Below are 72089 nucleotides of genomic sequence, written 5' to 3'. Positions count from 1 at the left end.
GATCAAGGCACCATCTAGTACCGAAAGGAAGGTCCCAGCCTTTGCTGAGTTCACAGATTTCAGCCAGAAGAACTAATTGACTTTAGTGCTGGAGGACGGGAGTTGGGTGAGTGGGGTCGGGAGGGAGTGAACAGCCAGTGTTCCCAGTCCTAATTGTGATCTAGTGGAAGGTATGCTCATCGAGGACAGGGGTCAGTAGTGACATGCCCAATGGTGAAATAGTATATGAATGCTCCCATATGACACATGTGGGGAGGCAGTGACATTGTGGTATTGTGCAGTAATTGTCCAGTATTGTCTATTAATCCAGAGACCCAGGATACTCCCCTGAGGACCGAAACCCAATCCCACCATGGCAGAAGGCAAAACTTGAATTCTTGAAAGCCTGACGATGATCGTGAAATGATTGTCGTAAAAACCTATCCGGTTCATAGATGTCCGTGAGGGGAGGAAATCTGCCAACCTTACCCGGTCAAGCCTACATGTGACTCCAGATCCACAGCAATGTGGTTGACTCTGAAATGCCCTCTGAAATGGCCCAAGCCAGCCATTCAGTTCAAGGGCAATTAGGGATGGGCAACAGCCTGGAAGGGGTGATGGAAGGCCGCTGTACCCAACACAGGAAGAGAAACTGAGCCAGGGTAAGGGGAAAAAAATGAATTCATTGCAGTTTGAGCGAGTAGGGTCCAAGGGAGCAACTTCAAAAGCACATGACCTCTGTGCGCCTAGTAACGGTGAGGGGGGGGGGGGGGGGGGGGGGGCGGGGTGGGGGTGGGGGGGGGGGGCGTGAGGGGGTGTCCTTGCATCCTCATCAGCAAAGCAGGGCGGGCAGACTGCGTATCACATGGCAAGGCAAAACAAATTCCAGACAGCAAGTTGAATGGGTTCTCAGTGTCCTTGGCGGGCGACTTTTGGGTTTCCAGCAAGTTTACTTTGGAACAGATGCCAGCGGCAGGAGTCTCATAAACTGGGAGATACCAGCCCAAACATCTCACTCAATCCAATAAACAAGCTGGTTAAAGTTGCAGTTTATTAGTGATTCCTGTGTTCTTTCTTGAAATTGGGAACAGCCACTAATTTATTTGAAATGGACGTCGCTATTACGCTACCGGCAACTGAGCCAACAGATTTAATAAGTGACCAGAAATTAAAAGCTCCAAGTCTCCAATGGTAAATGATGACTTCAAATCCACATTGCCTCAACTTCTTCAAGTACATTGGACGCAAGCTGCACCGAAACTGAAAATGAAAAGTTTACTTTGCCCGACGGCATGTCAGAACATTTCACAACAGAATCCAAGTTTTAAAAAAAACCTTGCACAAAATGATCAGTTTCCCTTTTCTCCACGTTATCCTCTCTTGGTCACTCTGTGCCTTGCTAGGGTTTAGCAATGTGGCCCTAACAGCAATTTAAAAAAACACCTTACATTTATATAGCGCCTTGGACATTACGGGCAGAATTTTCCCCCAGAATGGCAATGTGTCAGGTTCGGACTGACAACCCGTGCTCTCTCTCCCGACACTTGGTAAAAAGAAAAGCAGGAGGGGGTGAGTTTTGCACCGTCATTCTGGAGGAGCGGGGCCTAAAGGTGCCGGCAGGCCCGTCTCTACAGAGATTGGGGCATTATTTTCAAAGGGTGCCCCAATCTCAAGGGGAAAGTGAAAGGTCCCCCCCCACCACCACCACCACCATCGTCGGTGGCATCGGGACTTCATTCCACTCCCGTCCTCACCCCGCCACCTTCACTGGTATTGGGATTCAGTGCCTGCTCCTCCCCCCCCCCCCCATCAGCACCTCCTCACATAATTGCAACCCCCCCCCGCAAACACAGGATTCCCTGGAGGCCACACCCTTGCCCCCTGAAAGAGGCCCCCGCAGAGATTCTCTGCGGTCGACCGGCCGAGTTCCCGCCAGCGTGGTTCTCGTATGGTTCCACCCAGCGGGAGCACGCCGTCGCAGCTGCAATGGCCGTCCTGGTGGGGGGCGGGGGGGGATCAGTCTCCGGGGGGGGCCTCCACGATGGCCAGGCCCACGATCGGGGGCCACCGATTGGTGGGCGCGCACGATCTGGGGGGTGACCTACCTCCTTCTGGCCGGATGGGCAGGGCCCCATATCGGCAGCAGGAGCTGCGTGGCGCACACAGGGACCCTGCAACCCCTCTTAAAGTCGGAGAATCACTCCGGATTTTTTAGAAAAAAGTCCGGAGTGATTCGTGCCCGTTTTCTGTGAAAATAGTGGACATAGCCCCATTATTGGAGAACCCGGCCAGGGTCTGAAATTGAGCTCAAAATCATAGTGCTACATTAAAGGTATACATCTCCAGCATCACTTCTAGTGGGGGAGGTGGTGATGTATAAGTATTGTCACTGTACTCGGAAGGTAATGATCTGGGGACTAGGGTTCCAATCCCACCATGAGCGAATGGTGAAACTTTAACTAAATAAAACTCTGCGGCGGAATTCTCCATTGGCGGGATCCTCCGGTCTGCCGGCAGTGCACCCACGCCCGTGGGTTCCCCGACGGCGTGGAGTGGCCATATTGGGAAACCCCATTGGCCGGCTGGGGGAATGGAGAATCCCGCTGCCGGCAGGGTGCACCGCGCCGGCAAACGCAGCTGGCGGACGGGAGAATTCCGCCCCTGAAATTCAAAAAGTCAAATGGCGGCCATGAAATAGTTGCTGTTAAAAACCCATCTGGTTCACTAATGCCCTTTAGGGAAGGAAATCTGCCATCCTTACCCGGTGTGGCCTCCACGTGACTGCTGAACCGCAGCAATGTGGTTGACCCTTAACTGTCCCCTGAAATGGCCACATCCCGTGAATGAATTTTACAAAAAGACAGCCAGGACCAAGACTGGGATTAGGGGCTAGCCTAGGTAGGTATTTTTCTCTTGCTGTTACTAAGTTCCAATGAGTGAAAGATCATTTTTCATTTTCTTTTTTTTAATATAAATTTAGTGTCCCCAATTTTCTTTCTCAATGAAGGGGCAATTTAGCGTGGCCAATCCTCCTGCACTGCACACCTTTTTTTGGGTTGTGGGGGTGAGCCCCCACGCAAACACGGGGAGAATGTGCAAGCTCCACATGGACAGTGACCCAGAGCCGGGACCGAACCCGGTGGAAATAGGTGCCATTAGGATTCATGTGAGAGCTGAGCTCATTCCTGAGGTGGGGTGGGGTGGAGGGGAGGAGGGTGCAAGGAGAGTCCTCATGTGACCACGTGGAAGTGCAGAGAGGAAGCCACTTCAGGAAATAGGTGAAACATATTCCCTAAACTCGCATGTGGGACCAGAGAAGGAATAGAGCTTGGAGTACATTCATACATGTTTATCCCTAATCACGACCCAAGCAATGAAACACTGCATTTGTTTTGGCGAGTAGGAAACCTTCTGATTGCAAATGGGAGGATATTATCCGACATTTTATTCTTTTTTTTCTAAATTTAGACTACCCAATTATTTCTTTCCAATTAAGGGGCAATTAACGTGGCCAATCCACCTAACCTGCACATCTTTGGGTTGTGGGAGTGAAACCCACGCAGACACGGGGTGAATGTGCAAACTCCACACGGACAGTGACCCAGAGCTGGGATTCGAACCCGGGTCCTCAGCGCCGCAGTCCCAGAGCTAACCACTGTGCCACATGCCGCCCCCCCCCCTGACATTTTATTCTTATTGCTTTTCGTCAGACCTTCTTGAGCCACGCGCCATTGGTTCTGGCTGGGAGGACAGATAGTGCACATGGTTCGACCGCATGGTTAGACCACAGCTAGAGTACTGCGTACAAATCTAGTCACCGCACTGCAGGAAGGGCGTGATCACACTGGAGCAGATACAGTAGAGGTTTACAATTATGTTGACACGAATGGAGAACTTTAGCTCCTGGGAACTGGGTGTTGTTTCCTGCTGATCAAAGAAGATTGACATGAGAGTTAATTGTGGTGCATAAAATTATGAAGGGGCCTAGATGGAGGGGAGGTGTGTTCATTCAATCTGCCTGAGTTGCCATGGCAATGAAGATGTTATAGTCCATAGCTATGGTAGAGGCTCCAACTTTCTTTCTATCGCATGGCAGGCCAGCGTTTAGTACTTTTTCAGTCAGTGTGGACAAAGTGTGGGCTGAATGGCCTCCTTCTGTGCTGTAAATGTTTTGCATTTCTTTCCATGTTGTCACGCAAACATCCCCATCTGCACTATGGGCTGTAGAGGGCGCTACTGTTCAACTCGAGGCAATAGGACTGATATGGTGGGCGGAACTTTCAACAAAAATGGCAGTGTGTCAGGCTCTGATTGAAAACCGCCATGTTTCTCGCCAGAAACCCAGCCAGGCCATTTTCTCACCAGATCTTCAAGCCACTCTGTCAAAACAAAATCAGGCGGTGTGGTTTACGCCGACACTCTGGCGGGGAGGGGCCTGATAGAGCCGGCAAGGCCGGCTCCACAGAGGTCGAGGCGCCATCTTTAAAGGGCACCCCAATCTGCGGGAAAAACAAATTCCTCCGTGCCTTCCCCCCCCCCCCCCCCCACCCCATGTGGCCATGGAGTACCGACCCCCTCCCACACAAGGTTCAGGGCGACCCCCCCCCCCCCACCGACCACAAAAGCATGGGGGGGGTAACTTCCCCCCCCCCCCCCCCCCCCCCCCACCAAACCTCCCGCCCTCGTTTGGCAGCCTGCAGCCCGCACCCCTCTCCCCCCCACCACACTAGAAGGGAACGCACCTGTGGTGGTATGTATTAGGGGTAGTAAGGTACCCTGTGATGCCGAGAGGCTATTGGTGGATAGACGCTGGGTCCCGATTGGATCAGCCGCCTACTGGCTCCACCCAGTAAGGCGGAGTATAAGAGCCCAGGTTCTCCCAGCAGCCGCATTCTCTAACTGTGCTGCTGGGGAACAAGTCTGCGTAATAAAGCCATCGTTCGACTCCTTCTCATCTCGTCTCGTGAGTGATTGATTGTGCTACCCACCCCCCCCCCCCACACCCCGTGCCCCCAGCAGTAGTGACATCATGCCGCCAGTGGGGTCAACATTCCATGGGGCCCGATGCTATGGTGTGAAGCTGATTAATTATATTTGTAGTCATGTAAATTCATGCTAATCAGGTTCACGCCCTTTCTGCCCGCAAACCCCGTTTTGACCCGTCTGCGGGATTTAGCGGCCATGATGGGGTTTGCGCCCATGGCTAATGGGCCCGCCAAACCCCGCCCAGTGTCTTTCACAACCTCGCAACAATGAAGTGTGGTCACTGCTGTAATGTAGGTCCCCGGTGATCAATCCACTTGCCCAGTCGGGAAAAACCAAAGTGAATTCTTTTAATTCCAGTTTAAAAAAACGTGATGCAATGAAGAAAAGGTAGAATTAACTCTCTGAATTCTAATGACAACTTTCTTTAAGCAATCCAGATAATTAAGTATTGTTTACCTATATGTATCAGTCACCATAGCATAACCTGCTTAAACAGTGATTCTGCCTCAGTCCAGAAATGTTCTTCTGGTCAAACCCCATTTGGAGCATTGTGAGCAGTTCTGGGCCCCGTATCTAAGGAAGGATGTGCTGGCCTTGGAAAGGGTTCAGAGGAGGTTCACAAGAATGACCCTTGGAATGAAGAACTTGTCGTATGAGGAACGTTTGAGAACTCTGGGTCTGTACTCGTTGGAGTTTAGAAGGATGAGAGGGGATCTTATTGAAATTTACAAGATACTACGAGGCCTGGATAGAGTGGACGTAGGGAGGATGTTTACACTTGTAGGAAAAACTAGAACCAGAGGACACCATCTCAGACTAAAGGGACGATCCTTTAAAATAGAGATGAGGAGGAATTTCTTCAGCCAGAGGGTGGTGAATCTGTGGAACTCTTTGCCGCAGAAGCCTGTGGAGGCCAATTCACTGAGTATCTTTAAGACAGAGATGGGCCGAGTGGCCTAATTCTGCTCCTATGTCTTATGGTCTCATGGTCTCAGTCCAGTTCAATGGACTGGGATTCAATCCCTAAAAGTGAGCATGGTCAATGTTTAAATGGCACAGGTTCAAACACCAGCCTTGATTTTGCCACGTATTGGAACCAAGCTAGTCTTTATCGAGTGAGGTTTAAAGTTTTTAATTGATGCTAAAGCAAATACATTTTCATGAGACAATGGTCCATCTTGAAGGAGGTGAGGGATAAAATAGAAAGCGAGTAATTACCATGGGAGACACTGGGCCAGATTCTCTACCACACATCGCCCACATGGAGTTCCTGATGCGGCAGATAATCCAGTGTCGTCAAAAAAATGGAATCGGAGCCGGATGCCAATCCGATTCCGATGCTCTTGTCCCCTGCTCACGGTGGCATCGAGGTTTGCCCCCTGTGCTGACTGGAGGATGGAAATGGGTCACAATGACTCCCACCAGAAAGCCCCCATTACAGAGACCCCCACCAGAAACCCCTTCCCATTACAGAGACCCTGCTTGGAAGCTAGAGAGCAATCCAGACAGAGACAGTGCAAAAGACTCACTACTTTAATACTCACCTGTGCCCTACACCTGCTGGCTCAGGCAGAGGAAGCAGCGCCTGTACATTCTTAGAAAGGGAAAACCACATGAGCTGGGTTTAAACCCCCTCAGATCTTTCATCTGCAAGACTTTCATTCGCATCAATGGGAAATCGGTTTTACTGGGCTGTAATTGACAGCTAGCACACACAACCAGCTTTCTGGACTGTTTAATTTCATTTCTCTTCCCGCTTGAATGGATCACAAGTAGCCTGCTGTGAAACTAACCACAATGTTTATAAACATCTATCCATGATTGACAGCTCTTGGACCACATCAACAGCAGTTATGTGCTCTCACTTCCTCTGTTCCTCTGGTGGGCGGTCTCTGTAATGGGGGTATTTCTGATGGGGAGTTCTGGTGGGGTGTCTCTTGTGGGGGGGGGGGGGGGGGGGGGAGGGTCTCTGGTGGGATCAAATCACCCTTGTACTATGGGGAGGAGGTGAGTGACCCATCAAATCCCATGGTAGGGGGGGTGTAATTGCGTTGCTGGGGGGGGAGGGGCTTGCCGTCAGACCTTGCTCTCAGGCTACCTGCTCAAAATGGGGGCCTAATAGCGGGATTCGTGAGGTTACTCCCACAGGAAGTGCCTCAAAAGAAGCCTGTCCTGGATCCTCCAGCTCCATTGTCGAACCAGCCTGCCGTGATGCCTCCAGTCTCTCTCGGCACAAACATGCCCGACATTGTGTCTTCCGACTCCGAAACGGAGGCGCAGACCTCGGTGGACTCCGTAGTTCATCCGCCTCCTGACAATGATTTGCCGCTTCGTACCTGCCACAGACGGCATTCACCAATGAGGTATGTGCTGCTTGATATGCCGCATCAGCTCCATGAGGACTTACCGGAGCAGAAGCGACGCTGACAACTTCTGTCTGCTCCTCCTTCTTCGCCTCATCGCTTATCGAGGGAGTCTTCGGACTTTGCAGGGGGTGGAATGCAATATCCCACTCGGAACCTGCAGGATGCAAATGCTTGCCTCCCCCTGGCTCCTTGCTGAGTACCAGCTCCCCCGCAAGGGGCGGGGTATCTCAATTACTCAGTGTATAAACGGTCAGCCAGTAAGGCACCAACCAGAGCAGGAACCCAGTCATGTATATATCATTTGTATAAATGAAACTTCATTCTTATTTTACTGGGTGTGGACTCCTCGTGTCCTTATTAAAGTTTTGAACAAAGATTTCCAAGTAACACACAAAGCACAGAACATCAGCCACATCTATTTCCACAGTCGCTGCTCCAAATCTCAAAGTAACCAAGAACAGGCAATCGTTTAAGGGTGTTTAAAAAAAAAACCACAAATAATAATAATAATCTTTATTGTCACAAGTAGGCTTACGTTAACACTGCAATGGAGTTACTGTGAAAAGCCCCTAGTCGCCACATTCCGGTGCCTGTTCGGGTGCACAGAGGGAGAATTTAGAATGTCCAATTCACCTAACAAACATGTCTTTCGGGACTTGTGGGAGGAAACCGGAGCGCCCGGAGGAAACCCACGCAGACACAGGGAGAACGTGCAGACTCTGCACAGACAGTGACCCAAGCCGGGAATTGAATCCGGGTCCTTGGAGCTGTGAAGCAACAGTGCTAATCACTATGCTACCTTGCTTCCCATGGGATGATCATCCATGATCGTGATGAAGGGCCAAAAGGCCTCCTCCTGCTCGTATCTTCTACGTATCTATGTATCCTGGGCTTTATGAATAGAGGTTTAGAGTGCAGAAGTAAGGAAGTTATGCTGTGATTGGTCAGGCTTTAGTTGGTGAATTGTGTCCAATTCAGCCTATCAGCACGGAATATTCACAAACCTCCAAAAGAAGCAAAGTGGCAAACTCTGAAATTCGAAATAAAGGAAAGCATAGTCAGTTGCAGTCCGGAACGGGAAGAGACAGTTTGTGACGTTTCACAGGTGTACCTTTCATCAGAACGGAAGACGAAGAGTAAGATTGGAAATATACAGAGAGGAACAGGTGGGGGTGTAAGGGAGGGAGAAAAAAAAACTACAGCCACACCAATCACAGAAGGAATTTGTTCTGCAAATTGCCGAAAACAATCGAGTGATCGTCAGGGCGATACCACAATCAGAACGGAACAAATATTGGACAGACCGTGGAGAATGAACAACCTCAGAAAAGATCCGTGTACAACATAAACATCTCAGGGAAGCAAGCACAGACCACCAGTGAACATGTGGAACAGAGAGTGCTTTACTCAACACCTTTGTCTGTTTCAGAGTGGGCACGGCTGAGGTTCTGGATCTCAGGCTGATAAGAGCCTGAAAAGTCTGCAATATTCTGCCTTAAATACTTCTGAGTTCTCTTTCGAAGAGAAGAGAAAAGTATGCTTATTCAGAAAATGCATAAAAGTGTACTACAAAATATTTCAACTCGAAAATTACAGAAAGTGCAATAAAATTCAATTTGGCTTCCATCCAGCATGTTCCACTCTGAGATACCTCAATATAGTTTCAACACTCCTGATGTTTGCAATATACATTCCAATTATTTCATGGCCTGCCTCCCATTAGAAATATAATAGAGCCTTATGCAAGAGAAGAGGATCAGACCTCCACCAGCCCCAAGTAAATCCTTCCCAGGTTACAATTTGTCATGTAGAAAATGTGGTGGTTGATCATAGTCAGTGAAACTGACAAATCACCCGGCCACGTCACGCCGGGACTGCTTGTCCATTCGGGCATTGGCGGGCGCAGTTACTTGCTGGAGTGGATTAAAAAGCATAACAGACCTACTCTCCAGGCTCCACCAAGCTGGCTAATCAATTCACCGTGTCCGAGAATACAATGAATCTGCCACACTCAACTACTGGAGTACGGTCTGTACACAGAGGCCTGACTCAACTCCAATCGGTCATCTTTGGGCATGTCGCCTTGGAGCTAAGTTGACCCCAAAGAAGACCCTCCCCTTTCCTGTCCATCACATATCCTTCTGAACAAGTACATTCCACACTGAGGGAAGAGGGAATTTACAGCTTATATATTTATGTATATATATACAGAGAGAGAGAGAGAGTGTGGTGAACCACTGTAATAGGAGATGTAAGGTAGGACCTGCACTGCAGGTTCGCCGGTAGCTCCTGCCGGCTGGCTCCGCCCATGGAGAACTGTATAAATATGTATGACCTCCAGTGCCCTGCCATTTCGCCAGCTGCAGCAGGAGGCCACGCATCTGACTGCAATAAAGCCACAGTTGTACCCAACTTTAGTCTTTGTGCAATTGATCGTGCATCATAGAGATCGTTCTTCTCAAAACCAGAAACAGCAGAGGATTTCAGAGTGGTGGTTGATCCCTTTTCACATCCCATCCATTCAGACAATCCATGGAGCAAAGCAGCTCATTTTTTCAGAGTATTCGTCCACTTTTCAATTCTCCCTGTTATATTGAAACGGCCTCGCAGGAAATGAAGGAGTGTCAGAGGGGAGGCAGGTCTGTTTGAGTTTCACAGAGATGAATTGCAGAAAGCAAACAACAACTCGAATGAATAAGGGTGTGTGCAATGCATACAATTCTGCCTATCCCGATAATGCTTGCAAACCATTCAGAGTTAACACACACAATTGACTCAAGGCTTAATGCCTCTCTGAAAGAAGCATATTTCACAATCCCACTCTTTCAAAACACAACAGGACTTATGATTATCTTACACTGCTCCCTGACAATAAATAGATGCCCCCCGCGTTTACAGACATGATCGGAACGGTGGTGTGGGAGCTCCAAGGTTCCAGTAACGGGCACAAAAATGACATCTTACGTTACATATCTCTGCCTGCTCTGTTAATATCTATATCCGGAAAGATGCATAAATGTCAAACTTAACCTACTAGGCTCCACTTTGGAGCTAATTATACTTGGCAACCTTTTTCCCTCTCACTAGTCCCACAATATTGCTGAAGCTTGAAATTCAGCTAATGCAGCTCAATTATACATGACTGGTGCTCTGACTAGAAGCAGGCCTTACCCTGTTTGCTGGTAACAACCTATTTGAGAACACAAAGGACCCACTCAGCAGACTTTGTGCTTCTCTAATCATTCGCAGATCACCGTGTCCGATGTTAACAGAATTTCAATTAGATTTTGTCGGTAATTCTTCTGTCGCTGCGCTCAGACCTGTTTTTAAAAAAAAAAATAAGACTTTGATTTCGCTTCTCCGACACGTTCCAAAAAATGAGAAAGCAATCAGTCCCACATTTTCCACAGGGCAGGTACAAATTACCCCACAATGCATTTTGTCCACCATCTTAATGTCTTGAGGGAAGGCCTTGTTTGAACACCAGATAAAAGTGAGTTGAATGGAAAGTGAATTTGCACGGTTCAGATCATGGCTGGCCAATTAAACCATTTGATATCTGTGCTTCAGTACCAACACAGTGGTTCTGTTTCTGCACAATAATTACTTGAAGACAATTAAGAAAATCTTCTCAACATTTATCCAATCCCAAAATCTGCTTTCGTCAACCAATCTGTCACACTTCAAACAAGTCCAATTTGTTTTTATCGATCTAAGGATAAGAAATACTGGGCTGGGTTCTCCTTCCCACGACGCCCAAAGCATGTTTCCCGATGGGATGGAGAATCGGGCGCCCATCTGAACACCATGCTCCAGCCCCCCCCCACCCCCCCGCCCCCCCCCCCCACCCCCCCCCCCCCACCCCCCACCCCAGCTGGCGCCGGAATTGAACTTTATAACCGCGCGCGGCGGAAAGATGTAAATGAAAGCAAATAGGTCTTCATGCTGCGGGGGTCTTGGGGGGGGGGGGGGTGCCTCCCAGGGGATCAGAGGTCCCCCGGGTGGTTGGTCTCTAGGCAGGATGGCACCCTGGCACTGCTGATGTCACCTGGGCACCTTGGCACTGACAACCTGGCATTCCAGCAGTGCCAAATGGATATTAACCTGGCACAGCCAAGGTGCCCAGGTGGCAGTGCCAAGATGCCAGGCTGGCATTTTGCCCATGCTGCAGATGGGGCTTGGACGTTCCCCGCCCATGTGAGGTGGGGTGCAAGTGGGGCCCCAAGGATCCCCTTATAAGTGAGTTGGAGGGTCTGAGGGTCGGGTTGGGGGATTGAGAGATTGGGGCACCATATAAAAATGGTGTCTCGGTCTCCTCCCGCAGTGAAGAGTCCTGGCGAGCAGCCTCAGCTGGGTATTCCACTCTGAGGCTTCGAATTGCAACAGAGTCCCGTTCGATAGCGTGGTCTTTCCCGGCGGTGAGAAACACACTCACAGGAAACACGCGGCTAAACACACTCGACATGGGACTCTTTCAATTCGGTTAGTTCGCAGCCATTATTTCTGATTTCAGCGGAATGTGTCATGATATGCGGACACACACATAATGATATACAGACAAGCAGCTAATGGACAGAGAGAACAGGACATGACCAATAAGCAGGCAGGACACTCAGGGGTGGGATCTGACTATAAAAGACACCAGGCACTCACACTCCGCCTCTTTCCACTGATGAACATCTAGAGAGTCAGTCAAGGGTGTTGTTACAATCTCACACCCCCACCACGTGGCTAAGAGCTAGTCTGGTTCAGTCAGACAGAGTAACCACACTTAAGTTAGCAGAGAGTCGAACTCACAGAGAACTGTGCTAACTGTGCTATTAGTTCAATAAACCTGATTGAACTAACTTCAAGGTCTGGAGTATCTTTCTGATCTAAGCTGCATCCAGTTGCAGCCAGTGTTAGACCAGTGTACCTAACACGACAGAAAGGAGTTAAAACTTCTCCAAACTTGGCCACCAGGTTCGGCACTCACAAGGGCTAAAGCTTCCACTTTCACGTCTCCAGTCCCTTTCCTGAGGACTAAAATATTCAAAGCAACATGTGCAAAATCCACCTGAAACAGTTTGATGCCGTTGCAGACGCTGGCGTATTCAGGCTAGTGAGAACGATGCGCTGACCCAAAACAATTTAGAAAAAGCAAAGGGATACGTTTCAGTCACAACAGCTTCTACAGTCAGGAAGTGAAAGAAAGGTCAACTTTAGCACCAGTCATGGAGAAGGTTTGATGCACTCAGAATGTTCCTGAATTCCATTATCATTGTGGTACAAATTGACGCAAAACACAATTAAACCTTGTGATATGTAGTTAGAAAGCATGACAGGCTTACAAACTACCTCGCTGTTACATTATGTGCAATAAATTAAAAGCAGAAACGGTAGCATTTGACAACTTTAATTTTAATATTCAAATTTCATGAAGATGTGCCAAATTGATAGCATATTGATTAATGTTTGATTAATTGTGATCAGATTTCATAGATAATACTTGAACCGAGTACTTGTAACCTTCCTGATGAAACTTTAGGGTGAAGCTCAGAACTCTAGCAGAAACTCAGCAGTTTTTAACTTCAAGGATATCATGATCTGCAATGATCTGGATTTGAGAGAGGGGGTGCTTTTTTTTTTAAGCACAACCTAGTAAGTTCTGTTCATGCACGACTATCAATGATTGACGGTACAAGTTGTGCAGCAGCAATTACCTGATCTCAGCACTGTGGCTGTGAGATTGTCCAAGGCAGAGGCCATGTGGGTTCCCAGAGGACATGATGGGAAAAACCAGAGAGGTCTCTCAGCCAGTGCTGCCCTGGGCACATATCTCTACAGTGCACAGCTTCGGAAGCATTTTCCTGCCAGTCTTCCCTCCCACCCTCTGGCAAGGTAGGACGCCCCACATTGACACAATTAAAGATTGGGGTCGGAGCAGTGGGAGGTGTCATGGGCTTGTTAGTGTGCAAGCCAATTCTAACCTTAATATATACAAGAAGATTTGGTCTTTTTAACATTAGTGAATGGAGCAACCAAAAGTTGTTTTACAGTTGTTTGCATTATGGTTCACAATCAGCTTACGTGGGGCGCAGCAAAATCACACACACAGAACTGGTATAGCACAGATCATAAGACCATACGACACAGGAGCAGAATTAGGCCACTCGGCCCATCGAGTCTGCTCCGCCATTCAATCATGGCTGATATTTTTCTCATTCCCATTCTCCTGCCTTCTCCCCATGACCCCTGATCCCCTTATTAATCAAGAACCTATCTAACTCTGTCTAAAAGACACTCAGTGTTTTGGCCTCCACAGACTTCTACGGCAAAGAATTCCACAGATTCACCACCCGCTGGCTGAAGAAATTCCTCCTCATCTCTGTTTTAAAGGATCGTCCCTTTAGTCTGAGATTGTGTCCTCTGGTTCTTTTTTTCCCTACAAGTAGAAACATCCTCTCCACGTCCACTCTATCATAGAATCATCATAGAATTTATAGTGCAGAAGGAGGCCATTCGGCCCATCGAGTCTGCACCGGCTCTTGGAAAGAGCACCCTACCCAAGGTCAACACCTCCACCCTATCCCCGCAACACCACCCAACACTAAGGGCAATTTTGGACACTAAGGGCAATTTATCATGGCCAATCCACCTAACCTGCACATCTTTGGACTGTGGGAGGAAACCGGAGCACCCGGAGGAAACCCGCGCACACACGGGGAGGATGTGCAGACTCCGCACAGACAGTGACCGAAGCCGGAATCAAGCCTGGGACCCTGGATCTGCGAAGCAATTGTGCTAACCACAATGCTACCGTGCTGTCCAGACCTCGCACAATCCTGTAAGTGGCAATAAGATCCCCCCTCATCCTTCTAAACTCCAACGTGTACAGACCCAGAGTCCTTAACCATTCTTCATATGACAAGCTCGTCATTCCAGGGATCATTCTTGTGAACCTCCTCTGGACCCTTTACAAGGCCAGCACCTCCTTCCTTAGGTACGGAGCACAAAACTGCTCACAATACTCCAAGACGAAGGCAGCAGATACATGGGATCACCACCACCTGGAAGTTCCCCTCAAAGTCTCTCACCATTCTGACGTGGAAATATATCGCTGTTCCTTCACTGCAATAAAAATCCTGGAACTCCCTCCATAACAGCACAGTAGGTGTACCTACACTACATGGACTGCAGCGGTTCAAGTAGGCGGCTCACCATCATCTCGGGGGCAATTAGGGATGGGCAACAGCGATGCCCACGTCCCGTAAAAAAATGAATTAAAAAAATATATTAACTGTGCCCCGAAGTTGGGCTACGGATGATCCCAGGAATGGTAGGCCTAACATACGACGAACGTCTGAGGATCCTGGGATTATATTCATTGGAGTTTAGGAGGTTGAGGGGAGATCTAATAGAAACTTACAAGATAATGAATGGCTGAGATAGGGTGGATGTAGGGAAGTTGTTTCCATTAGCAGGGGAGACTAGGACCCGGGGGCACAGCCTTAGAATAAAAGGGAGTCACTTTAGAACAGAGATGAGGAGAAATTTCTTCAGCCAGAGAGTGGTGGGTCTGTGGAATTCATTGCCACAGAGGGCGGTGGAGGCTGGGACGTTGAGTGTCTTTAAGACAGAAGTTGATAAATTCTTGATTTCTCGAGGAATTAAGGGCTATGGAGAGAGAGCGGGTAAATGGAGTTGAAATCAGCCATGATTGAATGGCGGAGTGGACTCGATGGGCCGAATGGCCTTACTTCCGCTCCTATGTCTTATGGTCTTATGGTCATTTATCAGGCTGCCTAAAATAAGTATCAGGCCACTTGCATACGCTATCCTTCACATGTGGTTTAAGGCATTTAAGAAGGAAATCTTGATCAAATACAATGTCATACGTTGGGGACTAATGTTAAACTGAACTCCCATAATCTGTCTATCTTCGCCAATGGAATCCTTGAAAGTTCTGTGGCCCCTGATATTCAGGCAGACATGACCTAAGATAGAGGAGATTCAGTCTCACGTGTAACACTTGATTACAATGGTAGCCAAACAAAATACCTAACATGGAATGTGCTAGCACCAGCAGAGATTCCAAATGCCACACTCCGGGCCCCTGCTTGGGTACACAGAGGGCAGCACGGTAGCACAGTGGTTAGCACTTTTGCTTCACAGCGCCAGGTTCGTTTCCCAGCTTGGGTCACTGTCTGTGCGGAGTCTGCACGTTCTCCCCGTGTCAGTGTGGGTTTCCTCCGGGTGCTCCGGTTTCCTCCCACAAGTCCCGAAAGACGTGCTTGTTAGGTTAATTGAACATTCTGAATTCCCCCTCTGTGTACCCGAACAGGCGCCGGAATGTGGCGACTAGGAGGTTTTCACAGTAACTTCATTGCAGTGTTAACGTAAGCCTACTTGTGACAATAATAAAGATTGCCTTCTTTCACACCTCTTTCTTTTTTTTAATAAGAGTATTCACCTACCCTGCACGTCTTTTTGAGATGTGGGGGTGAGAATTTGCAAACTCCACACGGGCAGTGACCCGGGGCTGGGATCGAACCCGGGTCCCTGGCGCTGTGAGACAGCAGTGCTAACCCACTGCGCTACCGTGGCGCCCATCCCTTCCTCATATATAATCAACATTTTCTGCAAGCTGTTCTGAACTTGCTAAAAGAATAAAAGAGGGTGGGGAAAAAAGCCCCTTCCATCGCCGCAGTACACATTCTAGCCTTGTGAAATCCTCATTATTCATCATTTACTCCTTAAATACCTGAAGAGAATGTCTCGTATTTCAACAGTGCTCTCAGTTACTTGGCGCATTTCGTATTTCATCCATCTCCTTGACAGTAACCTCCATGTTGTGTCCGCCCTCTGGCATTCTCCACCCCACTGATGTATGATAAGGGTGAGCTACTCGAGCTCTGCATTCCACTGTCACTTACACATCATTGAAGGAAACAGCCCACTTAACAGCCTACCTCCAATACTCTTCAAATGCTTTCACTGGTTTCCAATGTACTTAATATAAAACCTCTTGTTTCCCAGGGTGGGAATAGCACTTACATGTTCTCAGTTGAACTGTGTGGAAAGCCCCTCCAATTCCCCACTCAATACCAATACACAGTTTACTCAATCTTATTCATATATAATTACATGGAAAACACATCACAGAAAGAGTATATTCGGCCCCTCCACTAGCGCCTCCTCCTATCCCTCCTTCCTCTTCCATTCCTGCAGTATAGTTTTCTAATCCTTTCTCCCTCATTTATCTAGTCTCCCCTTAAATGCATACAAAGAACAAAGAAGAAAGAAAAGTACAGCACAGGAACAGGCCCTTCGGCCCTCCAAGCCTGCGTCAACCATGCTGCCCGTCTAAACTAAAATCTTCTGCACTTCCGGGGTCCAGATCCCTCTATTCCCATCCTATTCATGTATTTGTCAAGACACTCCTTAAACGTCACTATCGTCCCTGCTTCCACCACCTCCTCCGGCAGCGAGTTCCAGGCACCCACTATCCTCTGTGTAAAAAACTTGCCTCGTACATCGCCTCCAAACCGTGCCCCTCGCACCTTAAACTTATGCCCTCTAGTAATCTTTTCTATGCCCTCTCGCATCTTTTCTATTTGTCTTGATCAACCACTTCCAAAGCGGTTAGCGATATTCGCAAGCACCAGTCTCTGGGTAAAGAGATTCCTCCTGAATCTGATTTGATATTGAAATGTATTTGGTTTCTTGGTAACTGCCAGATATGGATGACGCCTGGTTTTGTTCCTCCCTCACCGCAGAAAATTCAGTTTCAACAAGTGGGTGGGCTTTGAATGAATCAAAATCTCGCCCAGTCTCTTCGCATCTATTCTATCAAAAGCTTGGCTAACTCCTAAAGTCCTTCATTAGATCGCCGCTCAACCTTCTGTTTCCAAGAGACAAGTGCCCCGGCCTGTTCAGTCTTTCCTGATTGCTCTGACCTCGTAGTTCTGGTATAATCCGTGAAGATCTTTTTTGAACTTCCTTCAGTGCCTGTGCGGGATTCTCCAGTTCCCCCAGCCGCGGGTTTCTCGGTGGCCCGCCGTTCGCTGGTGGCACGATTCTATAATCCTGTCGCTTGTCAATGGGAATTCCCATTGAAGCCACCCCACACCGCCGGGAAACCCACGGTGGGGGGGGGGGGGGGGGGGGGGGGGGTGCGCTGCTGGTGGGAACAGTGAATCCCAGCAGCAGGAGAAATCCAGCCCCTGTTTATTCACTTTGCAACTTGCCGACCAGACTTGTGTAGGTTGCTCCAAATGTGGTCCAGTCAGGGTTTGAGGCAAGTTTAGTATAATTTCTTTGCCTTTCAATTCTAGCCATAGTACATCCTTTTTGTACTCCCATTTTTCTTTACTCCGTTCTCCCATTTAGCATCATATTTTCCATGTAATATGATGACTTCCTCGTCTTTCTTTCCAAAATGTAATGCTTCACATTTATCTGTGTGGAAGTTCATTTGGCAATTGCATGCCAACTCCACAAGTCGATTGATTTCTTCTTGTAGTTTTTCTCCTTGGCGTTGGCCGCTTGTCCAAACCTACTTCGGCCGCAAATTTAGAAATCGTGGCCAAACTTGTCCAGACCCTTCCATTGGCAGGAGCTTCCTGTCCCGCCAAAGTCAATGGTCTCCCAGATGGCTCAGCGCATCCGCCGTTGAGGACACCGCCACGGTGAGGCCAGAAACTCCTGCCCCGTGTCTTTGAATCCAAAGTTTAAATTGTTAATATGAAGCGTGGACCACATTGGCACCAGCACTCATCCCACTTGTCATCTTCCGCTACTCTGAATAGCAAGCTACCCTTTACCCCTACTCTCTGCTTTCTGTCCTTCAACCAACTCTTAAGAGCCAAAGTTAAGGGTCTGAATGCAGGTAGCATTCAAAACAAAACAAAATAGAGATTTAGCAAATCGAGATTAAGAAGTACAGTCTAATAGCCATTACAGAGACATGGCTACATGATGGCATAGACGAGGACCTGAATACAAACGGATATGTGACTTTTAGGAAGAACAGGAAGTTAAGAAAAGGTGGAGGGCTGTTTCTGTTAATTAAAGATGACATTAGCACAAGAGGGGAGTGTGGTAGCATGGTCCCTTTAAGGCATTGGGCTCCATGGACCATATGACCGACTCGGATGCCAATCACGTGGGAGCGCGCAAACCCTGGCCAATGGGGAGTTTGCGTGGGGCCCTGGGAGCAGGACCGCAGGCAGTGTAGACAAGGAAGCCAAAGTGTTAAGACCTGTTGTGTAGTGTTCTGTGCCTGTTATCTATCTGCCTTTGCCTTGCATCAACAAACCCTTTTGTTAGCTATTAGAAGCCTCCAGCGTATGTCTCGAGCCACCACATTGGCGACGAGGTAAAAATTTGCGATCGCAGACATTGTGATTCGAGGGGAAAAAAAGGAGCAGTTGCGAAAGTAGAGAAGCTCCAGCAAAAGTTGGAATCAATTAAACCATGATTATAAATGCCTATCATTGGGAAATTAGACACTTTTGACCAAGGGATTGAGTCATGGAGTCAGTACATCGAATAGTCCCGGTTCCTCTTTTCTGTGAACGGGATCACAGGCGAGGACAAGCAGAAGCAGGTATTTCTGACAGTTTGCAGGCCCCAAACACATAATTTGATTAGGAACCTCAGGAGGCACCCGACTCAAAGACATTTGACCAGATAGTAAAATTGGTTGAAGAACATTACAACACAAGTCCATTGATTATCCTCAAACGTTATAAGTTTAACTCTGCAGTGAGGGACCATGAAGAGTCTGTCTCAGCTTTCATAACCAACCTTCGCCAACTTGCTGAGCTCTGTGAATTTGGCACCGCGCTTAGCGACATGTTGAGTGATCGGCTGGTTTGGGAGATCCATCACCTCACTATCCAGAAGGGGCTTCTGGCGGAGACTGCGATTACATTGGAAAAAAGTGATTGAGATAGCTCCGGCGATCGGGGTGCGCGACAAACGTGCCACTGAACTCCAAAGCATGACTGAAGGGCAGGTTAACCAAGTATGGGACAGTCTAGCCGCGGGTCTGCGGAAGAATCAACAGGCACAACTCAGAGCCAGACATGGTCCTTGGAACAGAACCAGAATCCAAGGAGTGGGAAGGAATCAGATCGTCAAACCGAATACAAGATGGACTGCTATCGTTGCGGGAGGGGGACCATCCCCAGGAGACCTGCCATGTTTTGGAGTTTGTGTGCTTCCATTGCAACTGAAGGGGGCACACTCAAAGACGTTGCTGCATGAGGAAAAATGAACCAATACAGAAATCAGCAGCAATCCACAGCGCCACTGAGGAGAATTCTGGAGAACAGAATTTGATGCATTGGTTGAATTCAATGAAACAGCTCCAATTGAAATCATCTTAAGGATAAATGGTAGGTCCTTTAAAATGGTAGCCGACACCGTGGTTTTGGTGCCAAGAGTGGATGAGCAGACGTTCCAATATCTGAGTGCAGGAACACAGAGCGGGATTCTCCGCTGGCTGACAGCGAAATTGGGAAACACGATTGGGAGGAGAATCGGCTCTGATGCCGAAATCGGGGCGGGCGCCGATTCGACGGCAAAGCGCAATTCTCCGTCACCTCGACAGCGGCGTCAATGCGTTCTGGAGCACACGGACAGTAAACCCCATTTGCATATCATTAGCGGGCCCAACCCGGTACTCTCTGGGGCCTCCGCGATGCTCCGCCTCCGATGGGCCGAGTTCCCGACAGCACGGTTCACTTGTGCTTTTAAAGATTGTGAAACAGGTGTCGGGGCTGATGAGGGAGAGAGGAGGTAGACACAGAGAGGCGCGACTGTGGGCTGCTGGGCCGGACACTGACCGGGCTGGCTGGTGTGGGGGGCCCTACCAGGGCCGGGGGGAGGAGAGCGTGACGGGGGAACAGGCTGAGTGGCCGGGGCAACCCCCCCCCACTGGACTGGGGTGGTGCCCAGGCACGGACCGCCATCGCCGCAGCCTGCAAGGCAGCCCACTGACCACCCACCTTGGCTCCTGGATGTGCAGAGTGACACTGGCTTCATGGCTGCCCCCACACACCACCCTCCGCCATACCCCTCCCCAATACGGCCATTGCAGGGTTATGCACACAGTAGAACTACGAGGACACCAGGCGGGGGCCGTAAAGCGTGCCGCTGGCATGGACAGCTCCAGCCGACGTTACCCCTGGCATCAGGGACAGCTGCCAGGGCCAGAATCCCCATGGTGATGGGCAATGACGGGGCCAGGGGTGCAGAGATGGGAGCCGGGGCGGGGGACATGCGGGGGCAGAGCCCACGGTGCCAATTGGGTCCACCATGTAGCCCGTTGTACCTGGTTGGGCATGGGGGTACGTACCATGCTAACATGTCAGCCTTGCACCCCCCAGAGCCAATGGATATTGGAAATCAACCAGCAATGGTGGCCTTCCTGCTAGTCGCCACAGCCCTGGGGGGGACGCACTGAGGCTGGAGGAGCTGGAGCCGCTTGAGGAGGAGGAGGATGCTGCGTTAGTGGAGCCTGCCCCAGAGGAACAGGAGGCAGCCACTCAGGATAAAGAGCTGGCCGCACAACAGGCTGAGGAGGTGCCAAGGAAGCGCCGCATGAGACCTCACGTGTACCAGCAGTGCCTGTCATTCGAGGACCTGCAGGATCGGACATGCTGTCGAAGAGTCCAGTTGAGCAGGGAGACAGTGCGACATATCTGCAAGATCACGGTGCATTTGGCACTGCGGGGGTATGGGGGAGGACATCCGCTCCTGGTGGCCGTCAAGGTGACGGTCGCCCTGAATGTTTACGCCACCTTCCAGATGCCAGGTGGGGATCTGTCTGGGATCTCACAGACTTTAGTGCACAGGTGCATCCGTGCCATCACTGAGGCCCTATGTGCCCAGGTGGCACAATACATCAAATTCAATGTGGATCGAGCCCATCAGAATGCTCGAGCAGCGCCATTGCCAAGTAGCCCCGGGTCCAGGGGGTGATCGATGGGATGCATGTTGCCCTACGAGCACCTGCAGATGACAGGCCGCTCTGCACAAACCGAAAGGGGTTCCACTCAATGAATGGGCAGCTGATATGTGACCATCAGCTGCACATCATATACTTCTGCGCCTGATACCCGGGCAGTGTGCACGATGCCTTCATCCTGGCACACTGGATGATTTCTGACATGTTGGCTGGGGGGTTGGCTCCTGGGCAACAGGGGTTATCAACTGCGGTTGCGGCTGATGACACCTATCTGGAGGCCACAGACCAACGCGGAGACCTGCTACAATGATGCCCATACAGCGACCAGGAGCGTGATCGAGCGGTGCTTCGGCCTCCTGAAGATGTGGTTCAGGGTCCTGGACCACTCTGGAGGAGCCCTCCAGTATAGTGCCGGCCTGCTGTGTCCTCCACAACTTCGCACAGCAGAGGGGCGACCTGCTGGAGGAGGAGGATGAACGCCAGTCCTCATCCGACGAGGAGGATGTGGGGGAGGCCGAGGATGTGCAGGACATGGGGACAGGGCAGGCAGGGGAGGTCACACAATGTGTGCAACAGGGACAACGCGCACGGGGTGCCCTGATTGACACCAGGTTTACCGACTGGGGATGGTGGGGGTGGGTGGGGGGACTGCAGGGGCACGGACACCTCATCCCACCCCACACCTCTCCCACCCGTGTACCTGCAACCCCCTCCGTGATACATACCTGCCGCACACGGGGTGTAGGACCTGGGTTGGCAGTAACAGTGGGTCTGGTCCATGGGATGGGGGATGATGACAACATGCTCTTCGATGAGCACTGCATCAGATTCCCACCCCCAACTCTACCCATCCCCCCCGCTCCCCCCCCCCCCTCACCCCTTCTGCGGCCAGCCCACACCAGCCCACCCCTCACACCCATCTGACAGAGTACGAGGCAGATTGTAACATTGGGCACAGGTGTTTTAATGCGCAAAAACATATGCAGCTTTGTGACCTATCCCCCTGTTGCTAAACTGTGCCCGGCACTCCTGCCAACTTAAATGATGACTAACTTTCTGGCCTCATGGGCCCTAACGCTACGTCTAGGTGGATCCCCAGATGGGAGGCGGCCTGCTGTGATTCCCGCCTTGCGATCTGGGTTCCTGTTGGCGGGTGTCTTCTGGGGCGACTGGGCCTGGTTGGGCCCGGTTACTGCTCGGGTGTCCCAGGTGGAGTGGTGCTGCCCTGTTGTGGCCACTGCCCATGTGATGCGTCAGGCTCAGGAGGGGGGAGGGGGATAGGTGTGAGGGGGGGGGTGAGTCCAAGTTGCTGCGATGCTATGGCACCTCCCCTGCAAGAGTTACTGGCACAGGAGACTGGCGCACGGGGCACCCGACAGCCCCGAGGCTACTCCACGGGACGGGGTGCGAGCGGGGCTAACCCCGGAGTCTCTCCTGCCAGTGCTGGAGGCCGCTTCCATCTCGGCCACGCTCATGGCCATGGAGACCAGAGAGTGGACCACCTCCGCCTGGGGCTGCGCCACATCACGCTGCGACGGTGCCACCACCTTCTGGGTGTGTGCCACATCAGCCAGTGACTGCGCCATCTCCCTCTGGGACTGGGCCACCTCCCTCTTTGTCTGCGCCACGACGGCCAGCACCTGGGCAATACCGCTGAAGGTCTCAGCCATGGGCCGCTGTGACTGGGTCATGTTCAGGAGCGCCAGCGCAATGTCCAGGTGGTTCTGACACATGGTTGCCTGTGAGAGGGCAGCCCTGTCCTGGGCCTCGGCCACCGCCTGCACAGATTGCCCAGACATTTTGATCCATGACCGAAACCTTTGCCTCGAAGGCCTCCACCGCGTAGGACACCCCTGCGGTGTTGGCCTGGGTTCTGGGTGGCACGCATGGTCAACACCACTTCTTGCTCCTGTACCTGGTTGGACTCCTCCAACTGCACCTGCAGGTGCTGGATGCCAACCAATAACCCCTCATGTAGTCTTGGCTCTGTGACTGCAACTCCATTCCAGAAGCCCGGCAGCTAGTCCCTGGGGTTGGCCCACCCTCTGACCGTCCACTCCCTCGGGAGTTCCTACCTCCACCTGCTGTACCGGAGCAGCTGTGTGGTGCGCATCAGATAGTGTCCCAGGAGCCTCTGCATTAAAGTGCCCAACCGAGGTGAGTGGCCCTGGGCTGGTGGACTGTGTTGGAGACAGCTGTGACGGGGAATCAGTGTCGCCCTCAGACTCGAGCTCCGGGATGTCCTGTGATTCAGGTGGCGGGCTCCTGTCCATGTCGGTGTTGTCCTCGATGCTGGTCAGCACCTGGTCCTCTGGCTGTGGCTGGGATCGGAGGATACCAGAAGGACTGGCTCATCACCAGCAGCTCCTGCAAAACACAAGACAACACGCGGGCCTGGGGAGGGAGTGGGGGTGGTGGGGGTGTGACAAAGCCGCATCTTGAAGTCGGCACACGGGACAGGGATCGACAGGTGACCGCCGGGGCCCTCTGGCCACAGAGCCCCCCAGAAGATGCCCGCCAGGGGCATTGAAGGCCACGGGACGAGGTAAGCAGCTGGCTGCCTCCCCCTCTGAAGTGCATCCTGGGGATACACCTAGACGCAGCTGAAGAGCTTGGACGGTGAAGCATGTCGAAGATCACTGAAAGGGCACTGGGAGGGAGGTATGTAGAGAGCAAGTAGGGGAGTGTGCGTTGGGGAGGGGGTGCGGGGGAGGGAGGGTGGGGAGAGTGGAGGGGCACCATCAGGAGGGTGGGGCTGTGGTGTACACTTGTCCGCAACAAATTTGAAAATCCTCATCACAACCAGTGTGACGCCTTTGACTCTTTGTTCCGCGATGTGGGCTGACCGTCAATCCTATCCCCCCAGACATGGGGGCCTGGCCACCCCCCTGCACTCCCCCCCCCCCCCCCCCCCCCCTCAACCCGGCGCACTCTGTCAATGCACACCCGGCCGCAGTGGGGCCCTGATCACCGGACCCTTCACCCCAGACATCCAAACAGAATGGCGCCACACCCTGGGAGCGGACATGTGCCTCGGGCTGGGGCCCAACCCCGAGGTGTTCGGATGTTGGCTGCTGTGTATGTGGTGTTGCCTCCCGCAGTGTTCAAGCACAGTGTCCAGGCATCACGGTCTGATTGGGATGCTCGGCAATGACTCCCACATGCTACATGGCATGCTTACCACTGGGATCCACTTGGGATGTGTGAAGTGCTTGCTTAACTATGATTGCCAATTCCCTATTAGAAATAGCCTCCAGCCGCACGGCCAGAGGCCTCCGCGGTCAGTAGGAGCAATGGATGGTCAGTGGGGCAGACAGGCAGTGACTATGGTTGTTCCCGGAATGGGTACACATGATCCAGGGCTTGGCATGGAGGACCCGCGCATGGTTGCCCCTCCAGAAGAGATGCCCCAGCTCCGTTGCCCCCCCCCTGCCCTGATAGCCCCAACCCATCATGGCAGCACACACCAACCAGGATTGCCTCCGCCCCACCTCCTCCAAGCACAGGGGCATCAAGCCCAGTGCCCCAGGCTCATTGCCGGTGAGCAAAGATGTCTACTCACCTCCTAGGTTCTCCTTCCCCCAGGTTCGGCACCAGTGTGACCACTTGCTGGAGAGGCTGCTGGATATGGGATGGCTCCCGTTAATTGTACGGAAATAGGGCTAAAGTGGTGATGATTGGTATCTTGCCATGCTACAGCGGGATTCCGATTTCGCCTACGGAAGTGGGCCGGTTGCATTGCAAACGGTTTGGCGCCCGGCGCGGTTCTGGTTTTTGGCCCCTCCTGCTATTCACCGACCTTATCGTGCTCTGGCGTGAGCACAACGTGGCCATTGAATCGCACCCATAATATCCTGAGGGGTCTTGACAGGGTGAATGTGGCGAGGATGCTTCCTCGTGTGAGAATATAGAATTAGCGGCCACTATTTAAATATAAGGGGACACCTATTGAAGACAGAGGCGAGGATTTTCATTTTCTCAAGAGTACAGTGAGAATTTGAGGTAGAACCTTTAAATATCTTTCAGCCTGAAGTATCTTTCATGCTGAAGTCACTGTCCGTGTGGAGTTTGCACCTTCTCCCCGTGTCTCACCCCCCACAACCCAAAGGTGGATTGGCCACGCTAAATGGCCCCTTAACTGGAAAAAATAAGAATTGGATACTCTAAATTTTAAAAAGAATTTTAAAAACAAATGGGAAAGCAAAGAAGAACAATGAAATAAAACGATCAAGAAACATAAAACACAATCTGAACATATTCCACAGGTGCAGGTGTGAGGAAAGGAAAGATCGGATGGCAAATATGATTTGTCGAGATAAAATGGAAGGCAAAATGGTCGGATATTAATTAATTATCCTACATCATTACCCTCGTTTTTTTTCCCTCATGGCTTGGCTCATTGACGGTGCTTCATTAGTGTTTAGTTTGTCCCTGTTCTTTAGTGGAATATATTTTTCCTGGGGCTCGACAGAGCTCTGTTTTGAATGTTGCTTGTTCTTTTTTCTTTTTTTTAATATAAATTTAGTGTACCCAATTCATTTTTTTCCAATTATGGGGCAATTTAGTGTGTTCAATCAACCTACCCTGCACATCTTTGGGTTGTGGGGGTGAAACCCACGCAAGCACGGGGAGAATGTGCAAACTCCACACGGACAGTGACCCAGAACCGGGATCGAACCTGAGACCTCAGCGCCGTGAGGCAACAGGGCTAACCCACTGCGCCACCGTGCTGCCCGAATGTTGCTGTTCTTAATCATTTTTTGCCAACACCGCTGCTCATTTCCGTTCCTGGGCTCTACCGTGCCCACCCCCCCTCCAAATCAGCACTTGTCCAAACAATTGTGGGCAGCATGGTAGCATAGAGGTTAGCATAATTGCTTCACAGCTCCAGGGCCCTGGTTCGATTCCCGGCTTGGGTCACTGTCTGTGCTGAGTCTGCACGTTCTCCCCGTGTGTGCGTGGGTTTCCTCCGGGTGCTCCGGTTTCCTCCCACAGTCCAAAGATGTGCAGGTTAGGTGGATTGGCCATGCTAAATTGCCCTTAGTGTCCAAAATTGCCCTTAGTGTTGGGTGGGGTTGCTGAGTTATGGGGATAGGGTGGAGGTGTGCGGTTGGGTAGGGTGCTCTTTTCAAGAGCCGGTGCAGACTCGATGGGCTGAATGGCCTCCTTCTGCACTGTAAATTCTATCTATGAATTGCCCAATACTTTGCCATGCTTCTCATTTTCTCAGCGATTGTCCTAAATGGCGGTATGTTGTGGTTACGAATGCTGACATGTTCATCTCCTTTCCTTACCTTCTCTGGTTCATTCGCTATCAGCAGTTCCAGTAGAAAGGCCTCTTACATACTGGATTGGAAAGGAGACGGGTCACACTCAGGGCGGTATTTTATGCCCTGCCCCCATGGTGAGTTAAGAGGCAGGGCAGTTACTCGGGCAGGGTGCTGGCAGGTGGGGATCCCGCCACCTTCACACCTCCAGCCCGATTAAGTCTGTGGTGGAAACACCCACGGTGCCTTTTCCACCCTGTTGCCAATTGATGCCCTTAACACAGGTGGAGAAGGTAGTCAAGAAGGCATACGACATGCTTGCCTTCATTGCTCGGGGCATTGAGTATAAGAATTGGCAAGTCATGTTGCAGCTGTATAGAACCTTAGTTAGGCCACACTTGGAGTATAGTGTTCAATTCTGGTCGCCACACTACCAGAAGGATGTGGAGGCTTTAGCGAGGGTGCAGAAGAGATTTACCTGAATGTTGCCTGGTATGGAGGGCATTAGCTATGAGGAGCGGTTGAATAAACTCGGTTTGTTCTCACTGGAACGACGGAGGTTGAGGGGCGACCTGATAGAGGTCTACAAAATTATGAGGGGCATAGACAGAGTGGGTAGTCAGAGGCTTTTCCCCAGGGTAGAGGGGTCAATTACTAGGGGGCATAGGTTTAAGGTGCGAGGGGCAAGGTTTAGAGTAGATGTACGAGGCAAGTTTTTTACACAGAGGGTAGTGGGTGCCTGGAACTCGCTGCCGGAGGAGGTGGTGGAAGCAGGGATGATCGTGACATTTAAGGGGCATCTTGACAAATACATGAATACGATGGGAATAGAGGAATACGGACCCAGGAAGTGTAGAAGATTGTAGTTTAGTTGGGCAGCATGGTCGGCACAGGCTTGGAGGGCCGAAGGGCCTGTTCCTGTGCTGTACTTTTCTTTGTTCTTTGTTCTTAAAGGGTAATAAATGCCCACCTAAGGGCCTCATCTTGCCGCCGCAGGTGGACCTATCACCACATGACAAGCAAACCTACGCAGGTTGGTTGTGGTCTCCCGTGGGCCCTTGTTCAAAGGTACTCAAGAATCAGGCAACAGGAAGGGCAGCCGGAGCCCTCTGAGACACAACCCCCCCCCCACTCTCAGCTCTTGTTGCCAACTCCCTGACACCCTAATCCCCCCCCCCCCCGCCCCCCCCCCCCCCCCCCCACTCCGCACAACCCCTCCTGCCATCACTTACAGCTGGTCTGGGACGTTTCGCGATGCTGGGCCTCCAGTGGATGCACTTCCTGCAGCAGCCATCGTCTCCCTCTGTGGCGCTGCTGAGCAAAAGAGCTGCCAGCCCCTGATAGGCACCTTTGAGGGCATGACCCCCGAAGAATGCCCACTCACGGCCTGTTAATTGCCTGATTGGCTTGTAATCTGTCGGGTGGAGGCAACATGGGTCCTCTCCTGTTGTCACACAAACCTTCCCCAATGGTCAGAACTTCATTCCCTTCGCCCATTGGTCTATCTCTTCAATGCCGGCTGGTATTTGAAATACGTCATGATTATTATTCCATACTTGTTATTCATTTCCTCACCTGTGTGCACATTTATTCCTTCTCCTGCGCCCATGGTTAGGTGGTCAGTAAACTATTTGAATGGTTGATCCTGCATTATCTTTATTCACATGTCATTCTATTTCTGTCTTGCAGATTAAAGAATTATTGGGAAAAAGTTACACAATGCTCAGTGTTTAACAGTGGATTAATTAGTCATTTTAAATCACAGTGCTTGAATAAAAGGTTTCTGTGTGATTAATTAGACAGATTTTATGTTTGCATAAGATCTATGACAAATATACTTGCGTAAATGGCATTGTACATATCCCAGAGGATAATCTCCCGTCTCTCACAACACATTTAACCGTGTTCTACATTTTCTTTGGTTGGGAAAGCAAGTTGTTTTACCAGAGGTTCGGCTAGGTAGGAAATGAATGCACCATTTGCATTAATCATTTTAAATTATTTAAATAAAGGGGAGGATTTAATGTTTTGCAGACGCTCTATTCGCACCTTTCAGTCTGCAGTGCCCCACCGATGCATTCATATTTCAGTGCCTGCTTTACGCTCAAACTTAATGTTGTATGAACCATTAAAATTCACAAGGAGTATCGAACAAATGCTTCGAGACAGCTGACGGAGCACTAAGGCCAGTAGCGAGCGCGGTAGAATGGGAATTACTCACTGCATGCACCTCACAAAATCAATGTTTACTCACTCCCAATGACATACATTAGGAGTGCTTGCACGAGAGCACTCAGTGGAAATGCTAATGTAAAATCAAAGCCTAGACGCACAGCAACTGAAGGCATCAGTCTTTCCTCTGAAGGTAATATTATCAATCCACTGATCAAGGTTGCGATAAACATGCGGGGTGGTTTTTTTCTTTAGAAAGACAGACCCACAGCAATGTGTTTGACTCTAAACTGCCCTCTTTAATGGCCAGGCAAGCCACACAGTTCAAGGGCAATTAGGGATGGTCAACAAATGATGGCCTTTCCAGTGACGCCCACACCCCATGACAGAAGAAAAAAAAAATCAGTTGAATACCTTAAATAAGCCAATTAATTTCTGATAGGGAGCTTGTTTGAGAAACTGTTCAAATCCAGTTAATTGTATCATATATGGCTCATCTCCTGTGGCGTGGCTGCCAGCTACTTTGAATCAAACCAGTGTACGAAGCAATGTCAGTGAGCATTTCGAAAGGTCTACATTAACCATGAGCAGCCAATGTGAATTCATTAAAGATAAGTGATGCTTGATACCTTTAACAAAGTTTTAGGATACGTGACTGGATACAGGAGATGTAGTAGATGTAATATATCTGGCTTTTCAGAAGGCATTGGATAAGCAGTCTCTCAAGTAGATTGTTGGAAAACTTCAGGCCTTTGGTACAAAAGGAATTTTAGAAACCTGGATGGAGAGTTGGCTGGCAGATAGGGAACAACGGTAAGTCAATGGTGCTCGGAATGTAAGACGTGTACCTCTAGAGGGTCGATGCTGGATTTACTGTTATCCTCACCATGTATCAATTATTTGCATTGAGCTACAGAGAAACAGCATCGTGAAATTTGCTGATCATACTGAACTATTGAGCTTGGTAACAGCAAGGGCGGCTGTAAAAGGAAAATGTAAAGAATTTCGCAGATTGGCCGGATGGTTGGGAGATGTAACTTAATGTGGCTAAATTTTGAAAGGAGAGACAAAGGGCTGGATTTTGAATGGGGATCGGGAACCGGACAGGGGGGCTGCTAGCTCCAGGTCCCAACCCCGTGTGGCGAGCATCAGACACGCCCACAGCAAATTTCAACACTCCAGACCAGGTGGCATAGGAACGAGACCTTAATAAGGCCCCTTAATTGCCAATAGTTGGCTTCAGTTGACTGTTTGGTGCTTCCCAGCAGCCCCCATTTAAAATGGCTCAGGGACGGGATTGTGGCGGGAAGTGGTACAGAGAACGGAGGCACCAGGTTATCTGCCCACCACCTAGCCCCAAGCTGGTCCTTGACCGTTCTAAAAATCCAGCCCAAGGAATGGGGGCATACTTTCAATAGAAAACTGCTGAAGATTGTGAATGAACAGGGTAGTAGAATTACCCGCTTACTGTAACTTAAATAGAGCCGCACTTGCACAATGAATAAACAAATGTTATCAGATGCTACCCACATCCTTTCCACTTCTCTATAAATGCATTTACACTACTTAAATAGAAACCTTTATCTTAATTTGACTGGACCTTCAGATGTAGTCACACCTGTTTCTCTGTACCCACAGGCCAATAGCCAGAAGAATATAAAAGCCAACCTGATTACTGATATGCACTGACAATCTAAATTGGTACATTTGCCATCAAAGTCCCAGGCTTCATGCATTTCCAATGCAGATTGTGAAAATCCTTGGCATTCATTTCAAGGGGCATAATTCAGCGGACTTGAGTTAAAGTCCGCCGAATAAGGTCCGCTGAATGGCACGTTTAGCAGGGTGTTGATTGGCGGCTGCAGCGATGAGAAACATCACACTATTCAATGGCATTTTGCCATTTTATTTTTACCTCGGGGAGATTCTCTCCACCGAGGCTGCACTCAGACGGAACTTGCCAGCAGGAAAGGGTCCTCGCAGATCTGGCCGCTATTTTGGAAGGCTGTCCCGAGCTATCCCCACTGTCAGGCGCCCCGCCCCGTTTTTGACCCCACCCGACATACACACCTACCCAACCTTGGAGAGGCCCCGGGGAACTCTCCCACCCACCCCTCTCATCCCCCCCACTACAATGTAAGGCCCCCCCGGGGCCCGATCCCTGGCAGTGTCAACCGTGAACCTGGGAACCCTGGCACTGCCAGCCTGACACCCTGGCGCTGTCTGGTCCACCTGGCAGTGCCACCTAGACACGCAGGTGGTGCCAGGATTGCATTGACAGGGTGCTAGACTGCGGGTGCCAAGGTGCCTGGGTCCCCCCCACCCCCCCACCCCCCGGTGTTGCTACCCTTGGCCCATGTTTGTGGCAACCAGTACTAAATGGTTCCCTAGCACGGTCTCACAGGTGCGCCCACTGAGTCCCAGGCGCCAGGTGAATCTGGTGAACAGGTATTTAAATTAACCCTGTGGTTCATTTAAATATGCTGATCTGGATCCCACCCAGTGAGGGCGAGATCCAGATCGCGAGGTATCACGAGACCCTTTTGAACCTCGCGGGACGTTTCCAGTGTCACAAATATCGCCAGAGGCCTCTCGCGAGATTCAACGGCCTTGCCCTGACACCAAGTCGAGGCCGCTGAATCGCGCCAAATATTTATTAAAATAAATCCTTGCCACATTTGAAATGTCTAACATTCAAAAGTACCTTGGAAGTAAAAAAAAAAGTTAATTTATTATAAATTAATTTCATATTGCTGAAGTAAGGGACGTGCAATCAAAGCTTTTTGTCTTGCACACATAGGACAGATACAAGAAGATCAAATTTCAAAGGAACTACAATTTGCTTCATGCAGTATAAATTGTTGCTTTCTTCGAAATTTGGTATTCTGGCATCTGTCTTGATGAATGCATGAGGAAAAGCTTTGACAGTATGTCTCTCTTGCCAGCAATACTCAAGCTCTGTAGCACCAAGCACTATTTAAATTAATTATGCTCATAATTCAGAGATTCCCAGGATTAACTGGAGTACGCTGAAAGATGCACTTGAATCTCCAAGTTTGCCAGCCTGCCCTGCAGCTAGAATGTGCTGCGGGATGGGATACTCGGGGCAATGTGGGACTTCCACCCTTCACTGGGGTCGAAGCTTCCCCCTACCTCGGGACCTCTCTACTCTGAACAGGCCCCCTAATTTTGAATACCTTCGCCTTATCTCCTCTTAGTCTTCTTCAAGGAAAACAGATCCAACTTCTCTGATCTAGCTTTATAATGGAAGTTCCTCATCCCTGGAATCATTCTCGTGAATCTTTTTTGCACCCTCTCCAATGGTTTCACATCTTCCGAAAGTGCAATGCCTAAAACTGGACGCAATACTCCAGTTGAGGCCAACCTAGAGTCTCATACATATTCAACATGAACCTCTTTGCTCCTGTATTCTATGTTCCTATTAGTAAAACCCCGGATACTACACGCTCCATCAACTGCTCTCTCAACATGTCCTACCACCTTCAATGATTTTTGCACCCACACTGCCAGGTCTCTCTGCTCCCGAGCCTACTTTAGAGTTGTACCCTTTGTTTATACTGTCTCTCCCTGTTCCTCCTCCCAAAATGAATCACTTCACATTTCTCTGGATTGAACTTCATCTGCCATCAGCCCGCCCATCTCACCAATCTGTCTGTGCCCCTTTGAAGGTCTACACTATCCTCCTCACACTTCAACTTCAGCTAGACCGCCATATTCAAGATACTTGGGACTAATTAATAATCTTCCATTATCCTACCAATTCTACAGGGCGGCACGGAGGCACAGTGGTTAGCACTGCTGCCCCATGGCGCCGAGGACGTGTGGTTGATCCGTGTGGCATTTGCACATTCTCCCCGTGTCTGCGTGGGTCTCACCCCCACAACCCAAAAAGATGTGCAGGGTAGGTGGATTGGCCACGCTAAATTGCCCCTTAATTGGGAAAAAGGTAATTGGGTACTCTAAATTTAAAAAAAAATTAAAATCTTACCAATTTCCAGGTCTTGCAGGAGTTGTTGCATTGCTCGTTCTTCCTCAAAAATTCTCAGCTTAGTTGAGCCATGGATATAGCAGTGTGCCACATTTTCTGTGTCTTCCACAAACCATTGGAAAGAAGAGTAATTACCCCACCGTCTCCCTGCCCAACCTGGCAGAAACCAGGTGAGCACTTAGAAAAAAAGATTTGAACGTTCCTGCTTTCTTACCATTTTGGGGAATCGCAACGGCAGCATCCCTAACTCTGGACCAGAATCTCGAGGTTCAAGTCCAACTCCAGGACCTGTTGGCCACGCAAGGACGTACAGGGCCACAGGCCAATCGACTGATAATCAGCTCAGGAATCCCTCCACCGCTTCCACAAAGGGAAAATTGTGGATGTGAAGATATGCGGAAAAGAAAGTATCATTTTCAAATCTGTTGGTATCCAACGCCTGACTGTAGATTCTACAACATCAATAGAGTCACAATGCCATCTTAAACCAGAAGGGAGCAGAGGGTGGCTGCAGTGGCCACCCCAACAGCTACAACCTTGTCAGGGAGGCTTTCCTGGGTCTGTGTAATACTTATATTTGTGGGCGCAGGAGTGCGGTTCTGAGGCCATGGGGAAAGTATATGTCTACCTGCCCCTCTTCCACATCCTGCTTTGGAATCATGACCCCAAGCCCACCTCAGAACAGTTCACCATCTCAGAAGCCTTGTTCACCCATTTATTTCGGGCGGGGAGGCTTCCAGAATTTCTACTGTTACCCACCCAACGCACCTCCTGTTGTGGGCAAAATGTTGGCTGATGGAAAATTGTCGAGGCCCGCCCATTAAAATGGTCTTGGCCTCCCCCTGCCGCTCCTGGATGAGTTGGCCACTTGCTATAGGCTGCGTTCACGTCCGGGAGTTCAAACTCCAACTATGCTCTCAAAAATTAACTCTCTTGAGAAACCTTAAAAGCTCGCTTACTCGTAATCCCCAGGGACAGACGGTATTATCCCAGATCCTGAGCTTAAATGAGAAAGACATTTGTGAGTCATTGTTGATCATACTGAGAGAGCTCATTGACATTAGCGGCAGATTGGCAACAGGCCAACATCAAGTTCACAATCCAAAAGAGTCACCGAACCAACTCAAGCAATGACCGATCCACCAGTTCTGAATCCATTCTATATAAAATAACAGAATTGACTTATCATGAATAAATTGAGGATTGACATTATGTATAACAGCATGGATTGAACAACAGTCGGAGGCACAGATTCTGGCCCTCCGTCCTCCTCGACTTCTCTGAGTAAATGCAGATCCGAGGTAAGTCTGCTGATGTGCTGCAAAAAGACTTCCAAAAGGCTTTAGGTAAAGTTCCACGTGAAAGGCTGTTATTAAAATTCAAGATTATAGACACTCGAGGTGAACCTTGTGAGTGGATAAGAATCCAATTGAGTACAAGGAATGGCCACATGTGTGGAGGGGGGAGGCGGGGAATATCAAATAGGATGGCTCAGAGCTCAGTGTTGCGACTGCTACAGTTTCAAATTTAGGCCAATGCCAAGGGGCAGAAATTCAATCTCATGTGGCCATATTTTCAGGCAAAGTCAAACTAGGAGGGACTTTAGAATCAGTACAGGTAATCCTGAACTGACAGAATGAGTTAAACAACACTTGCAGGTGGACAGAATCTCTCCACCTCCGATTTAAAAATATTCAATGACTCCCCACCTCCATCGCCTTTGGAGTCAGAGGATTCCAACGTCATACAACCCTCTGAGAGAAAGAAGTTCTCCTCATCTGTCTTCGAAGGACGACCAGAGCCACATGAGACATTGCCCTTTCATGGAATTTACAGTGCAGAAGGAGGCCATTCGGCCCATCGAGTCTGCACCAGCTCTTTGAAAGAGCACCCTACCCAAGCCCACACCTCCACCCTACCCCCATAACCCAGTAACCCCACCTAAGGGCAATTTTGGACACTAAGGGCAATTTAGCATGGCCAATCCACCTAACCTGCACATCTTTGGACTGTGGGAGGAAACCGGAGCACCCGGAGGAAACCCACGCAGACACGGGGAGTACGTGCAGACTCCGCACAGACAGTGACCCAGCCGGGAATCGAACCTGGGACCCTGGAGCGGTGAAGCAATTATGCTAACCACTATGCTACCGTGCTGCCCGAAGTGGTGTACAAAGGAAGGAAAAATAGAGAATATGCATACGTCATGGTTGCTATAGAAACACTTAATGATGAAGCAAAAGAAACCTAGAAGTATTAGTCGGTTAAACAGTAAACATGTCCAACCAATACTTGGAAGCAACCAATACTTGGAAGCAATCAACAAAGGCAATTGACTTTCCCTTGCCAAAACAGTAAAATGTCGAGAGGATACAGTGATTAAATATAATGTTCTGATCAAACTCAACCTCAAATACTGCATCCAATTCAGCACAAGTGACAAATTCAAGCCTGGAATTCAGGGAGGTCCAGTTAATCCTTGATATTTGGTGAGACTATGGGCGGTATTCAACCAAAGATACTCTGAGGGCACGATCCTATGGCCACGCTGCATCTGAAAATAAAAGCCGTGAAGTCCCCACTTCCGGAATCTACCTGGCTCACAATACCCCGCGAGATCCAACCTGATCTCGGGAGACGTTGCAATGTAAATCCCACCAGTTGTGGGTGGGATCACTTTTTGGCAAATCTGCACATTAGAGCGAGACAATAACTCTCACTTTAATGTGCAGATTCCGGAGGCCTGAGGCTTTGGGATTCATCCCCTTCACCTCGGATACCTCAGGTGTGCGCCGTTCAGCACTGCCCCCCACAAACGGGTCCCCACCAGACAGAACAGCACGTGGTCTCCCAGGGGATCGGAGGCCCCCAGGTGGTTTCCCTCTGGGCAGGGTGGCATCCGGGCTCTGCTGGTGCCACCTGGGCACCTTGGCCATGCCACTGCCAACCTGGCACCTGGAAGTGCCACCTGGGTGCCATCCTGGCCCTGCCAAGGTATCCAGGTGTCACTGCCAGCTGGTAGGGATGGTGCCAGGTTAGCATTTTTCCGTGCTGTGGATTGGATCCAGGGGTGCCCTGTGCATGTGAGGTCAGGTGTGGAGGGGCCCAGTGGACCTCCTTATGAATGGGTTGGGGCTTTTAAAAATGGCGGCCTGACCTCTTCCTGCACTGATGAATTCTGGCGAGCAGAGCTCCTCAGTAAAGGAATCAGGACTAAGTGCAGCTTCAGCAGGGCGTTCCCCGCTACGGCCCCGAATTGCAACAAAGTCCCGTTAGATAGCGTGGTTTTTCTCGGTTAAATGCACCCGGCTAAATGCACTCGTCACAGGACTTTGTTGCAATTTGGTCAGAACGCACCCAATATGTGCGTCTGTTTACTCTCAGAAAAAGCTGGTGTATCGAAACCATACCATTCATTACATGAATTGTTTACGCTGTCATGTTTGTTTTCCTGTTTTCTCAGATATAGGTACACCCACAGTGCTGTTAGGGAGTTTTCTTTCCAGGCTTTTGACCCAGTGACAGTGAAGGAATGGCACAATATTTCCAAATCAGGATGGTGTGAAACTTGGAGGGGAACTTGCAGGTGGCGGTCTTTCTATATATCTGCTGCTCTTGGCCTTGCAGATGGTGGATGGTGCTGTCGATGTAGCCTTAGAGAGTTGCTACAGTGCAACTTGTAGATACTGCAGCCACTGGGCGTCGGTGGCGGAGGGAGTGGATGTTTAAGGTGGTGAATGAGGTGCCAATCAAGCGGGTGACTTTGTCCTGGAGGGTATTTAGCTTCTTGAGTGTTGTTGGAGCTGCAATCATCCAGGCAAGTGGAGAATATTCCATCACACTCCTGGCTTGTGCTTTGTAGCTGGTGGACAATCTTTGGGGGGAATCAGGAGGTGAATTACTCACTAGGGAATGTCCCCTCAAGGCCCCCTCACTAGCCTCTAATCAGCTCTTGTAGCGACAGTATTTATATGGCAGATCCAGTCCAGTTTCTGGTGCACTGTTTCTAGGCAGTGCGGCGTTCGCTAGCGTCCAGATTCTCTGCTCCCGCCACTTGTCAATGGGATTTCCCATTGAAGCTAGCCCACGGAGCCGGGAGCCGGGAAACCCACGGGCAGGGGTGCGCTGCTGGCGGAAACAGAGAATCCCAATGGCCAGGGAACTGCAGCCGATATCTGTAAGGTAAAGAATCACACTGAGCTATGTCACAGAATAATGGAGGGTGGGTCTATTCGTGCATTAGCCGAAGCAAAAGTGTATACAGTTGAATAAACAAATGTGTTTCCAATTTCACACCTCCGAAAACACGAAAGTAACTGCCTTGCCCCTCTCCGCCCCTGCACCCCAATTACACAAGTGATGTAATTAGAATTTTAAATAGGAACATAAGGAATTGCAGCAGAAGTAGGCCATTTGGGCCCTCTGAAATAGCCTAGCCCAGCCAGCAGCGACGCCCACATCCCATGAATAGATATAGAACATCCCCCATCCATGAACAATGTCCCTCAGTTTATTTGATTTCATTGAATTGGTTATTGATTTCTTTAAAATAGGAGTGGGATATTTGGCATGCTCCCCCATTCAATAAGGTCATAGAATCACTCCAGTGCAGAAGGAGGCCATTCAGCCCATCGAGTCTACACCAAACCTCTGGAAGAGCACCCTACCGAGGTCCACTCCCCCACGCCATCACCACAACCCCACCCAACCTGCGCATCTTTGGGCACAAAGGGACAATTTAGCGTGGCCAGTCCATTTAACCTGTACAGTTTTGGACCATGGGAGGAAACTGGAGCATCCGGAGGAATGCACGCAGACACGGGGAGAACGTGCAGACAGTTCTCCACACAGGCAGTCACACAAGCCTGGAATTGAACCCGGGTCCCTGGTGCTGTGAGGCAGCAGTGCTAACTACCTGTGCCACCGTGCCACCCCCAAGTTTGATTTGCTTGTGGAATCAACTCCACTTTCCGCTGACCCCCAAACCTTGGCTCCATTGCAGGTCCAAATTCTGGTCAAACTCAATCTTGAATATTCAATGATCCATCCTCCACTGCTCTCTGTCCATAGAATCCTTCAGATTAATGGTCAACTTCCAAGAGAAGACATTCCTCCTCCTTCTCTCCAGCTTAAATGTGAGACCCTTTGCTTTGAAATTGTGCCTCATAGTCCTGGGTTCCACCATGAGAGGAAAGATCTTGTCAGCATCGACCCTGTCAGGTCCCTCAGAATCTCATCGGTTTCAACAAGATCACCTCTCTTTCTTCTGAGCTCAATTAGTATAGGGCCAAGCCGTTCAATATTTCCTCATAAAATAAATGCTTCGTCCCAGGAATCAACCGAGTGCGCAATGAACCAGATTTTCTGAGGGGAAACATGCATGGACTACATGATTCGAAGATGTTTGCAGGATTTATGAGATGGTCACGGAAGGCAGGGAGCACTTGTTGTGATACAGCACAGCGAAGGTGCGCCAGGCTGCTTCATCGGATTGTTGAATGAGGAAAGATTGGGTCAATTAGGCCTGCGTTTGTAAGAATGAGAGGGGGTCTAATTGAAACGTATTAAATTCTGACAGGGCTGGACAGACTTGATGCAAGAATGATGTTTCCTCTGACTGGAGAGGTGGGTGTAGAACAAGGGGTCACAGCCTCAGTATAATGGGGGGGGGGGGGGGGGGGGCATTCAGGACTGAGACGAAGAACAATTTCTTCACTCGGAGGGTGGTGAACCTGTGGAGTTCTCTACCGCAGAAGGCAGTGGAGGCCAAGTCACTGAATATGTTTAGCAAGGAAATAGAGAGATTTCTAGACTCTAAATGCTTCAATGGTTAAGGGGTCTGAGCAGGAGAACGACTTTGAGATCGAGGATCAGCCATAATAATAATGAATGACATATCAGGCCCGAGGGGCTGAATGGTCTACTCCTGCTCCTGTTTCCTACGTTTGAGCCTCGCAGGTATGGGCTGCTGCCTGATGGCACTTAGACAAGTCTTGATTGAGAGTAAACATATCGTATTCAACCAAAATAGGAATCACACAGAAGCATGGTTAGTCTTCATCCAATGTCTGTGTGCTTTAAGCAGGGTCCACTGGATTGCAATTAACCCTGGAGTGATTCATCATCTCCCTAATGATGGCGATCAAAGACCAATTGTTGTGCCCCTAAAATTAGATAACTCAGCACAAACTGAAAGTTGAACCCAGGATGTTCCTAGTCTGTGTGGTTGAGTTTTGTAATGGGCGGTGCTTTTACCAGCTCAATTGAGCTTATAAACTCAGTGTACAACTAGTGTGTTTTCTTCACTGAATGTCATTGGTACACGTATTAAAGTGCTGCAAGTTGAAGGTATAAACTGGTAAGCCTTTGATGGATGGGTAACACTCCCACCAGATTGGCAAGGGTTGGCATCACAGAATGACCTATAATGCAAGTGAACCTGACACGATTAGGATCTAGTTCTGCCAGTTCTTTGCCAGGTGGCACAGTAACACAAGAATAATTGAAGGCGCAAAGTGTCATTTCAGTTTACAAACAGGCTACGTGAGCTGGTCAAAAGTGGCTCTTAAAGAAGGGATGAAATTTAGGATAAAAGCAATGCTAAAATGTTATCTTGTTAATGGGCGATAGATCTTGGGCCGGGCCCTCCAGTCCCCAGCCGTGTGTCTCTTGGCAGTGCGCCGTTCGCTGGTGGCGGGATTCTCTCTTCCTGCCGCTTGTTAATGGAATTTCCCATTGAAGCCACTCCACGCTGCCGGGAAACCCACGGGCCGGGGTGCGCGTGAAAGAGAATCCCAACAGCTGGAGAATTCCGGCCATCCCATTTCTTCCTATAAAATGATTAACGCACTTGTTCTGCATGTTTATTAATGTCATAAACCCAGCTAACACTCAGGAATCTCTAAATCCGAAAACGGAAATGTAACAATGATTCAGGACATTGGATTCTTCACTTGCATGCCGAGCTATAATTCCGTGAAAGAGCTACTTTCCAAGTACATTCATTTCTCCTTTATCCCCTTTGAGTTTCATGCTTCACTCCTAATGGAGTTGATTCAGTGAATGATGAACGGTCGGCCAGAATGATGGAGGTTCAACTCTCCCCTTCTGTAACAAAATGCATAAGCTTAAGCATACTTAAACTATCTTTGCTCATCATGGCATTCCACAGGTTGTCATGAGTGACAACGGTCCATGTTTCAGATGTCAGGAATGGAGGGGATTTGCGCAGAAGTACGGCTTCAAGCATGTCACATCCAGTCCTTTATATCCACAGTCAAATGGAAAGGTACAGAAAGGTGTTCAAATAGTAAAACAATTACTTTAAAAAATCGATGGACAGCCAGGATGATCCATATCTAGCATTGCGCAGTAATCGAGCCACAAAATAAAACATCAACTGCAGTCTCAAAAGAGGAAGCCGAAGAGATGCTATGATAGGTCAACCAGGTCTCTACAACCTTTAGAACACATTGATACTGTAAGGGTGGGGGATCCTGATGGCTGGTCAAAGTGTGCGAAGGTGACACAGAAGATAGGTCCAAAGTCCTATACAGTCGTCACAGAACAAGGACAGGTACTCAGGAGGAACAGAAGAGCTTTGTTAAAAATTCAACAACCTGTTACTTCACTGTCAATAGATAATAGGCGGGATTCTCCCGAATCAGCGAGATGGCCCGACGCCGGCGTAACAAACGGCGCAAACCAGTCCGGCATCGGGCTGACCGGAAGTTGCTGAATTCTCCGCACTTCCGGGGCTAGGCCGTCGCCGGAGGGGTTGGCACCGCGTCAGCCGGCGCCGAAGGGACTGCACGAGTTAGCGCGTGCGCAGAATCGCCGGCGTGGTTCAGTGCATGCGCAGACCGGCCGGCGTATTCTGCCGCATGCGCAGGGGGAGTGTCTTCTCCGCGCCGGTCATGGCGGAGCCCTACAGCGGCCGGCGCGGAAGGAAGAAGTGCCCCCCTGCGGCACAGCCCCGCCCGCAAATCGGTAGACCCCGATCGCGGGCCAGGCCACCGTGGGGGCCCCCCCCGCACCGCCTCGAGGACCGCACCAGCCAACTTACCTGCCAGGTCCCGCATGTGGGACCATGTCCAATCCACGCCGGTGGGACTGGCCAGAAACCGACGGCCGCTCGGCCCATCAGGGCCGGGAGAATTGCCGGGGGGGCTGCTGCCAACGGCCCACGACCGGCGTGGCGTGATCCCCGCCCCCACCCGAAAACCGGCACTGGAGAATACGGCAGCCGGTGTCGGAGCAGCAGGGCGGGATTCACGCCGCTCCCGGGGATTCTCCGACCCGGCGAGGCGTTGGAGAATCCTGCCCATGGTGTGTGAAAACTTTGGTTTATCCAAACCAACGCAACCTGAACAAGAATCAAGAATCAACAGAGGCATCTTCAGAGCCACTAGACGGTCAAGCAGATTTGGCGGTACAACAAAAGCTTAGCAGGTCACCGAGACATTGAAAGAAGCCTGACAGACTGAATCTAGTGGACATCGTAATTGTAAATAATCATGCTATGCATATTATAAGTATGATAATTGTTTGAAATGATGTATACGATCACAGAATCATAGAATTAACAGTGCAGAAGGAGGCCACTCGGCCCATAGAGTCTGCACCGGCCCTTGCAACAAGCACCACACAAAAGCCAACCCCTCCATCCCCGCAACCCAGTAGCCCCACCCAATCCTTTTGGACGTTAAGGGCAACGTGGCATAGCCAATCCACCTAACTTGCACATCTTTGGAGGAAACCCACGCAGACACGGGGAGAACGTGCAGACTGCACAGTCAGTGACCCAAGCCGGGAATCGAACCTGGGACCCTGGAGCTGTGAAGTGACAGTGCTAACCACTGTGCTACCATGCCGCCCCAATCTAAAGGGGATGTAATGATATGCATAAGCAATTCTGTATGTTAATATGTTAGACCTCCAACCAACAGGGGGCAGTAGAGCTACACCACGTGACACTGCAACCTCGGGGAGTCTGAGTGAGGAGTCGTCGTGGATAGTCGACCTTTGTATTAGCTCTCGTATTCTAGTTGTTAACAGTTTACAGTTCGTTAGTAGTATTAGAATTGTTTTCTATCTGCATTATTGTAATTTAATAGATCTTAACTAGTCACGAACTGACATTCTTTGGTGCACAGACTCAATCATTGCAACGTACTAGAACGTAACACCTTCCTCCAGAGATGTCAGCATTAAATCCAGGCTGAGACTCCAGTACCTCACTGAGGAGGTGCTGCTGTGTTGGAGGCACTGCCTTTTAGACAGGGCATTTGACTCAACCATCCCTCCCCTGTGTAAAATATCCCATGGCACCATGTTTGAAGAAGAGCAGGGGTGTGCTTCCCCAGTGTCACCATCCCTCATCCGACATCACTGGGGGGGATAAATTGATCTGGCCATCACCAGAATGCTGTGGGATCTTGCTGTGCAAGAATTGGCCTACGACGCTTGCACTTCATTGATTGTAAAAGTGCTTTGCAATGTCCTTGTGAAGGGCACTATTAATTCTCCCCGCCATGTTGGTCTTAGCAATTCTGGACAGTTACAACTGACTTGCAAGCATACTCCAAACTACCTGATTCTTATGTAACACTTAGCTGAGCATATTATGAGGCGGATCAATGGTGGCTGACAACTTCAAGCCATTTTCGATTCCCCTTGGTAAGCCAAGAAGGATTGTTCTTAATCATAGAATAGAATCATAGAATCCAAACAGTGCAGAAGGAGGCCATTCGGCCCATCGAGTCTGCACCGACCCTTCGAAAGAGCACCACACCTAGGCCCAATCACTCACCCTATTCCTTCAACTCCAAGGGGCAATTTATTTATTTTTAAAATAAATTTAGAGTACCCAATTAATTTTTTCCAATTAAGGGGCAATTTAGCGTCACCAATCCACCTACTCTGCACATCTTTTGGGTTGTGGGGGCGAAACCCACGCAAACACGGGGAGAATGTGCAAACTCCACACGGACAGTGACCCAGAGCTGGGTTCGAACCTGGGACCTCGGCGCCGTGAGGCAACAGGGCTAACCCACTGCGCCATCGTGCTGCCCTTAAGGGGCAATTTAGCATGGCCAATCTACCTAACATGCACATCTTTGGACTGTGGGAGGAAACCGGAGGAAACCCACGCAGACGGGGAGAACGTACAAACCCCAGACAGTCACCCAAGGCTGGAATTGAACCCAGGTCCCTGGTGCTGTGAGGCTGCAGTGCTAACCACTGTGCAATCGTGCCTTTGTCGTTTCCTCCGGGTGCTCCGGTTTCCTGCCACACTCCAAAGATGAGCAAGTTAGGTGGATTGGCCATGCTAAATTGCTCCTTAGTGTCCAAAGGTTAGGTGGGGTTACTAGATTATAGGGATAGGGCGGGGGAGTGGGCTTGGGTGGGGTGCTCTTTCGGAGGGTCTGTACAGACTCGATGGCCGAATGGCTTCCTTCTGCACTGTTTGGATTCTAACTAGGTGCCAGTGGGAATCCGATGCCACTTATTTCACACTCAGTAAGAAGAGTTCAAATCAATCCCCCCCTCTTTCCCGGTCCCCACGCTTGGTTCAGACATTCAGGACACAGCGACCACAGTATAATTAGATATTGTGTGAGAATAGATAAAGAAACAGAAAAATCAAGGACAAGGGTATTTGAACTGGGAAACAACCCAGCAATGTTGCTTAGATTAAATGGACAGAAAATTGGCACGTAGCACTGTAGATCAGCAATAAGAACTATTTGAATATGAGATGGAAAGGGTACCAATCAAGAACATTGCAGTAAGGAGAAAGAGAGTGTATTGAAAGTAGAGGGTCCACAGAAAATTAAAGAAATTAGGTCAAATCTGAGCCCTTGTATGTGCAAGGCAAATAAGAGAATGGAAGTCAGGACTTTAATAAAGACACGGGGAGTACACACGGAGTAAAATTTCGAACCATAGTTTTATTTCCACACGATATTTACACTGCCCGGTAGATCTCCTGTTCTGCTTGGTGTGGTACTGGCCAGCCTTTTATACAGAGGCAAATAGAGATCCCCCCTCCCTAGTGGAGGAGCTCATATTCTGCAAGGACCACAGGGAAGATAATCATCCCCACCCTGTCGGCCCCGTGGGGGATATTACAAGGTGAAATGGGTGGCACGGTAGCACAGTGGTTGGCACTGTTGCTTCACAGCGCCAGGGTCCCAGGTTCGATTCCCGACTTGGGTCACTACCTGTGCGGAGTCTGTGCATTCTCCCCATGTCTGCGTGGGTTTCCTCCGGGTGCTCCGGTTTCCTCCCACAAGTCCCGAAAGACTTGCCGTTTGGTGAATTGGACATCTTGAATTCTCCCTCTGTGCACCCGAACAGGCGCCGGAGTGTGGCGACTAGGGGATTTTCACAGTAACTTCATTGCAGTGTTAATGTAAGCCTACTTGTGACAATAAAGATTATTATAAAGAATAACGGAAAGTGGGTAAAAAGGAGATTTGAAAGGGAGTGTGATGGGAAATTCACGGGGGGGAAAAAAACAGTTCAAGAATTGAAAAGGCTCCCCATAGACACGTCAATGGTGAGAGGAAAGATAAGTGAGACCCAGTTCTGTGAACAGATAGGGGCGACAAGCTAGTGGCAGTGATCAAGGAGAGGAGAGAAGCGCTAAATAAGTACGTGACGTGTTTCCAGCTAGTGGACATCGGTCATCGGCTTGAGTTAGACGGAAAATGCAGACAGTGCTTGTTAATAACTCTGCCTCATATGTGTCTGATGGGTATTCTGATAATGGACACTGAACTAGAACGCTCTCCGCACCCATAGGTGCTGATAAGATTATGCAACTTGCCATTTTTGCGGGCACTTGCCTTATTTATGGTCCGCATATGGTTAACAATGCTCGGAGCTGATGCTGAGCTGAAAGCAACATTTGAAACTATTTTCCCTTTGGTGAAGTTCAAGAGTTCGGAGGTCACTGAAGGCAGGGCACATCTGGGGGCCCTGCGAATGGACTGAGTGCTGCTAGACAGTCATATCCTTCCGTGCCCTGCAGACTATGAATGCAGAGTCATACATTTACTTCTGTGACCCGAGTCAACTTTGCAGCTTTCTGCTCACTTTCATTTTTACTTGGCGTCCCTCCCAAAGCGGAGGCAGTCAGGGAGGCCGACGATTTTGCTTGTTGATAGCCCAGGGTCCAAAGATGCGGGATCTGCAATTAATTCCCTGTCCCCTCTTTCTCCCAACTCCTCATGCTGGCTGCAGCTCCACAGGGAGCGTAAGGTCCATAAACGCTGGTCACCATCTGACGTGTCGGCCAAAAGCTTCATGTACAGACGCTGTCTAACCAGTGAAATGATCTACACCATCAGGAAGTGTTTGATCATGAACTGGGAATGTTACTTTTCCTTTAGGATGTGACACTTCCTAAAGTGCAGGGGCAGCACGGTAGCATAGTGGATAGCACAATTGCTTCACAGCTCCAGGGTGCCTGGTTCGATTCCCCGCTGGGTCACTGTCTGTGTCCCGGAGTCTGCACATTCACCCTGTGTCTGCGTGGGTTTCCTCCGGGTGCTCCGGTTTCCTCCCACAGTCCAAAGATGTGCAGGTTAGGTGGATTGGCCATGTTAAATTGCCCTTAGTATCCAAAATTGCCCTTAGTGTTGGGTGGGGTTGCTGGGTTATGGGGATAGGGTGGAGGTGTGGACTTGGGTAAGGTGCTCTTTCCAAGAGCCGGTGCAGACTCGATGGGCTGAATGGCCTCCTTCTGAACTGTAAATTCTATGTAATGTGGCGACCTCCGTGCATCTTTGGCTTTCTGGCCTGTTTTTAACCCTAATTTGGGCGGGATGTTATTTGGATGCTGTTAGACTGAAGGAAGACTAGCTGCACTTTCTCCATGTGTGACCCACTTTCCCTTCTGTTTCACAGCCCTACAGTTTCCAGCAAGTTTTCTGAGTCACTCAAGTCTAGACTGAAATACGGTCAATGATAATGTCACCGGACAAGTAATGCAAAGGTCCAGGCGAGTGGCAGGGTCACATCCCACCACAACAGCAGGTGGATTTAATCTCAATCCATAAATCTGGAATTAGAAAGCTGGTCTCAGTAACGGTGGCCATGAAACCATCATCAATTGTTGTAAAAACCCATAGGGTTCACTAACGTCCATTAAGGAAGGGAATCTGCTGTCCTTACCCAGTCTGGCCTTCATGTGACACCAGACAGCAGTGTGGTTTACTATTGGCTATCTTGTGATGACCCTCACCAGACCCGCGGGGACACTCCGATTCATCTCCACATGGGACTCGTGGAATGCGAGCTCCCCTCCTATCTGTTGGAGGCCCATCAGCTTGGGCATGTAGAATTAGCCTCAGAAGAAGCCGGCCCGAGCTGGGACCAGCGAGGATGGTAATACCGTTTGAGATCATGCGACCGTAAGCCACATCGTGGCCTTTATTAGGGGCTGGTTTAGCACAGTGGGCTAAATAGCTGGCTTGCAATGCAGAACAATGCCAGCAGCGCGGGTTCAATTCCCGTACCGGCCTCCCCGAACAGGTGTCGGAATGTGGCGACTAGGGGCTTTTCACTGTAACTTCAATGAAGCCTACTCGTGACAATAAGCGATTATTATTATTAATATCAGTTATTATTTCTGTTGTCGAATTAAACTCATTTTGGATTTACCTTCTTGGGCCTCCTGAGCCTCTATACGTCTGAAATGGCCGAGCATTTCTCTGTTCAAGAGGAATCGGGGAGGGGCAACAAACACTGTTTCTGCTGGTACCGTGTAAGGATAAAGAAAAGAGATTCTCAGCAGGTAATCTCGCCACGATAGCATGACAGTGAACCTGCCTGACACCCATGTCTGTACTTTTCAATCACCGAGCAGTGACAATACTGTCACTCCAATCTGCCTGGCACCTGCCAACGTGGCACAAATCATAGATTATCATCGAATTTACAGTGCAGAAGGAGGCCTGGGATCAAACCTGGGTGCATGCTGGTCTGGGTAAGGCTTGGTGCCGCATGAAGGCACTGCCATCATTAATGGGGTCACTGGAGTAACAATGCAATTTTCAATTTTAACCATTGAAGGACACTTTCATTTTCTTCTTCGAGAATCCTGGTCTTGCCTAAGCAATCTTTATTTATCACTCTCTCTCCCTTCCGAACGCTTCAGTTAATCAGCTTTCTCGTAACTCATAGAGTCATAGATGCTTACAGCATGGAAACAGGCCCTTCGGCCCAGCTTGTCCATGCCGCCCTATGGCAATGTGAGCTAACAGGTATATTTTCATCGGAAGACAGAAGCAGGGTATTGAACACTCCATTAACAATAGTTTTATTACAAAGTTACAGGGTGCTGCTGAGGCTACATCTGCAGTACTGGGTACAGTTTTGGTCACCCCGCTGCAAGAAGGGATAGAAGTGCATTAGAAGCAGTCCAGAGAGGCGCTGAGGTCCCAGGTTCGATCCCGGTCCCGGATCACTGTCCGTGTAGAGTTTGCGCATTCTCCCCGTGTCTGCGTGTGCCTCACCCCCACAACCCAAAAATATGTGCAGGGTAGGTGGATTGGCCACGCTAAATTTCCCCTTAATGGTAATAAAAAAAGGAATTAGGTATTCTAAATTCATTTTAAAAAAGGAGTGAGTCCTGACATCGGGATGAAAGGTTGGTCCCGAGCGTTTGTGGGAAGCCAATAGGACCATGGCAGCAATCTTCCCAGTGGCAGCCAATGAAAAATCTGCAAAGGCTGTGAGGAAAGAGCTGAGAGTAGGGCTATTCAGATGGGCTCTTTCAGTTGGCACAAGCACGTTGGACTGAATGCCTCTCTCTGTGCTGTATGATTCTCTGATTTATGAATTAGCCCACAGGACCAGCTCACTGTATTTACTGTACAGGAATAGGAAGCTTCAATCGTTGGCAAACTTGTAGACCTGTATTTTCGTGGGTCAACGTTCTCTTCCAGCTCCCTGCAGATCCATGCTACTTAGGAGAACAACTATCAGAGGGGTGACTCGGGGTTGGATCTTAGCTCTGGGTGTGAGTGACAGAGGTTAGGACTATTTCAGGTCCTACGGACCACCGTTGGGGAAACGGTGACTCTTTAGGATTTTCACAGGAGCGCTATGTTACTTGGCACGGAGACAGGAGCACCCCTCTAATTAACGACAGTGGCCAGGCCCTCAAAGTTGGGTGGCCAACCAGCGGACAGGTTGAATGACGACGGGGGGAGGCTGGTCTATGGCTGCTCCTGCACCCAGTCAGGGAGGGAGGGCCTAAAAATTGACCTCAGCCGTGTTTCTCCATCTGTGTACAGCTGGCATTGCACATACAGGTACTGCTGCGTCGAGTGTAGAGGCCCGAGACTTACTCTGCTCCCTCGGCCTGTCAGAGCAACCTGAAAGTGCTTAAACCCCGTGCACCAGGCCGAGTAAAGATCTGTTCCTTATTGAAAGAATGTGCTGATCGAGTTTGAACAGCAGTCAGGATGCTTGGCATCCGGTTGATGTGTTTTTTACAGGTGGAGATCCCGTTGGCTGAAGTTTCACGTAGCTTCCTGAAAGAGAAAAGATATTTCCGCCCTCTCGTTGATACTTGCTTCTTCTTTGATAGAAGTTCTCCGCTGCACGTTTGAGCAGTTATTTGGCAGCCTTTCAATTGTCTATCGCATGGACAAAGGAACTTTAATCTTTCCAGGTTGTACTCTAAGTTACCGCAGGAGTATTTCAATGTGCACTACCCTTCTGAACATACGAGCAAGGAGCAGGCCATTCAGCCCCTCAAGCATGCTCTACCTAACCCTGCTGCCTCACGGCGCCGAGGTCCCAGGTTCGATCCCGGCTCTGGATCACTGACGGTGTGGAGTTTGCACATTCTCCCTATGTTTGCATGGGTTTCGCCCCCACAACCCAAAGATGTGCAAGGTAGGTGGATTGAATACGCCAAATTGCCCCTTAATTGGAAAAAAACGAATTGGATACACTAAATTTTAAAAAAAAGCATGCTCTACCATTCAATGAGATCGTGGCTGACCTCAAATCTGCATCCTGCCCAGCTCCGGATAACCTATCGCTCCCTCGCTGCCCAAGAATCTAACCCTCCTCTGCCTTAAAAATATTCAAAGACTCTGCTTCCTCCACCATTCCAGGAAGGGAGTTCCAAAGGCTCAAGACCTTCTGAGAGAAATTTGTTTCATCTCCATTTTAAAGGGGCGTCCCCTTATTTTTCAACAGCCACCCCCAGTTATGGATTCTCCCACAAGAGGAAACATCCATTTGGAGTATTTGGAGCAAGGAAGGGTCAGAGGAAGAGGATTCGAGAGGTTGGTAGTGTCGCGTGTGCATGTGGGTTCGTGATCTTGAATCGACCCCGAGCTCGGCATATGCCTGCACAGGTCCAAACGTTCATGCCTACGAGCTCTTTGAATGATTCTCTGAGGAACACTCTCAAAGTGTTCAGCGCAGTCCTCTAACCACACCTGCAAAACATTTCCACAGCTGGGAGAGCTCTCCGAGGAATCGCTGCCTTGAATTGTAAGTTATAAAGTCCTGCCGAGCTGTTGCAGATGTAAGTTAAATCACCCCCGGCAGCACTGCATGGGTTACGCATACACACACACAATGATGGAGGGGAGACTGGACAGACCATGTTAACCGCTGTCAGAATACAACTCCCATCAAAAGGCTGGAAGATGTGGCTGCCTAACTATAAAAAGGCAGGCTGTAACAAACAGACACATCCACTTAGACATCCAAAGTGTAACATGGGGGGGCTGGTGGCGCAGTGGTTAGCACTGCTGCCTCACAGCGTCGAGGATTCAGATTCGATCCCGGCCCCGGGTCACTGTCCGTGTGAAGTTTGCACTTTCTCCCTGTGTCTGTATGTGCCTCACCCCCACAACCCAAAGATGTGCAGGGTAGGTGGATTGGCCACGCTAAATTGCCCCTTAATTGGACAGAACAAAATTTGGCACTTTAAATTTATGAAAGGGGGGGAAAAACGTAACATGGGCGGCACAGTGGTGCCCTGCAACGCCAGACTCGATGGGCCGAATGGCCTCCTTCTGCGATGTAGGGGTTCCATGAACAGGTAGAACAGCAGCAAGGCGTCCAGTGTGGAATTGGAGAGTCATCATCACTGTAAGCAGCTGCCTTCCTCCATGTGCAGGTATACGTCCACAGTATTCCAGGTAAAATAAACCATCACCTCTATCCCTTTATCAGGACTCAGGGACATGACAGATCGTCTTCTATCCCATTACAAATGAAGGCGCGGGAACTCCAATCAGCTAAAACGTTGCTTGTCCCGAATATTGAGAGGTGCTGCTGGTTTTCTTTTGAATTTATCCTGATGTTTCTCCTTGTTATCGCCCATCCTTGCTTACGAATGCCTCCATGGCTTTGCACCTCCCTATTTCTGAAATCTCCCTCAGCTCCACAACCCTTTGAGATGCCTGTCCTCGAATACTATCTACTGGGGGGAGAACATGGGGAGTGGTGGGGGCGGGTTGGGGAGTTGGTGGGGAAAGGTGCCATGACATCATAGAATTTACAGTGCAGAAGGAGGCCATTCGGCCCATCGAGTCTGCACCGGCCCTTACAAAGAGCACCCTACTGAAGCCCACATATCCACCCTATCCCCGTAATTCAGTAACCCCCCACTTAACATTTTTTGGATACTAAGGGCAATTTATCATGGCCAATCCACCTAACCTGCACATCTTTGGACTGTGGGAGGAAACCGGAGCACCCGGAGGAAACCCACGCAGACACGGGGAGAAGGTGCAGACTCCGTACAGACAGTGACCCAAGCCAGGAATCGAACCTGGGACCCTGGAGCTGTGAAGCAACTGTGCTAGCCACTATGCTACCGTGCTGTCCTCTGGGACAAGTGTTGGGAATCCGTGAGGTGGCTGGGTGAGAGATCACCGGAAACATCAGGAGCCAGACTTACTCTGGCTGCTTGAAGAAGGTCATTCATCTTCTTCCTGCACTGTTGCCCCTCCCTCCTAAGCAGTGAGCTGCCACTTACTATTGCAGCTAATGCCTCCCAGGTGGGGGTGGTGACCTTGGTTGATGGATGTCTGCGGGAACGTGTTAGAGGATATAAAGCCTCAACGCCACACCATCCAGGAGTTTGCTCAGGGGTCCCCCGGAAAATTGTGCTGCCGTCTCCCTGGCAGCCATCTCCCACCCCCTCTCCCCCCCAACTGGACTTGGGACAAGTGCTGGGAAGGCGTTTAGAAGGGGCGTCCCACCGATTGCTGAGATTAAACTTTCCTGGGGTGGGTGAATCAGCGCCATGAACGCGGTGTGAATCATGTGGGGGAAAACATTGTTCAAGAGGTTCGACATTCACTAAGTTTTCCTGCCACCTGCGGGATTCTTCCCGGTTTTCTCAATGGAACCAACACTTTGAAAAATATATGGTAATATTCCACCTTATGTTTAGATAGTTCCTGTGAATTGCCTGGGGATTATTTACCTCGTTGAAGGCACTATATGAATCCAAGCTTTTGTTGCTATGAAAATAAATGCTTCACCTCCTCTACTTCCTAACCATGTCTGTCCTTCAAATAGGGCGGCATATGGCGCAGTGGTTAGCACTGGGACTGCAGCGCTTTCCCAGGAGTGACTCCTAGAAATGTAGGTGACACAGCTTTTTAGGTGGTAGCTCTTTTCACCCAAACGTTTGAGCACATCAGTACCAAGCAATCTGTACGGCTTGGAGTGTTCGCACAGGAGTCACCAGGGCTGCACAATTCTTGAATGGAACCAAGTGCCACTGCAATTGTGGAATTATCTTGAAAGGAAACGCCTTCATCCATACCAGTTTCCACTGTCCCTGACCGTGGGACATTCACTCAGCAATGGCCAGAGATTGCATGGGGAGAGACCTCTGGAGAGGGTGAAGGTTAGGCACTCTCTGCATTAGCCGGATCCCCCATCTGCTGAATTCGAATGATTGGAGCCATTGGGTTCCTTCGACCTAGTCAGCACGCACAAGATGGAAAGTGGAGTTCAGCTATTTGGCCAAGGGGGTATTGCACTGCAGAGGGCCTCAGAGACGCCAATTGTCTGCGCAATGGCCTGTGCTCTGTCAAATCATCACATAGCCTTGCGTCTATACGAATTGTGCTCCATTCCGTCATCATCCCTCAACAGCGCAGGCGGCACGACACAGCCAAATGACTCCATGAAATGTTAACCAGCGCACGGAGAGAGAAAAACCCATCCTGCTCCCCATTAAAGGGAAAGAAACGTTTTGAAGGACTTGCCTGAAAATGCACTAGGTAAATGAAATATTTAGGGTAAGATATTTGAGGTCCAACATTTCCTCACCACCTCTGTGTGGGGTTAGCTGATCTCACTTTGTGAGATTGTTACAATTGCTCATGAGGCAAAGTCCATTAGCCAGGGTGTCCACTTGCTTATTCAATGACATACTTCCACCTTTCCCCATTACTTAAAACACTCTCAATAGTTAAGGCTCCCACATTTAAGGGACTTACTGGGAAGCTATTACAACCTGCAGAACTGTAACTCACTCCGTTTCAAAAATCTCAAAAGAGAATGGTGCAAAATGGCGAAAGTGTAATTTACCAAACCGCAGGCCAGTATAAAAGTCATCAGGTGATATTTTTTTTTGCTCCTGTTCTTCCCTTTCTTTTCTGTTTTCTCCCACCATGAAGGGAATGGTGATTGTTGGGGGTACTGGTCTATGGGCACCTTGTTCCTAAGTTCCATCCTCTTCTCATCAACATTCACACAAGTGGGTCTTTGGGCAGGGCTGATTTGATTGACAACGCTCAGAAGTGGCAATCCTGAGCCAGCTATTCACCTCTCTTGCCCATGGTAGCGGAATCCTGTTCTTAGCCAAGATTCCAGCTAACTTAGGTCAGACGTTCAAACCCTGGGATCGACTCGACTGTGTAGTTTAGTACTGTACCAGATGGTGCGTCTGCACACTGGACGTTTTGCAGATGATTTCAGCGCGTTCGAACACTCAGACATTTTTATCATTCATTCATGGGACATTGGCAGCATTTCAAGGCCAGAGTTTGTTACCCATCCCTAATTGCTGATGAACTGAGTGGATTATTCGGCCATTCCAGACTGCAGTTAATAATCAACCACATTGCTGTGGGTCTGGAATCACATAATAATAATAATCTTTATTTATGCCACAAGTAAGCTTATATTAACACTGCAATGATGTTACTGTGAAAAACCCCTAGTCGCCACACTCCGGCGCCTGTTCGGGTACATAGAGGGAGAATTCAGAATGTTCAATTCACCGAACAAGCACATCTTTCAGGACTTGTGGGAGGAAACTGGAGCACCCGGAGGAAACCCACACTGACACGGGGAGAACGTGCAGAGCCCGCACAGACAGTGACCAAAGCCGGGAATCGAACCCGGGACCCTGGCGCTGTGAAGTAACAGTGTTAACCACTGTGCTACCGTGCCAGGTAAGGATGGCAGACTTCCTTCTCGAAAGGATATTGGTAAACCTGATGTGTTTTTACAACAAGCAATGTTAGTTTCACAATCACCATTTCTGAGACGAGTTTTATATTCCGGATTTTAATCATTGAATTTGAATTCCACCAGCTGCCATCGTGGGATTTGAACCCATGTCTCCAGAGTCTTCGGATTACTAGTCCAATGACATTATCACTTTACCACAGTCTCCCCGGGCTTGCTTTTATATAGCACCATTCACAACCTCAGGAAGACCCAAAGCACTTTACAGCAATGAAGTGTGTTTGAAGTGTCATCACTGTTGCGATGCAGAAATTACAGCAGCCAATCTGCACACAGCAAGATCCCAAGAACAGCGATAATGAGCAGATAATCTGTTCTAGTGATGCTGACTGAGGGCTAAATGTTGTCTCGGGCGTCAGGGAGAACCTTTCTTCAAGATCGTGCCGTGGGATGTTTTGCACCAACATGAGCTAGCAGATGGAGCCTGAGATTCATATCTCATCCAGAAGACAGCACCTCTGGCAGTGCAACACTCCCTTCGTATTGCACTGAGCTATGGCTGACACATTTGTAGGAATAAATCAATAGGTCGGTTCAAAGGAAAATTACAGAGATGGAATTTCAGTTCCACGGCAACTTCCTGAAGCTCTTTGCTGAGATTAGATGATAAGAATTTAATCTATCCACATTCCTAAAGTTCCTTGTCAATCATTGATGAATCATTGTGTCTCTGTTAGAACCTGCTTGGCCTGCATCTGCACTGGGGCTAGAATACAGAACGTGCTCAACACGGCACCTGAACTGAACTCTCTTAATGTAAACCGATTGAACGAATTGGCAGAAAATGTTGCCGGAGCATTGTCTATTGCCCCTGAGTTTACTTGTAGGTCATGCCACTCCTGCCATATCGTGGGCAGTCATCCAGAGGAACGCACTGGCAACACACCAGCTCCTGGTATGCCCACCAAAACCGGGATTTCTCCGTTGGCCTTGCAAGAGATGGAATATAAACCTTACAAGGCCTATAGTGCCAAGTGTGCAGAGCAAGGATACTGGCCGCACCGGAAATTACTGCTCCATTGGCTCAGTAGTTGGCCTGGCATATTACCGAAGGCAGGCATACTGAGAGGACACTCGTCTCTGGATGGGTGCAGTGGGATCTTACCTGGGGTTCAGGTCAAGAAAGCCATCTTAATCTACAACTATTCTTTCATACAAATCAACCCTATTGAGTAGAATGGACTTATTCTCTACAGTTTTGGAGAATGAGAGGTGACATTATTAAAACATAAAAAGTTCTTATCAGGCTTGGCAAGGTAGATGATGAAAGGCTGCTTTCCCTTAGACACAGGGCGTGATCATATGGCCTTCTGACGCCACACTTGGTAATGCAATGAGGCCATTCCCTTGTGAGATTTGCGACGCTCGGGATGCCTCACAAGATCTAACGAGATTTCCCGAGGCGTCACAATCTGGATCTCGGCCTCACTGGGTGGGATCCCAGTTTGCATACTTAAGTGAGCAGTTAGCTTCACGTAAATCTATCTACGCCGGAATCTCCCAAGGCCCGGGAGCAAATGCCCACACGTGGTGCCATTTGCCACTGGTTTCCACAAATGTAGACTAGGCATAATGGCATTTGGGGGGGGAGGGGGGTCTCCCAGGCGATTGGAGGCTCCCCAAGTGGTCAGGCTCTGGGCAGGGTGATACCCTGGCACCTCCTGATGCCACCTCGGACCCATGGCACTGCCAGCCTGGCACCTTGGGACTGCCACCCGGACACCCTGGCAGTACCAGGGTGCCTAGGTGGCACTGTCATGCTGGTAGGGGCACTGCTGGTGGGGCATATGCTGGGCCTTGTCGTGCCCAGGCGCCAGTTTCCCCGTTGCAGGGATCGGGCCCGGGGGTTTCCTGCCCTTGTGAGCTGGGGGGAGGGGGGTCTCGAGTACCCCTGATCGGTAAGTTGGGGCATCAGAGGGGGTCCGGTAGGCCGCAGTGGGGGTCATCAGTGCAGGAAATGGAATGTAAGTGCAGCCTCGTCGCCACTTTCCTGGCAGGAGCCCGAATAAAACCCAGAGTCGCGCTTAATAGCGGGGTCGTTCTCGCCGCTACTGCCAATTCAACATATCCAATCCACCTAACCTGCACATCTTTGGAGTGTGGGAGAAAACCGGCACACCCGCCGGAAACCCACACAGACATGGAAAGAATGTGCAAACTCCACACAGTCGCCCGAGGTCGGAATCGAACCCGGGTCCCTGCCGTTGTGAGACAACTGTGCTAACCACTGTGCCACCCTTAAAACTTAACTGATACTGGCTTTCAATTACAGATTGATTAATTGAATTTATTCTACCAGGTGCAGTGGTGGGATTCGAAACTATGTCATCAGAATATTAGCCTGGGCCACTGGAGCACGAGGCCAGTGACATCACCACTACACCACTGCCACACTTGGGATTTGTCGATAATTTTTACGTTGACGGGATTCAGGAAATCAGTTATGTTTAAGGATTATGCTTTAAACTAAAATGGGTTCCCACTGGTTCAAAATTCTCTATTGGTATGGGCCAGGGTTTAAAAACTCCAAAGTAAATTCTGGAGTTCACCTGACCTACAACCTTTATATTGAATTTGGCTTGGATGAGCACAAGAGCCTGCCTTCCAAGTGTTATTCAACGGACATCTTAGATACTTTTAATTTTAAAAAAGCAAGCTTTATTCTAAGAATTTAGTTAACATTTGTATAAACACACACAGCAAGAATTTTTATCCATTACAAACATAAATCCCCCACACAGCTACAGTAATCTATGTATAACCCTTAATGAATTCCCCTTTAACTGTTCCAATTCAGAAACAAGATCCCATAAACCAAAAACCCCTTTTTACCAAAACAGCAGGTAGCTATAATCAATGGGTTTCTTCCAAAGAGCTCTTTCAAATGAAAAGAGAGAGATGGGCCAAAATACTTCTGTTCTCTGAGTCCACAGCAGCCAAAAACAAAAGCAAAAGTCAAACTCACAGAGCCACAGCCCAACTCCACCCACACAATGACATCACTGAATCCATGTGACATGAGAAAAACCTTTCTTAAGGGACACTCCCATGGCACTATCCAGGCACATGCTGTAACGGCCAAGGTAAAGAAGGGTTTAGATGGATTCAATGGACCAGCCCTAGCGGCTACTTGGGAAGATACTTAATTTGTTGTCTCATTTCAGGCTGTCTGCAAATATCCCTGCCCATTATTGCCAGGATCCCAGTCTGTCAAGAACCTACTTCTCAGTGGTAGATTGCTGCTTATCAACATCCTCGGGGTTACCATTGACCAGAAACTAAACTGGACTAGCCGTATAAATACTGTGGCTGCAAGAGCAGGTCAAGGGCTGAGATTTCTGTGGCGAGTAACTCACTTCCTGACTCCACAAGGCCTGTCCACCATCTACAAGTCACAAGTCAAGATTATGATGGAATACTCTCCCCTTGCCTGGATGAGTGTATCTTCAACAACACTCAAAAAGATCGACACCATCCAGGTCAAAGCAGCTCATTTGGTTGGCACCCCTTCAACCGCCTTTAACATTCACCCTGTCATCACCGACGCACAGGGACAGCAGTGTGTACCATTTATAAAATGGACTGCAGCAACTCACCAATGCTCCTTCGACAGTGCCTTCCAAACCCGCAACCTCTGCCACCTAGAAGGACAAGGGGAGCAGATGCTGGCGGGCACAGTTGCAAGCTACCCTCCAAGCCACACACCATCCAGTCTTGGGACTATATCGCTGTTCCTTCACTGTCGCTGGGTCAAAATCCTGCAACTCCCTGAGAGCACCATGTGTGTTCCTACAAAACCTGGGCTCTAGCGGTTCAAGAAGGCTACTCACCACCACCTTCTCAAGGACAATTAGGAATGGGCAATAATTGTTGGTCTAGTCAGCGGTATCCCCCATCCTGTGAACAATTAAATAGAAATAGTGACAGATTTACTGGTCAATCCATGAATCAGAAGGAAGTTGGAAAAATTGTCTGCCTAATTTCTGTGGTCATGAGTAACAAGAGAAACAAAAGAGGTTGAGGTGCCAATAGGGAAGGAAGGTCACCTGTGTGGAAAAAAGGAAGTCCTGCAGAAGTTCATTGTAACAACAGTGTTGATCCAGTCTGTCTGAGCTTTGTCCTGTTTCAGTGCCAAAGGTAAAGGCCTGTTAACTCAGATTCAGGCAGAGCAGTGTATTCTTTTTCATATTCACAGGAAGGGTATGCAGTTAAGTAACGTACATAATCTGTAAAATGAAGCTACTAAGAGATTTGAATCTGGCCTCATTTCAGAGAAGTGTTATCAGCGCATCCACTGTGCTGAACTGAATTCCAGTTTTAATGAAAGGGGCTACGACTATTGGGGCTAAGTTATCCTACTGCAATACAATTGTACTTCACAATGCAAGCTGCAAGGGACCCCTTATTGGAATGCCCAGTGCCACTGAGAATCATAATTCGTAACAATAAAACTTGGTGTTTCATCTCCAAGTGACAGCAGTGTGAACCATCAATAAAATGCACTGCAGTAAGATGCTACAAGATATCAACTCATTGCTTATTTGCCACTCACTCTTTCCAAACTCACACGTGTCTTTTAGCTCTATTAACATCTTGTGCACACCTCTACCTCACAGGGCACAAACGCAAGCTGCAACTTACAACTGAACATTCTGCCGCATTCATAACTTCCAAAAGTTCCCCAGGTCAGAACGCTGTAAAGTTGCAAACAGCTAATGATAGCCGGGTCAAGTTTCAGCATTGCGCTGACCATATTCACAGTCATTGCCCGAAAACAACCAATTTCTCCCACCACCAACTCCCACCCTGCCCCACCACCTCCGGCCCCCACCTTCCGGTTGATGAACCAATGGCTGCTAAGGGAATGATTGATCCCAAGTCTGTGCCAGGGATATCTCGAATGGTCGAATGTGTGCAATAGCAATCTTGGAGATGAGCCTCCTTCAGGTTTTCGCTCTCTGCGAGGCATGGATCAGATTACGAGCTGTAACATCTCATGACTACAATGCCACACACTGGCCCTCAAATATATATTGTTAAATTCAGTCATGGGATGTGGCACAGTCAAAACCAGCATTTAGTTCCCATCCTGAGTTCATCTAGGTGGTGAGCTGCCTTCTTGAACCTCTGCAGTCCATGCGGTACACCCACAGGTGCTGTTAGGGAGCGAGTTCCAGGATTTTGACCCAGTGGCAGTGAAGGAAGGGCAAAACAGTTCCACGTCAGGTTGGTGAGTGACTTGGAGGGGAACTTGCGATTGGTGGTGTTCCCATGCATCTGCTGCCCTTGTCCTTCTAGATGGTAGTGGCCGTGGGTTTGAACGATGCTGTCAAAAGAGCATAGGTGAGTTCCTGCAGCGGATCTTGTGGACGGCGAACACTGTTGCCGCTGTGTATCGGTGGTGGAGGGAATTCATATTTATTTGGTGGATGGAGTGCTGATGAAATGGGTTGCTTTCCCCTGGATGGTGTGAAGCGTTGGAGCTTGAGTGCTGGAGGGGCACTTTTCCAGGCAAGTGGCGAGTATACCATCACACTCCTGGCTTGTGCTTTGTGAATGGTGGACAGGCTTTGGGGAGCCAGGAGGTGAGTTCCTTGGCACACGATTCCCAGGCTTTGACCTGTACCACAGTATTTAGATGGCTCATCCAGTTCAGTTTCTTGTCGATGCTGGTCCCTCAGATGTTGATAGGGTTGATCCTTTTGATGAGAATCTGGGGAATGGCAGTAAGTCATAATGCTCATTTGGACAGCTGGTGGAGACATGGTTGGCCGAATGGCTTCCTTCTGCATCGTAACAATTCTGTCATTCTATGAAGCTGATATACAGACCTTGCCTCCTGAATCCCACTGAGGATTTATCTATTTATCAGGACAATCTGGAATCACCCAGCACATAGGTCACAGGATTCTGAACTATACACTGACCTGCCTAAAAGGTGCAGTCACATACGCCACACAGTCCTACCAGGGGCGGCACAGCGGCTAGCACTGCTGCCTCACAGCGCCGAGGACCCGGGTTCCATCCCGGCCCTGGGTCACTGTCCGTGTGGAGTTTGCACATTCTCCCCATGTTTGCGTGGGTCTCACCCCCACAACCCAAAGATGTGCTGGGTAGGTGGATTGGCCACGCTAAATTTGCCCCTTAATTGGTCCTCCAAATTTGTGTAAAAAAAAGAAACTTGGCCGATCACTTGGATACTGGGGAATGCTGTAATTTAATGTATGTTTTAAGGATTGCTGAAGATCTATCCCAGGTAACCATGAAGCATCAAGAGGAATTAAGAATGTCTGACCCCCGACAGCAAACATTTAAGAATGCAAAGCCCAGAACGTCCCACCACAGAATTTGCAGATGGTAAGTGTGGGCACGGTTAATTCCTTTGTCAGGAAGGGCCGCTACGCCGATCCTGCGGCAATAATGGAGTCGGAAAACAGCAGTGTTCCTGTTCATGATGCAGTAATTCGTGTGAGTGTCTGCCTGGAGGTTGCGCGAGGCCAGGACCTTGAAGCCTTTAAATCTCCTACTGTAGCTGCAGACCCTGTTTTACGAGGTTGGCCAGTTCGAGCTTCAGAAGTGCAGAAACAGCACCAGAGGAAAATTCCTTCAGGCCAACGTCAGCTAGGGAAACCCTTGCGGTTATCACAGAATAAAAGCCAACTTCGGACCTGTTCCTACAGCAAATGGGTGATCCGGAGTCAGGATGCAAGCTCAGCAAAGTCCTGTCAGCGCCTGCACACTTTCCTCCTGATCGCTCCGGCGAGGAAAATATAAACGAAGCAGAGAAAGCAAAGCAGAAAATGTAAAATTGCACAACAAATACAGAACAGATGTGATTAAACGCACTTCAACATCCCTGCGTACTAACAGATTCTTTGTGTCTTATTCAACTGCGTTTGGTTACCTGGGGAAGAAAATTGACTTGTGCTCAAGACAAGTGAAGCGATTGACGTGAGGCCCGGACCAGATTTAGCCTGGACCAGATTTAGCACGAGACCTTACCTGAATGGAAGTGCAAGCTGCAGGTACCAAACTAAAGAACTCAGGGAAGTAGAGGTCCACAGTTTTATTTTGCGATGACAGTAGTAGCACACCATCTAATTCCTGTTTCAGGAAAATACTAACTTCAAACAAAGACTTGTGGCCATTCTTTTAAGTAACCTCCCTTCAAGAACTGCTCACTAGGGCACTCAATGTCAGGTACAATTGGGTTGGGCGGACATGGTCAAAACTCTAACCCTTTGTATCTGAATTTTGCTTCTGGTTCTTCCATCTGTGTAGGTGGCAAGGTGGGAAGCACGGTAGCACAGTTGCTCCACAGCTCCAGGCACCCTGTTCGATTCCCGGATTGGGTCACCATCTGTGCGGAGTCTACACGTTCTCCCCGCGTCTGCGTGGGTTTCCACTGGGTGCTCCGGTTTCCTCTCAAAAGTCCCGAAGGGACGTGCTTGTTAGGTGAATTGGACATTCTGAATTCTCCCTCGGTGTGCCCGAATCAGCGCCAGAATGTGGCGTCCAGAGGATTTTCACAGTAACGTCATTGCAGTGTTAACGTAAGCCTGCTTATTAGGTGTGGGGCCCCGATTTGTACAGAGAAGAAAGTTGTTTCAGGTCTCCGGGCTTCTTGCACGTCTACAGGCCCTGGCCCCAACTGGTCAAAGGGGCTGTTGAAGTGCCTCCTACCGCTTTTCCAACTCCTGCCTGCCCACTGCTCTGACACAGAATACCAAAGGCTGCGAAGTGAGTTGAATTTCTCCTCCGAAGGAGCCGAGGGATAGATTTGTAGAAGCTGGGGTCTGTTCGCCTTCATAGAATCATAGAATTTACAGTGCAGAAGGAGGCCATTCAGCCCATTGAGTCTGCACCGGCCCTTGGAAAGAGCACCCTACCTAAGCCCACACCACCACCCTATCCCTGTAACCCAGTAACCCCACCTAACCTTTGGACACTACAGGTAAATTTAGCGTGGCCAATCCACCTAACCAGCACATCTTTGGACTGTGGGAGGAAACCGGAGCACCTGGAGGAAACCCACGCAGACACAGGGAGAACGTGTAGACTCCGCACAGACAGTGACCCAAGCCGGGAATTGAACCTGGGGCCATGGAGCTGTGAAGCAACTGTGCTAACCACTGTGCTACCGTGCCTTTGACAAGAGGAGTTGGCAACGAGACTCGATAGAGGCATACAGACTGATGAGGAGCTGAGACACAGGTTGGGAGGGCAAATCCGTTCCCATTGGCAGGCGGGTCTGGGGACCAGAGGACACCAGTGGAAGGTGATTGGCGAAAGGACCAAAGGTGACACGAGGAAATACCTTCTCACACAACGAGTGGTCGGGATCTAGGATGCACTGCCTGGGAGTGTGGTGGAGGCAGGTACGATCATAGCTCTCAAAAGGAGAATTAGGTAAGACCCCAAAGAGGAAACAATTGTGTCGGATGAAGAGGAATGTGTGGGTGAGTGAGTGGGACTAACTTGGCTGTACTTGCAGAGACCTGACACGGAGATGATGTGATGAATGACCCCCCCCCCCTTCAATGATTATTAAAGCCTTTTACACGTACGGGAAGGATTGGATATCCAGTACATTGGAAATGTGATTTCAAAACTGAACTACTGATACTTTGATGTCAAAATAGGAGTGCAGTTTTATAAGGCACAATTGCAGACATTAAACGTAAAAAAAAAAAAACACCCTGTGAAATAACGGATTGCCTGCCCATGGATCCTCAGCTGTACTACAATACACGTTGGTACACAGCATGCAAACGTGTGGGGGATTTCATAACTGAACCACTTTCTGACCTGCCACCTGCGTCAGATCCAGCAAGCAGCTGATTCAACCCTCACAAGACGTACGCTGGCTAAAATAAAATGGAACAAACCAGCAATGGTCTCCCTGGCAACAAACCTGCTAACCAATAAAATGTCAACAGCAGCCAACGTCACAGACACATGAAGCCTCGCAAGGTTAAATTAACTGGAACACAGAATGCTACCTGAATGGTCAATTCCCTCCAACAACACCTTTCAGAATTTGCACTATAAAACACTGCTGAAGGTTTCCAAAGGGGCAGACGCCCTTTGTGCTCCCTTTGTTGGAAAATATAAAGTGCTGGTGAGTCACTTCCTCTCAGTATTATGTAGCTGGGTCACTTGTTCCTTGGGTGACCCACAAATCCTTCCATTTCTTGGTGCACAGGGGCCCAGTGAGGTCCTTAAAGTAAATAACATTAGCGAAAAAAAAAGATACTGGGGCAATCAAAACCGACAAGTCCTCTAGACACAAGGCCGACATCCTAGAATTTTAAGAAGTACCTGGGTGTCTTTGGGTCAGCACGGTAAAGATGAGCCGAATGACCTCCTTCTGTGCCATACCATTTCTATGGTTTTATGGTACCTACACAGATAATGGATGCTTTGATATCCCCAAAGTTATCCAAGTTCCCGAATGCTCCCTGTGGATTGGAAATTAGCAAACGTAACTTCATTCAAGAATGAAGACAGAGAAAGCAGTGAACTATTAAGATCAATTGTAGGGAAAGCGCCAAGGTAACAGGACACTTGGGAAATCACAATATGGTTCGGCAGAGTCAACGTGGTTTTGTAAAAGAGAAACCATGCTTGGCATAACTATTAAGAGTGGATATGTATAAAACATATCTGGAGTTTCAAAAGGTGTTTTATAAGGTGTTTGATAAATTAGGTTGTTTCATAAGATAAGGGCTCATGGTGTTAATTGTAATACATAAACACGGTTTGAGGAACAGACAGAAAACAGAGAGAAGGAATAAAGGGGTTATTTTCAAGCTGCAAACTGCAAAGAGCAGCGTTTAGACCTTGGCTAATTACAATCCAAATTAATAGCTTTGTTGAAGGGACGGAGTCTAATATATCCGAGTTTGAATCTTGCTGAAAAGAGAGACATGGTTGTTGAAGCTTTTTGCCTGCACGCATCAGGACAAATGCAAGAATGCCAAATATCAAACGCTGACAACAATTTACACTACAGGAGAAAAGGCTGCTGATTGATTGACAAGTCGACTCTGATGGGCTGAGGCATTGCCATGGAAAATGGAAAAGGAATGAAAGACTCCTCAGGCTCCCAGGTAATTCAGAAAAGGTGCGAGGATTGAACATATTCCTTTCGTTTGCAGAGAACAGGTCCCCACGCATGAATGTATGTCACTACTAGCAAGTGTAAACGTTCCAAGTTCAGCCGATTATCTTAAACAGGCTGCGATGTAGCTATCAGCACTGCAGCCATCTGGGATGGCCACTTCCAGAATACAAAATGGACGCTCGCAAAGAATGTAGGGAACTGTGGACAATGTTAGGAAAACAAGCAGGCACAGAGCCTGTATGCATATTGGAGAGACAGCTCCCAGATGGAATTGAAACTATAGGTCAATTAGCATATTGATGGCCCATCTCCGGGAACAAAGGAAAGACACTCAAGCAACCGATACTGTTTCAGACATCCCGGCGCCAGTTCCCCAACTGAAAGCACAAACAAAGCAAGGCCAACACACCAAAGACACGCCCAGCCATCAAGGCACCCACCCCTTTATTGGTCAAGATCAATACCTGTCTGTGGGCTGATGCCCTAGGTAGGGTTAATTCTTCCTCCTCGTGTGCCAGGCTCAGCCTGATACAATTCAAGGTGGTCCACAGAGCGCACTTGACGGGGGGCGAGGTTGAGTAGGTTCTTTGGGGTAGAGGACAGATGTGGAAGGTGCTCAGGGAGCCCGGCGAACCATGTCCATATGTTTTGGTCGTGCCCGGCACTGGAGGGGTTCTGGAGAGGAGTGGCGGGAGCAATATCTCAGGTGGTGAAAGTCCGGGTCAAGCCAAGCTGGGGGCTAGCAATATTTGGAGTAGTGGACAAACCGGGAGTGCAGGAGGCGAAAGAGGCCGGCATTCTGGCCTTTGCGTCCCTAGTAGCCCGGCGAAGGATCTTGCTAATGTGGAAGGAGGCGAAGCCCCCCAGCCTGGAGGCCTGGAAAAATGATATGGCTGGGTTCATAAAGTTGGAGAGGATTAAGTTCGCCTTGAGAGGGTCTGCGCAGGGATTTTACAGGCGGTGGCAACCGTTCCTAGACTATCTCGCGGAGCGTTAGAGGAAGGTCGGTCAGCAGCAGCAGCACCCTTGGCGGGGGGGGTGGGGGGGCGGGGGGGGGGGGGGTGGGGGGGGGGCAGGGAGGGGGGGGGGTGGAGGGGACGTCCTGGGGGGGGGGGGAAGAGGGGACTGCCTGGGAGGGTGGATGAGCAAGAGATAACATGAAGGGTTGGGGAAACTGGCACGTACGGGTGAGGACCAGTGTACAAAGCTCAGCACGGTAGCATTGTGGATAGCACAATTGCTTCACAGCTCCAGGGTCCCAGGTTCGATTCCGGCTTGGGTCACTGTCTGTGCGGAGTCTGCACATCCTCCCCGTGTGTGCGTGGGTTTCCTCCGGGTGCTCCGGTTTCCTCCCACAGTCCAAAGATGTGCGGGTTAGGTGGATTGGCCATGATAAATTGCCCTTAATGTCCAAAATTGGCCTTAGTGTTGGGTGGGGTTACTGGGTTATGGGGATAGGGTGGAGGTGTGGACCTTGGGTAGGGTGCTCTTTCCAAGAGCCGGTGCAGACTCGATGGGCCGAATGGCCTCCTTCTGCACTGCAAATTCTATGATCTATGATGTATGAAATATATCATTTTGCCATGTATATATCTTGCTCTGCGCAATTTCTCTTTTTTTTTGTTACGGGGGGGGGGGGGAGGCGGGCGGGGGTTATTGTTTGTAAGGGAGAAAAATTGTGTTAAAAAACTTTAATAAATATATATTTTTTAAACAGGTCAAGCGGCCCAATTAATTGGGGCTAAGTTTAAGGCCCGCCTAAAAGCGCGCGAAGCCCCTCCAGGTATAAGAAGGAACCCCCACGAGAGAATCGCTCTCTTGGACTTGGCTCTCAAAGCGGAGAGACCCATTCACCAGCTGCACCAGAAGAAAGTAAGTCCAAGGTGAACGCTCGCTACCAGACGGACGAACTTAGCTGTTCTCCTGTACCACTTCGACCCCAACAACCTCAGATCCAAACAACGGCCATTGTTCCTCTGACTGAGTGGGCACCCGAAGCTAAGTAGAGGCGTTAGCGTTAGAGATAGTTTAGTTTGTAGTACTGTTGTGCATGAGTAGATCTTACTGTGTGTGTAAATAAATAGTATTGACTTTGAACTAACTAACTGGTGTATTGGCTCTTTGATCAGTATTCGGGTTTGAACCTTGTGGCGGTATCGAGCGATACCTGGCGACTCTAAAGTAAACATAATTAGGATTAAGGAAGGCGACCTTATTGACCGCCATATTTATAACCAGATAAACAGAGCAACAGCACACTCAGGGCTATTAAACAAGTGCTGCCCAATCGCAGGATCATAGTTAATAGTAGACGCTTTGCTTTCGGGTTTGAAACCAGGGGCTGGTTGAGGACAATCTGCGCTCTGCCTATTACAAACAGCTGGATATCCAAGTTAGCCAGTGCTACAAAACAAGGTGGAAAGATAACCTGCAAGGAGGACGCAAGGGGACTCCAAAGTGAGGTAGACAGGTTAAGTCAGTGTTGGGCAACCTAGGCTAGTGAGTGGCCCTCCTTCACCTCAGTGGGCTGCAAGATTGAAACTGGACTTGCTCACGAACCATGGCTCTGTGAATAAAATTAAATACATTTAATACATGCTGAGTAATATTTTATAACGAGTTATAGAAAATGCTTAATCACAAATATTACTATAACCGTCATGAACTTCAAGTGGTGAAAACAAAATAAATATTTACACTTTGGACACAGAGCGAGTGCACGGCTCTCACAGTCAATGCTGTGAGCAGTCAGCACAGATCTCACGTCACTCGCCCTTGCAATACGTGCAAATCACTTCAGTCACACCGTTAGGAGAAAGGTTAGGTGGAATATGGGCAAAGGTCAACAAAATGTCTCATGGGCCGCACTCAGGTTGCCCACCGCTGGGTTAGAGAGGTCAGAGTCTCAGAATAAGGGTCCGGCCACTGAGACGAGGAGAATCTTCTTGGTTTATGTTTGGAACTCTCGATCTCAGAGGGCTGTGGATGCGGCTGAGCATGTTCAAGGCTGCGATCAACGGATTTGGGGGTAATTAGGAAATCAAGGGATATAGGGGCAAGAAGGAAAGTGACGTTGATGTCGAGGTCAGCTACGATCTTACGGAATGGCACAATAAGCTGCAAGGTCCAATTCCTGATCCTATTCCTTAAGCGTCACTTGGCAACAACCTTGATTTAAATCAGAATGTTGTAGATTGAAGTCCCAGTCCAGATGCTTAAATGTTTACAATGAGAGACAGCCTTATTGAGCCATATAGGATTCTCAGGGGGTTTTGACAGGATAGATGCTGAGAGGTTGTTTCCCCTTGTGGGAGAGTCTAGGACCAGAGGGCAGAATCTCAGTGTGAGGGGGTCACTCATTTTAGGCACAGATTTTTTAAAAATAAAAAAATTTAGAGTACCCAATTCATTTTTTCCAATTAAGGGGCAATTTAGCGTGACCAATCCACCTACTCTGCACATCTTTTTGGGCTATGCGGGCGAAACCCACGCAAACACGGGGAGAATGTGCAAACTCCACACGGACAGTGACCCAGAGCCGGGATCGAACCTGGGACCTCGGCGCCGTGAGGCCGCAGGGCGAACCCACTGCGCCGCCGTGCTGCCCTATTCTAGGCACAGATGAGGAGGAATTTCTTCCCTCGGAGGGCAGTGAATCTGAGGAATTATTTTACCGCAGAGAGCTGTAGAGGCTGGGTCTTTAAGTATGTTCAAGGCTGAGAGATACACATTTTTAATCAGCAAAGGAATTAAGGCTTATGGGGATAAGATGGGAAAAGTGGAGTTGAGGATTATCATATCAGCTATGATCTCATTGAATGGCGGAGCAGACTCGATGGGCCGAATGGCCGATTGCTGCACTTACAGTCGTACGGCTTGAGCTCAAACTACTGCGGGAGTGCTACAGGGTGGAATAAGACATTAAACCAATGCCCTCCCATGGCTTTATTTACTGGGGAGATGTCCCCGGTGCCCTTGCCAATATTTATCAGTTAGCGCGCCTCAGAATCAGATCATCTGATCATTTATCTCAGTGCTGTTTGCGGCAGCTTGCTGTGCACCATCGTGTTTTCTGCATTACAGCAGTGAGCGTAGCTTCTGGAGCAACTCATCAGCTGGGAAATGTGTTGGGATGTGCTGAGGTTGTGAGTGATACCGAACGGGATCTTTCACTCCGACTACCGCACAAGTCAATTTCCATCCGATTCCTGGGCTCCAGGCTGTGAGGGAATTTTCCAGGACTACTTTGGCTAATTGCCTCGAGGAGTTTTCAACTTCAGACTGTGTTTCCATCAAGCTGCTGGTGATCCCCTGAAGGGTTATTTAGTGAGCACACTGCTTGAGGTATCATTGGGGCACACAAGCAGAGAGGGGGGGGGGGGGGGGGGCTGAGCACACATGGAGCAAAATCCTTGAAAAGAAATTCAAAATTCTTGAGGAAAATGACAGATCATTTCAAATTTTGGAAACCTACCATTGTGCCACATATCATCTTCATAGGACTTTGATGAGAAGAGAAGATACTTGCTTTTAAATAAAGAACTTCATTGAACCCTTTTAAGTATCCTCAGAAAAAAAGGTTTCTCCCATTGAACTACTTCTGTGGTGTGATGGCTGCTGTCCCGCAGGTAAATCTTGGTCACTTTTCTCCAGTTTCAGCATCCCACGAGCAGGAATGAGACGAATGATTAGTCACTCAGCCTGTAGTGGTGTTGGTTGGGGGAAGTGGGGAATACCCTGGGCGGGATTGCACGTTTCTGAGACTGAGTGTTGACGCCAACGCAGAATTTGTGGACTTTCACAACTGAAAAATTGGCGGCACAACGGCACTGATTCTGCTACCGTTGAGGGGTTGGCACCGGTGCCGTGTGGAACACAATCGATTCCAATGGGAAACGGTGCCGGATTTGCCGGTTTCCTGATTGACTCTCGGGAGGCTGACAAGTTGCAGCCGCAGATACACACTTCACTCCCCACACCCACCATCCCAGCCGACAAGGAGAGCAGTGCCCAGTTTAACCAACACCGAGCTGGAGACCCTCCTGGACACCGTGGAGGAGAGGAAGGTAACCCTATACCCCGGCGCAGGATGGAGGCTGCCTGCTGCCGCCATTCACCGTGCCTGGGCGCAGGTGGCAGAGGCGGTCAGTGCCATCAGCACCACCGCCTGGTCTGGACAGCAGGGCCGGAAAAACTGCACAATCTCCTCAGGGTGAGTAGGCAGCACTGTGCCCCTGGCATTGACCCGTGTCCCACACACCCGCAACCCTAACCCCTCCCCCACCAAACCCGGAAGGCGGCCGAACCTCCACCCTGCCCCACATGCCGGCACCCATGCTGGCAACCATGGCCGGGTGCCCTGGCCACTGAGGCCACCAGCTGCCCACATCCTGGGCTGCATGCGTCGGACTGTCTGAACCTATCGTCCTCTGTTTCTCCCCCCCCCCCCCCCGCATCCTCCAGGAGAAGGCCGTGCGCAACCGCCAGGGAGAAGACAGGAGGGGGACCTGCAGCCCCTCACTGTGGCCGAGCAGAGGGTCCTGGATGTGATCGGCGGATGAAAGGGAGGTTGCCGAGGAGGCGCTCGGCCGCGGGCGAGGAAGTGAGACCCCGCTTAGTTGTGGTGTCCATCTGGTGTCCCCCGCCCCCAGCCAGTGCCGCAGCCGGAGCCCCCCCCCACCCGTGAAGCTGGCACCAATGCTGAGAGCAGCTCGGACACCAGCCCTCCACCCGAGACTCAGGAGACCCCGGGGCTCGGGGCGGAGGATGACAGTGATCTTCCATCACAGCTGTCTCTAACACCCCCCACCAGCCCAGAGACACCCACCTCGGTTAGTGAAGAGGCTCCTGGGACACTATCTGGTGCTCACCACACAGTCGATCCGGTACAGCAGGTGGAGGTTGGAACACCCGAGGTGGCAGACAGTCAGGGGGAGGGCGGGCTGATCCCAGGAACTAGCTGCGGCCACATACGGGTCTCGGGCTTCTGGAATGGACAGTCTCATCGATCGTGGAGATGCAGTCACAGAGCCAGGGAGTACATGAGGGAGTGTTGGCAAGCATCCAGTACCTGCAGGTGCAGTTGGAGGAATACAAGCTCGAGTAGCAGCAGGAGGTGGTGCCGACAATGCATGCCACCCAGGCCTACACCACACAGGTGGCATCCACGGTGGAGGCATTGGGGTGACGGTTTCGGCTATGGGCCAGCATGTCTATGCCTGGGGCATTCTGTGCAGGTGCTGGCCGAGGCCCATGACAGGGCTTCCTGCTCACAGATGACCATGTGTCAGAGCCACCTGGAAATCGCAGCGGCGCTCCTGAGCGTGGCGCAGGCATAGCAGGCCATAGCTGGGAACGCCGGCAGCATTGCCCAGGCACTGGGCCACGTGGCGCAGGCACAGAGGGAGGCAGCCCAGTCCAAGAGGGAGATGGAGCAGTCACTGGCTGATGCCAACCCAGGGCCCCCACCCCATAGTGCTACAGGTATCTACCACGGAGGGAGTTGCAGACGGGGGATGGCCAATGGGGGCGGGGGGGGCAGTGAGGGTGGGATGCGTCCGTACCCCTGGCCAGTGCACCGCCCTAGTCGATGAACCTGGAGGCGATCATGTATTGGCCCTGGCACACACATCGTGTGGCCTCTGGATTTGCCTAGGCACCATGTCCTCCCCACCCTCGCTCTCCTTCACATCTTGCTCGTCGGACTAGGCCTGGCATTCCTCATCCTCCACCAGCACATCACCCCTCTGCAGTGTGATGTTGTGGAGGATGCAGCAGGCCGCCACGATGTGGGCGACCCTTTCAGCATCCTACTGAAGGGCCGCTCCAGAGCGGTCCAGGCACCTGAACCGCATCTTCAGGAGGTCGTGCACCGCTCGATCACGGACCTGATCGCTGTATGGGCGTTGTGTAGCGGGTCTCCACCTCGGACTGTGGACTCCGGATAGGCTTCATCTGCCATGACCGCTGTGGATAATCCCTGTCACCCAGGAGTCAACCCCCCAGCTGGGGGTCGTCTCCAACATGTCAGGAATTGAGGAGTGTGCCAGGATGAAGGTGTTGTGCACACTGCCCGGGTATTGGGCACAGGCGTGTATGATGGCGCTGCTGATGGTCACATATCAGCTGCACGTTCATCGAGTCAAAACCTAATGGTTGGTGTAGAGCGGCCTGTCATCAGCAGGTGCTCGTACGGCGACATGCATCCCATTGATCACGCCCTGGACTGGGGCATACGGGCGATGGCGGTGAACCCGCTGCCCAAGCATCCTGGTGGGCTTGGTCCAGATGGAAATGGATGTATTGAGTCACCTGGGCATATAGATGCACCTGTGCACCGAGGTCCGTGAGATCCCGGACAGGTCCCCACTCGGCGACCGGAAGGACCCCGTTGCATAGAATTCCCCCCCCCCCCCCCCCCAATCCCCCTGCGGTGCCAGGTATGCTATCAGCTGGCAGATATGTCGCACTGTCTCTCTGCTCAGCTAGAGTCTTCGACAGCATGTCCCGTCCGGCAGCTCCTCTAATGACAGGCGGTGCCGGTACACACAAGGACTCATGCGGCGCCTCCTTGGCACCGCCTCCTCCTCGGCCTGGTGGGTGGCTGGGTCTACAATCTGGGGGGGCTGCCACCTGTCCGTCCGTGGCATGATCCGCTGCTGCAGCTTCTTCCTCCTCCTCCTTGAGCAGCACTCGCTCATACAGCAACGCTGCAGGTACCAGGAGGAAGGCCACTATTGCTGGTTGAATTCCAATATCCATTGTCTGCAGGGTGCGAAAGGCCGACATGTTAGCATGGTGCGTACCCACTCCCCTTCCGGGGACCATTTCCCGCTATCCCCATCCTATTCATGTATTTGTCAAGACGCCCCTTAAAAGTCACTATCGTATCTGCTTCCACCACCTCCTCCCACAGTGAGTTCCAGATTCCCACCACCCTCTGTAGATAAAACTTGCCTCGTACATCTCCTTTAAACCTTGCCCCTTGCATGCCCCCTCGCCATTGACTCTTCCACTCTGGGAAAAAAACCTCTGACTATCCACTCTGTCCGTGCCCCTCATAAACTTGTAGACCTCTATCAGGTCGCCCCTCAACCTCAGTCGTTCCAGTGAGAACAAACCAAGTTTCTCTAACCTCTCCTCATAGCTAATGCACTCCATACCAGGCAACACCCTGGTAAATCTTTTATGTCCCCTCTCTAAAGCATACACATCCGTCTGGTAGTGTGACGACCAGAATTGAACACTATATTCCAGGTGTGGCCTAACTAAGGCTCAGTAGAGCTGCAACATGATTTGCCAATTTTTAAACTCATGCCGTATGCCGTCTTGACGACCATCTCCACCTGCATTGCCACTTTCTGTGGCCTTTGGACCTGTACACCCAGATCCCTTGGCCTATAAATACACTTTAGGGTTCTACCATTCACTGTATATTTCCCAATTGTATTAGACCTTCCAAAATGCATTACCTCTCACTTATCCGGATTAAACTCCATCTACCATCTCTCCACCCAAGTCTCCAACCGATCTATATCCTGCTGTATCCTCTGATGTTCTTCATCGCTATCCGCAATTCCGCCAACTTTTGTGTCGTCCACAAACTTACTAATCAAACCCGTTACATTTTCCTCCAAATCATTTATATATATCACAAAAAGCCAAGGTCCCAGCATTGATCCCCGAGGAA

The sequence above is a fragment of the Scyliorhinus torazame genome, chromosome 11 (genome assembly GCF_047496885.1).
Source record: "Scyliorhinus torazame isolate Kashiwa2021f chromosome 11, sScyTor2.1, whole genome shotgun sequence".
Classification (NCBI taxonomy): Eukaryota; Metazoa; Chordata; class Chondrichthyes; order Carcharhiniformes; family Scyliorhinidae; genus Scyliorhinus; species Scyliorhinus torazame.
Note: the sequence above shows the minus strand (reverse complement) of the source record.